General features: G+C 44.1%; 2 protein-coding genes across 2 annotated transcripts in view; one reads left to right on the forward strand and one right to left on the reverse strand.

Annotated features, from left to right (window-relative positions):
- The first annotated feature begins 558 nt into the window (after positions 1 to 558).
- Positions 559 to 38,514, forward strand: RAB33B (RAB33B, member RAS oncogene family). The gene is made up of 3 exons (XM_082243713.1): positions 559 to 599; positions 21,326 to 21,590; positions 37,058 to 38,514. Exons 2-3 carry the CDS (start codon positions 21,345 to 21,347, stop codon positions 37,490 to 37,492), a joined length of 681 nt encoding a protein of 226 aa, XP_082099839.1. The 5' UTR covers positions 559 to 599; positions 21,326 to 21,344; the 3' UTR covers positions 37,493 to 38,514.
- Positions 38,515 to 62,054: 23,540 nt separating this feature from the next.
- The window catches only part of LOC309543197 (uncharacterized protein), a 24,306-nt gene continuing 14,271 nt past the window's right edge, over positions 62,055 to 72,089 (reverse strand). The window contains exon 6 of the mRNA XM_082242624.1: positions 62,055 to 62,277. Within this exon, the coding sequence (XP_082098750.1) occupies positions 62,177 to 62,277 (101 nt within the window). The 3' untranslated portion in view covers positions 62,055 to 62,176. The remainder of the gene's footprint in view (positions 62,278 to 72,089) is intronic.

Raw genomic sequence — 72,089 nt, forward strand, 5'->3', positions numbered from 1 at the left:
TGGCAGCGGAGGGAGGGGGGAAGAGGCAGACAAGCGGAACTTCCTTTTTTGGGTGGAGCTCCACTTCAAGGCCCACTCCTTTGGCGCTGCACGTATACAGTATGCCAGGTGGTCATACTATGCTTTATTGAATTCCTCTTTTCAATGCTGAAGCAGTCAGGCATATTTTAAAAGGGGTGAGCTCTGACAATCCCCATAATTCTCTCCTTATGTCCAGCACACTTTATTGGTACACATGTTTATCAGCTGCTGCAAGGAGCTGCCCCTTGAGGATGCCTGCGGTGTGCAGCGTTTTGATGACGCACGGTTCACGGCGGCCATCTCTCCTGAGGGCGAATGAACGCTGATTCCCATATCCACTTCCCGGATGTAATATGGCGTCGCTCCGGTAGCCAGGGAGGGGGCAGTAGGTGGTGCCAGGCGGGAGACGGATGAAAGTGCCAGATCAGCCAGGAGCTCACCAGCAGGGGCAGTAACAGCTGTGGGCCGAGAAAGGAGGAAGCCTGAGTAGTGTTTACACGGCGGCTTCTCCCATCACGACCCGCATTCACAGCCGGCCTACTAGTTCGTGGCTCCTGGACGCGGCCGGTCGCGGCTTGGTGAGTAGAACTTGCTGTGTGCCCGCACTCCCTCCAGCTGTGTGCCCGTCCCGGTGTTCCCGGGCCGCCCCACTTGTTGTGTACACACGTCCTATGACTGTGGCTTCCATATGTACATTCCAGTCCATCCCACATCTATCCCACCCTGCTGATGGACAGGAGAAGGAAATCTCAATGTGCAGCCATTCTGTGTGGATTGGAAGGTGAAAATAAATATCCTGTCTGACCTGATGGGAACACCACACAAAAATACTGGGGGGACACTTTAGGGAATATATTACTGCAGGTCAGGGATGGAAAAGCGAACCCCTTCATACACCTTTTTAAAGTGGAACTAAAATCACAGAAATACCTTCATTCCAGCAATGCAAAGGTTAAACCCCTCACTGTCTAGTTAGCGGTGTCAGGTTCTGAGCCTGTTGATTGGTTGTTTAGAGAATGCCATCACCCTGCTCATGTAACACAGCAGTCCGTTATTCCAGCACAGCCAGAGTGTGCTGAGAGTGCAAGGTGAGCTGTGTATTCCATGGAACGCTGGGCCGGAAGGCTGCGCGTCCGAAGGAACGCTGGGCCGGAAGGCTGCGCGTCCGAAGGAACGCTGGGCCGGAAGGCTGCGCGTCCGAAGGAACGCTGGGCCCGAAGAAAGGCTGCGCGTCCGAAGGAACGCTGGGCCCGAAGAAAGGCTGCGCGTCCGAAGGAACGCTGGGCCCGAAGAAAGGCTGCGCGTCCGAAGGAACGCTGGGCCCGAAGGCTGCGCGTCCGAAGGAACGCTGGGCCCGAAGGCTGCGCGTCCAATGGGAGGCCGTGGCCCGAAGGCGGCACGTCCAATGGGAGGCCGTGGCCCGAAGGCGGCGCGTCCAATGGGAGGCCGTGGCCCGAAGGCGGCGCGTCCAATGGGAGGCCGTGGCCCAAGGCGGCGCGTCCAATGGGAGGCCGTGGCCCAAGGCGGCGCGTCCAATGGGAGGCCGTGGCCCAAGGCGGCGCGTCCAACGGGAGGCAGTGGCAGCGGTCACATAATTGGGAGCCCATCCTCCTGGATACCAACCATAAGCTATGATGAATAGTCAAACACAGCTCGGTCAAAGTGCTGGGGGCAGGCTGTCAGCACAGAATCTCTGGCCATCAAAGAATTATATGTGCGGCAGCTGGGGCTCACAGCCCACTTTTTTTTTTTTTAATCTTTTGCTGCTTTAGATTAATATGGAGATCAGGAGCCAGTCTGTCTATTGCTGGAGTAAGGAGTGTTTTTTTTTTTTTTTTTTTTGGAGCTAGCTTCATTGACCACTAGAAAGATTCTCAAAAATTGGATGCCAGCTCTAATTTTTAGCAACCATTCACTACCTGGCAAAGCTGCCAAACTCTTTATTGGGGAGCTATGCCTTAAAGCAGCGGTCGCCAACCAGGGGTCCGTGGACAACTGATGGTCCACACAAAAATTTTGGTAATCCCCAGGGTTTCTGCCTCTAATCAATATTGTGGCAGATGTATACCGCCCAATGTTTCCAGTTTTGTTCTCAATGCGCACTGACAGTCCATACTATCAGCGCGCATTGATACCCGATGCCGTCTCTGTAGTTCCATCTCCTGTGAACTCTGAGGGAGGTGCTGGGAGTAGTGCAGAGAGCAGGAGAATAGGGAGGGAACTCCCAGTGTAGTGCTGATCACAGTGTGGGAGGTAGCACAGAGCTCGAGCACATGACTGGATAAGGAGGTGAGATCCAATGATGAGTCTGTGTAAGGCGGGGGGGGGGCAGGGAGCTGGAGCATTGTGTGTGTGTGTATAAGGCAGCAGGGTGGGGCGAGGCAGAGAGCCTGGGCATTGTGTGTGTGTGTGTGTATAAAGGCAGTGGGGTGGGGGCAGAGAGCCGCACTATTGTGTGTATAAAGACATTGGGGTGGTGCAGAGAGCCAGAGCATTGTGTGTATAAAGGCAACAGAGTGGGTGGGGTGGGGCACAGAGCCAGCGCATTGTGTGTGTATATAAAGGCAGGAGGGTGGGGTGGGTAGAGAGCTGCATCATTGTGTGTGTATAAAGGCAGGAATGTGGGGTGGGGTAGAGAGCCGCATCATTGTGTGTGTAAAAGGCAGTAGAGTGGGGGGTGGGAGCAGAGAGCCGGAGCATTGAGTGTATGAAGGCAGCAGAGTGGGATGGGGCAGAGAGCCGGAGCATTGAGTGTATGAAGGCAGCAGAGTGGGATGGGGCAGAGAGCCGGAGCATTGAGTGTATGAAGGCAGCAGAGTGGGATGGGGCAGAGAGCCGGAGCATTGTGTGTGTGTGTAAAGGCAGCAGAGTGGGTGGGGCACAGAGCCAGCGCATTGTGAGTGTATATAAAGGCAGCAGAGTGGGTGGGGCACAGAGCCAGTGCATTGTGAGTGTATATAAAGGCAGCAGGGTGGGGCAGAGAGCCAAGGATTGTGTGTATAAAGGCAGCAGGCTGGGGTGGGGCAGAGAGCCAAGGATTGTGCGTATAAAGGCAGCAGAGTGGGTGGGGCACAGAGCCAGCGCATTGTGAGTGTATATAAAGGCAGCAGAGTGGGTGGGGCACAGAGCCAGCGCATTGTTAGTGTATATAAAGGCAGCAGAGTGGGTGGGGCACAGAGCCAGCGCATTGTTAGTGTATATAAAGGCAGCAGAGTGGGTGGGGCACAGAGCCAGCGCATTGTGAGTGTATATAAAGGCAGCAGAGTGGGATGGGGCAGAGAGCCGGAGCATTGTGTGTGTATAAAGGAAGCAGAGTGGGTGGGGCACAGAGCCATCGCATTGTGAGTGTATATAAAGGCAGCAGAGTGGGTGGGGCACAGAGCCATCGCATTGTGAGTGTATATAAAGGCAGCAGAGTGGGTGGGGCACAGAACCAGCGCATTGTGAGTGTATATAAAGGCAGCAGAGTGGGTGGAGCACAGAGCCAGCGCATTGTGAGTGTATATAAAGGCAGCAGGGTGGGGCAGAGAGCCAAGGATTGTGTGTATAAAGGCAGCAGGCTGGGGTGGGGCAGAGAGCCAAGGATTGTGCGTATAAAGGCAGCAGATTGGGTGGGGCACAGAGCCAGCGCATTGTGAGTGTATATAAAGGCAGCAGAGTGGGTGGGGCACAGAGCCAGCGCATTGTGAGTGTGTATATAAAGGCAGCAGAGTGGGTGGGGCACAGAGCCAGCGCATTGTGAGTGTATATAAAGGCAACAGAGTGGGATGGGGCAGAGAGCCGGAGCATTGTGTGTGTGTGTGTATAAAGGCAGCAGAGTGGGTGGGGCACAGAGCCATCGCATTGTGAGCGTATATAAAATCAGCAGAGTGGGTGGGGCACAGAGCCAGCGCATTGTGAGTGTATATAAAGGCAGCAGAGTGGGTGGGGCACAGAGCCAGCGCATTGTGAGTGTATATAAAGGCAGCAGAGTAGGTGGGGCACAGAGCCAGCGCATTATGAGTGTATATAAAGGCAGCAGGGTGGGGCTGAGAGCCGAGGATTGTGCGTATAAAGGCAGCAGAGTGGGTGGGGCACAGAGCCAGCGCATTATGAGTGTATATAAATGCAGCAGGGTGGGGCAGAGAGCCGAGGATTGTGCGTAATAAAGGCAGCAGAGTGGGTGGGGCACAGAGCCAGCGCATTATGAGTGTATATAAAGGCAGCAGGGTGGGGCAGAGAGCCGAGGATTGTGCGTATAAAGGCAGCAGATTGGGTGGGGCACAAAGCCAGTGCATTGTGAGTGTATATAAAGGCAGCAGAGTGGGTGGGGCACAGAGGCAGCGCATTGTGAGTGTATATAAAGGCAGCAGGGTGGGGCAGAGAGCCAAGGATTGTGTGTATAAAGGCAGCAGGCTGGGGTGGGGCAGAGAGCCAAGGATTGTGCCTATAAAGGCAGCAGAGTGGGTGGGGCACAGAGCCAGCGCATTGTGAGTGTATATAAAGGCAGCAGAGTAGGTGGGGCACAGAGCCAGCGCATTATGAGTGTATATAAAGGCAGCAGGGTGGGGCTGAGAGCCGAGGATTGTGCGTAATAAAGGCAGCAGAGTGGGTGGGGCACAGAGCCAGCGCATTATGAGTGTATATAAAGGCAGCAGGGTGGGGCAGAGAGCCGAGGATTGTGCGTAATAAAGGCAGCAGAGTGGGTGGGGCACAGAGTCAGCGCATTGTGAGTATATATAAAGGCAGCAGAGTGGGTGGGGCACAGAGCCAGCGCATTGTGAGTGTATATAAAGGCAGCAGGGTGGGGCAGAGAGCCAAGGATTGTGTGTATAAAGGCAGCAGGCTGGGGTGGGGCAGAGAGCCAAGGATTGTGCGTATAAAGGCAGCAGAGTGGGTGGGGCACAGAGCCAGCGCATTGTGAGTGTATATAAAGGCAGCAGAGTGGGTGGGGCACAGAGCCAGCGCATTGTGAGTGTATATAAATGCAGCAGGGTGGGGCAGAGAGCCAAGGATTGTGCGTATAAAGGCGGCAGAGTGGGTGGGGCACAGAGCCAGCGCATTATGAGTGTATATAAAGGCAGCAGGGTGGGGCAGAGAGCCAAGGATTGTGCGTATAAAGGCAGCGGAGTGGGTGGGGCACAGAGCCAGCGCATTGTGAGTGTATATAAATGCAGCAGGGTGGGGCAGAGAGCCAAGGATTGTGCGTATAAAGGCGGCAGAGTGGGTGGGGCACAGAGCCAGCGCATTGTGAGTGTATATAAATGCAGCAGGGTGGGGCAGAGAGCCAAGGATTGTGCGTATAAAGGCGGCAGAGTGGGTGGGGCACAGAGCCAGCGCATTATGAGTGTATATAAAGGCAGCAGGGTGGGGCAGAGAGCCAAGGATTGTGCGTATAAAGGCAGCAGAGTGGGTGGGGCACAGAGCCAGCGCATTATGAGTGTATATAAAGGCAGCAGGGTGGGGCAGAGAGCCAAGGATTGTGCGTATAAAGGCGGCAGAGTGGGTGGGGCACAGAGCCAGCGCATTGTGAGTGTATATAAATGCAGCAGGGTGGGGCAGAGAGCCAAGGATTGTGCGTATAAAGGCGGCAGAGTGGGTGGGGCACAGAGCCAGCGCATTGTGAGTGTATATAAATGCAGCAGGGTGGGGCAGAGAGCCAAGGATTGTGCGTATAAAGGCGGCAGAGTGGGTGGGGCACAGAGCCAGCGCATTATGAGTGTATATAAAGGCAGCAGGGTGGGGCAGAGAGCCAAGGATTGTGCGTATAAAGGCAGCAGAGTGGGTGGGGCACAGAGCCAGCGCATTATGAGTGTATATAAAGGCAGCAGGGTGGGGCAGAGAGCCAAGGATTGTGCGTATAAAGGCAGCAGAGTGGGTGGGGCACAGAGCCAGCGCATTGTGAGTGTATATAAATGCAGCAGGGTGGGGCAGAGAGCCAAGGATTGTGCGTATAAAGGCGGCAGAGTGGGTGGGGCACAGAGCCAGCGCATTATGAGTGTATATAAAGGCAGCAGGGTGGGGCAGAGAGCCAAGGATTGTGCGTATAAAGGCAGCAGAGTGGGTGGGGCACAGAGCCAGCGCATTGTGAGTGTATATAAAGGCAGCAGAGTAGGTGGGGCACAGAGCCAGCGCATTGTGAGTGTATATAAATGCAGCAGGGTGGGGCACAGAGCCAAGGATTGTGCGTATAAAGGCAGCAGAGTAGGTGGGGCACAGAGCCAGCGCATTGTGAGTGTATATAAATGCAGCAGGGTGGGGCAGAGAGCCAAGGATTGTGCGTATAAAGGCAGCAGAGTGGGTGGGGCACAGAGCCAGCGCATTATGAGTGTATATAAAGGCAGCAGGGTGGGACAGAGAGCCGAGGATTGTGCGTATAAAGGCAGCAGAGTGGGTGGGGAACGGAGCCAGCGCATTGTGAGTGTATATAAAGGCAGCAGAGTGGGTGGGGCACAGAGCCAGCGCATTGTGAGTGTATATAAATGCAGCAGAGTAGGTGGGGCACAGAGCCATCGCATTATGAGTGTATATAAAGGCAGCAGGGTGGGGCAGAGAGCAGAGGATTGTGCGTATAAAGGCAGCAGAGTGGGTGGGGCACAGAGCCAGCGCATTGTGAGTGTATATAAAGGCAGCAGAGTGGGTGGGGCACAGAGCCAGCGCATTGTGAGTGTATATAAATGCAGCAGGGTGGGGCAGAGAGCCGAGGATTGTGCGTATAAAGGCAGCAGAGTGGGGTGGGGCAGAGAGCCAGAGCATTGTGTGTATAAAAGCTGCAGAGGGCCGAAGCATAGTGTGTATAAAAAGAGGGGTGGAGGGGGCAAAGAGCCGACGCATTGTGTGTGTGTGTGTGTATTAGGCCTGGAAAATTTATGTCAGTAGTCCACGGGATTCAAAATTGTGAGTTTAGTGGTCTGTGAGGTCCAAAAGGTTGGCAACCACTGCCTTAAAGGATAAGTTCACCTTTCTGAACATGTTACGCGGTGTCAGCAGAGATGTCGCCACTGACATCCGCTGCTCCATAGGGGTGCATAGAGCATCCGGGCAGGTCCGCCTGAAAAACTGACAGGCGAACCTGATCGGAAAGCCTGTGTGAAAGGGCCCTTACTCTGATTTTACTGCACAATGTGAGCTGCTTGCAGTGTGCATTAGAAGCTGCAAAAGTCAGATGGGGCCTCCCCATTTCCTGGCTGGAGGACTTCTCGCAGCTTGCCTTAATAATTTAAAGGATTTAATTTCTTTTAAAGGGTAGTAAACTTTACTAGGAAAAAAAACAAATATATATATATATACAAATCTTCTCCCTGCAAGATAATGTCAGATTGTGCTAATATGTACTGCATACTAGCACATTATGAAGGACTTACTTTGAAACAAAGCCCTCCAGCAGTGCGCTGTCACCTCTGACAGGGCTTCGGCTGCTTGAATGGCCGAGCCGCAATTATTATAGCACCAACAGTTTGCGCAGCACTTTACAACATAAGAGCAGACAGTACAGTTACAATACAATTCAATACAGGAGGAATCAGAAGGCCCTGCTCATTAGAGCTTAAAATATAGGAGGGAGGGTCAAGTGGCCCAAAGGGTGATAACTGTGGGGGAGGAGCTGATGGAGAAAATTAAAGTACAGTTGTTGGGTGGAGACAGGATAAGCTTCTCTGAAGAAGAGGCTTTTCAGGGATCGTCTAAAAGCAAACAGCGTAGGAGATAATCAGACAGATTGGGTAGGGAGTTCTGTAGGATGGGAGAGGCTCGGAAAAAGTAGTGGAGGCAAGAATGGGAGGAGGTAATAAGGGAGCTAGAGAGCAGGAGGTCTTGGGAGGAATGAAGAGAATGATTAGGTTGGTATTTTTAGACTAGGCTAGTGATGTAAGTGGGGGCTAGATTGTGGATGGCTTTTTAGGTTGATGTTAGTATTTTTAATTTAGTTTGTTGGGTGAGTGGAAGCCAGTGGAGGGATTGAGAGAGAGGAGTAGCAAACACTGAGCGTTTTGTAAGGTTGATGAGTCTGGAAACAGCATTCATACTGAACTGAAGGGGGGGATAGCCTATGTAAAGGTAAGCCAATGAGAAGGGAGATGACCAGGGAGTGAATTAGGAGCTTCGTAGGGTCATTGCTTAGGAAAGGGCCTATTTTGGAGATGTGGAGCTTGGGGCTGCAAGATTTGGACATGGGGCCTAAAGGATAGTTCAGAGTCCAGGATTACACCAAGCACCTTGGCATGTGGGGATGGACTGATAATTGTGCCATCGATCTTGACAGAGAGATCAGGGGGAGGGCACATGGGGAAGGAAAAATGATAAGCTCAGTTTTGGATAGTGTTACTTTCGTTTAGGGAGTCTTCAAACAAGACCTTCAAGATGAGATAGTGAGTCCAAATAGGTGAACAAAAAGGTGCATTTACTGCAGTGTAGAGATACAATACACAGAGGCTCAATTCATGTGAGCTGAGAAAAATGGAGAAGTATCTCTGGCTAACAAAACATTAGGCTAACTCATTTATAGTAATGAATATGCATAAGATATAGGCGCGATCGTATAATCAGTCCAATCAGTGTCCATATCTTCTGAATGGCAAGTTAATAGTTAAATGGGCGTTTCATGTGACTTACACAAAAAGGGAATTGGCAGCATTCCACCATGACAGCTGTTGGTTCAAACTGACCACAAATGTCTATTTTTTGATCAAAGTAAGGTAAGTGGTTTTCATCAGGTAGTGAATGTCATCACAGGTTCAGACTTTTTTTTTTTTTTCCCCTATAGTTAATAGAAATGTGTACATGACAGAATAAGCAGAAGTGTGTGTGTATATGTATGTGTGTGTATATGTATATAGAGAACACATTTATCAGACCCCCATATATACAGTCAGGTCCATAAATATTGGGACATCTACACAATTCTAATCGTTTTGGCTCTATACACCACCACAATGGATTTGAAATGAAACAAACAAGATGTGCTTTAACTGCAGACTTTCAGCTTTAATTTGAGGGTAATTACATCCAAATCAGGTGAAAGGTGTAGGAATTACAACAGTTTGTATATGTGCCTCCCACTTTTTAAGGGACCAAAAGTAATGGGACAATTGGCTCAGCTGTTCCATGGCCAGGTGTGTGTTATTCCCTCATTATCCCATTTACAAGGAGCAGATAAAGGGTCCAGAGTTAATTTCAAGTGTGCTATTTGCATTTGGAATCTGTTGCTGTCAACTCTCAATATGAGATTCAAAGAGCTGTCACTATCAGTGAAGCAAGCCATCATTAGGCTGAAAAAACAAAACAAACCCTTTAGAGAGATAGCAAAAACATTAGGTGTGGCCAAATCAACTGTTTGGAACATCCTTAAAAAAGAGAGAACGCACCGGTGAGCTCAGCAACACCAAAAGACCTGGAAGACCACGGAAAACAATGCAATGGCCAAGTTAATCACCTGACCTGAATCCGATTGAGCATGCATTTCACTTGCTGAAGACAAAAATAAAGGGAAAATGCTCAAAGAACAAGCAGGAACTGAAGACAGTTGCAGTAGAGGCCTGGCAGAGCATCCCCGGGGATGAAACCCAGCGATGTGATGTCTATGCGTTCCAGACTTCAGGCTGTAATTGACTGCAAAGGATTTGCAACCAAGTATTAAAAAGTGAAAGTTTGATTTATGATTGGTAATCTGTCCCATTACTTTTGGTCCCTTAAAAAGTGGGATGCACATATACAAACTGTTGTAAATACCCTCAAATTAAAGGTGAAAGTTTGCAATTAAAGCACATTTTGTTAGTTTCATTTCAAATCCATTGTGGTGGTGTATAGAGCCAAAAAGATTAGAATTGTGTCGATGTCCCAATATTTATGGACCTGACTATTTACTCAATTCCCTCAATTTTCTCCTCTTGACCCCTATTGGGGGGTCACTACTTTATTTTCCCTACCTAATACAACACCAAGGGTCCACAGTACTACTTCACTGCTAAGTGGAATAAAATTCTTCTTAAGGCTCGTACACACTTGACGGAAATCGGACAAAATATCCTCTGATTCTTCTCTCTCTTGCTCAGCGTTCATTACCGTTTTTAGTTGATCGTGCATAATGTTCACTAAATTTCTCGTCCGTTTTATTTTTTTTTGGGACATTTGTTCCCAGACTTCTGGGTTGTCAGCAACTTCAGATCATGCGCGGTCTTTCGTATCCGATTTTTTACGGACATACTGCATACACATTAAACGAAAATTGGTCGTCTGGGGACAGACAATAAAAATGTTGGTGTTTGTCCCTCCGTTTTTTTTCATTGAAAATGTCGGCATCGGCTGCTGAAAGTTGTGTACACACTAGCCGAAAATCGTACAATTTTACTTCGGACAGGAATTTTCGGCAGATTTTCTACTAGTGTGTACCTCACTTAAGGGTGTATGTGGATACTAGGCTTTACTCATTCTTATCACTCATCTTGGTATCCTATGTATCTGCTAGACTGACTGACTATCTGGTAACACTCTATCTCTTTCTTGGGGTCATCTTCCTTAAGCAGGCCATAGACGATTCGAATTTCGTTCGAAAATCGTAAATGGCAGTGTTATCGAACGATTTTCGTATCGTTAGTGTGGTATGTAAAACGTTCGATTTTCGTACGACAGCAAAAATTCACATATCCAACATGTTGGGTTTTTTTGCGAAAATCGGCCGAATTTCGTATCATTAGTGGGGGAGTTGTATGATTTCGCCTAACAAAACACAGAACAGTAGGGAGTGTGTCCGGTAGAGACGTGGTTAAAAGGCACAAAAAATAGTGTTTTGTCGTACGATTTTCAGCTCACATTGATGGTACACTCGATGATGTGCACGAGTGCCGCTTTCGTTTATCGAACGATAAATCGTACGAAATTCGAATCGTCTATGGCCTGCTTAAGTCCTAACTGTCATTGTAGTAATCTTTTTTTTTTTTTTTTTTTTTTTTTATTCCACATTTAGCACACCTGTAAAACAAATAAGCAAGCAATCCTATGACAATTCCTACAAAAACAAAAATAATTTGTTGATTCCATGCGACCATCCACCCGCCGATGTTCCAACCAGCAAATGGATTCCATTTACTATCCTTTTCAGGGGTGGTGAGATTAATGGCCTGTTTCCTCAGTTTACCATCTTCTGGAGATGGGCTTCTATCATGTCTTGTGTCTCAGGGCTTTCAAACCAGTTACAGTAGGCAGTATCATTTGCAAGCACCCACAGGCCTCAGCCTCTCTCTGTGGCTAATGGGTAGTCTAAGGCCAATTTAATTTGCATGGTACGCTTGTGTAGTAATCTTAGGTCTGCAGCTATTTCCTTGATTGCACTATCAGTTTCATTAAACATCTGGTTAACCAATGCACTATAATTATAAAGAGCTTTTTCTATTTTGTCCATTGTATTTATGCCTCTCCCTAGTAGTGCTGGAAACCATGCCCATACCTTATCTCCAGTATTAAATACAGCTCTCCCTTTTCGTACAGGCATGGGTTGATGGTGGTCCTCTAGTCTAGATCAGTGGTCCTCAACTCCGGTCCTCAGGGCCCACTAACAGGCCAGATTTTAGGTATTACCTTGGGGAGATGCAGACTAGAGTACTGCAATCATTGAGCAGCAAATTATATCACCTGGGATGTATTTCAGTTAGCTTGCAAACCTGGCCTGTTAGTGGGCCCTGAGGACCAGGGTTGAGGACCAGGGCTCTAGATGACTTATTGGTACCTTTTTATATGCCCTGATGTCATTTTCCTCCACTTCAAAGAGGGTTGGCACTAATGTCCTAATATAGCAGGAACCATAACTATGGGGAGGTATACACTTTTTATCCCAGATAAGGTAGTAAGGGTCTGTTACTGCATATGGTTCATTCCAGCACGGATTAGAGAATACAGATTCTGATCAAACAGTGGGAAATTATCCACTTCAGCTTGAGTATAAGAAATGGGTTTGCTCATGGCAGGTGATCCTAAAAACTGTGCCACATCCCTGGATTGAAGTACAAAGGAAAATTCCCCTGAGTTTGGGATTTTTAGGGCACACAGATGTAAACGATTCAAAGATCTATGCAAAAATTAGATCATTTATTAAAGTGACAAACGTATAAGTATGAACGATAAAAACATTACAGGCAGTATACAACCAGCAAGAGTACAACCATGACCATATAGATGACAGGAACCTGTGCCCAATATATTTCGGAAAGTCACTTTCCTTCTTCAGGGGCGGTTCAAATTAGGAGGTGTTATGGTTAATCTTGCAATAGGTGTAAAGCCTGTAGGATAGCTAAAAACAAGCTGGTTCACCGCAAATGTGGATCCACTGCTGTGATTGTATATATCCCATAGGTCCCCTTATACCCTTTGGAATACGCTGGTCAATCCCCATATGTGGTGTCCTTTATGTCTACTGCCGCACAGTTGGTCCACATTGTCAGTCTGTTGGCGTTTCAGCCTTTTCTGGGACTTCAGGCGGCCACATTGACTTGAAGACAGGGGGCCTATACTAAATTCATTCCACGGTAGAATTCAATATATTGGTCATATCTGACCTATGGGATATATACAATCACAGCAGTGGATCCACATTTGCGGTGAACCAGCTTGTTTTTAGCTATCCTACAGGCTTTACACCTATTGCAAGATTAACCATAACACCTCCTAATTTGAACCGCCCTCATTAAAGTTTATTAATTGCGTTTGAAAGACTGCTGCGCAAATACAGTGTGACATAAAATATTACAACAATCGCCATTTTATTCTGTAGGGTCTCTGCTAAAAAAATATATAAAATGTTTGGGGGTTCTAAGTACTTTTCTAGCAAAAAAAAACTGATTTTAACTTGCAAGCAACAAATGTCAGAAAAAGGTCTAGTCTTTAAGAGGTTAAACTTCCTTTCTCCCTGGCAGAGGGAAGGAAAAGATAGAATGTAATCATTTTGTTTATAGTTACTGGGAGACTTATGCTGATAGGCGTTCCTGGGAGGAAAGATACAATGTAATCATTTTGTTTATAGTTACTGGGAGTTTTCCACAGCTGTTTTCTCTGCTCCCTCAGCTATGCAAAGAATGGAGCATGTCAGGTTTAGATCGTCAGGGGGGGGTGAATCGAGATCGCGATTTTCATACGATTAATCATGCAGCTCTAGTACCAGTGACATTACTGCAGTAATCAGTGCTATATATATATATATGCACTGTTACTGCAAAAATGACACTGGCAGGGAAGGGGTTAACTGTATTGGACAGGGAGGGGTTAAGTGTGTCCTAGGGGCCTGTTTCTAACTGTAGGGGGACAGGTTTCCTAGTGTGAAAACAAAGATCAACGGTTCTACATAGTAGAACCGTCTGATCTTCATTTTTACACAGGGGAGAATGACAGGCGGCTTGTTTACATCAGCCGCTCTGTCTTTCTCCCGCTGTACCGGCGATCGTAGTGTGACCGGCGGACATCGGGTCCGCCAGTCACACTCCCGCACTCCTCTGTGAACGAGCCTAGGCGGGCGCGCGCTCGCCCGCTATTGGCTCTAAAAGGAGTGACAGGCGAGCGACGTAGACCTACGTCACTCTGCCTGGCCGGGGCTGACTGCCGCAGTAAATATACTGTGAGCAGTCGGCAAGTGGTTAAGAGTGGCTGTGTTTTCTTGCAATGGCTAGCAATGTATCCACGTCTGTTTTCCTTCCAACTTTACAGCTGTGGCAGTTGTCAGAAGCACTTGGTAGGGTCCTCAAACTTTGGTCCCTAGGGTACTTTCACATATTCTTTCACTAGGATCCAATCGCTTGGCTGTAAGTCATGTGTTTCAGTTACTTGATCTGGAATAGAATAAAAAACAAGCTTGTGCGTCGTCGTTAGTTGCTTGTGCAAGGCAATTGCATAAGCAGTAGAGCTGTACGATTCTGGATAAAATGAGAATTGCATTTTTTTTTTTTTTTACTTCGACTAAAGATCACTTTAATTTTCACGATTCTCGGGGTAAGATCTTTTACATTATCCCAAAAAATTGGGCTAACCTTACTGTTTAGTTTTTTAAAATTCATTAGGCCCCTTTCACACGGTCCACATTCCGTTGCGGACCGTGCTCTGCACACACAGTGCGGAGACGGAGGTGTGAGAGCCCCGCTGCTCTCTATGGGGAATCGGATGAGAGCGGACTGCCTGTCCGCTCTCATCCAATCCCATCCCATCCGATCCCCAGGACGGATGGAAAATAGGGTTTTCATTCGTCTGGATTTCACGGACAGGATCGTATGCGGATGGCAGCAGGTGTCAGCGGACATGTCTCCGCTGACATCCGCTGCTCCATAGGGCTGAATAGGGCATCCGATCAGATCCGCCTAAAAAACTGACAGGCGGATCTGATCGGAACGCCCGTGTGAAAGAACCCATAAAGTGTATTTTTTCCCAAAAAACTGCGTTTGAAAGACTTGTGCTCATACAGTGTGACATAAAAGACTGCAATGATCAACATTTTATTCTCTAGGGTCTCTGCTAAAAAATAAATATAGATAGATAGATATAGATCTATCTATATCACTGCTTTGCAAAAGTATTCACCCCCATTGGCTTTTTACCTATTGTGTTACATTACAGCCTTAAGTTCAATGTTGTTAATCTGAATTTTATGTGATGGATCCGAATACAATAGTCTTAAGTTGGTGAAGTGGAATGAGAAAAATATATACATAAAACTATATTTTAGAAATAGAAAACAGAAAATTGGCATGTGCATATGTATTCACCCCCTTTGTTATGAAGCCCATAAAAAGCTCTGGTGCAACCAATTACCTTCAGAAGTCACATAATTAGTGAAATGATGTCCACCTGTGTGCAATCTAAGTGTCACATGATCTGTCATTACATATACACACTTTTTTTTAAAGGCCCCAGAGGCTGTAACACCTAACCAAGAGGCACCATTAACCAAACACTGCCATGAAGACCAAAGAACTCTCCAAACAAATGATGGACAATGTTGTTAAGTACAAGTCAGGGTTAGGTTCTTAAAAAAAAAAAATCCAAATCTTTGATGATCCCCAGGCGCACCATCAAATCTATCATAACCAAATGGAAAGAATATGGCACAACAACAAACCTGCAAAGAGACGGCTGCCCAACAAAACTCATGGACCGGGCAAAGAGGGCATTATTCAGAGAGGCAGCACAGAGACCTAAGGTAACCCTGGAGGAGCTGCAGAGTTCTACAACAGAGTCTGAAGTATCTGTACATAGGACGACAATAAGCCGTATGCTCTATAGCAGTGTTTCTCAACCTTTTATCAGTCAAGGCACCCTTCAAAATTATGGACAATATCGAGGCGCCCTCCACAATTTTATAGACAGTCTTGAGGCGCCCCATTCTAAAATGAATGCAGCAACATAAATACACGTAGGACACCCAACGTTAAAGATGATTTATTCTTCCAGAGCGAATACACTTTTTCAAACTGGTACTGACTAGTATTCTAATGTTTCTCTTCTCCCTCACTTTTTCTCTATCACTTCACTAATAATACCCCAAAGCTGATGGGGAGAGGCAAGGGAGGGTCAAACAAGGATGATATGAAGGCAACTGACATTCTCCTTATCAACTGATGATGCCATTGGTCGTTAGGAGGTTGGCGGCTAGAAGGTTGTAATGGTGTACAAAGAAAACCTGTGGCGTTGTGTAACTAAAAGGCAGGTCTCATCATCCACCCACTGCCTTGTATACAATTTTGGGGCAATTTTTAGGCATTTTCCCAAGGCACCCCTAAAGAAACCTCAAGGCACCCTGGTTGAAAAAGGCTGCTCTATAGAGTTGGGCTTTATGGCAGAGTGACCAGAAGAAGGCGATTACTTTCAGCAAAAAACAAAATGGCACGTTTTGAGTTAGCGAAAAGGCAGGTGGGAGATTCCCAAAATGTGTGGAGGAAGGTGCTCTGGTCTGATGAGACTAAAATTTAACTTTTCGGCCATCAAAAAAAACGCTATGTCTGGCGCAAACCTAACACATCATATCACCCAAAGAACACCATCCCCACAGTAAAACATGGTGGCAGCATCATGCTGTGGGGATGTTTTTCAGCAGCCGGGACTAGGAAACTGGTCAGAGTTGAGGGAAAGATGGATGGTGCTAAATACAGGGATATTTTTGAGCAAAACCTGTACCACTCTGTGCGTTATTTGAGGCTAGGACGTAGGTTCACCTCCCAGCAGGGCAATGACCGCAAACACACTGCTAAAGCAACACCAGTGGTTTAAGGGGAAACGTGTAAATGTGTTGGAATGGCCTAGTCAAAGCCCAGACCTCAATCCAATAGAAAATCTGTGGTCAGACTTAAAGATTGCTGTTCACAAGCGCAAACCATCCAACTTGAAGGAACTGGAGCAGTTTTGCAAGGAGGAATGGGCAAAAATCCCAGTGGTAAGATGGAGCAAGCTCATAGAGACTTATCAAAAGCGACTTGGCGCTGTGATTGCTGCAAAAAGTTGCTCTACAGGGTATTGACTCTAGGGGGGTGAATAGTTATGCACATTGACTTTTCCTGTTATTTTGTCCTATTTGTTGTTTGCTTCACAATAAAAAAAAATAAAAAAAATCTTCAAAGTTGTGGGTATGTTCTGAAAATTAAATGATGCAAATCTCAAACAATCCATGTTAATTCCAGGTTGTGAGGCAACAAAACACGAAAAATGCCAAGGGGGTGAATATGTTTGCAAGGCACTATGTGTGTGTGTGTGTATATGTGTATATATATATATATATATATATATATATATATATATATATATGTATATGTGTGTGTGTGTGTGTGTGTGTGTGTTTGGGGGTTCCAAGTCATCTTCTAGCAAAAAATACTGATTTTAGCTTGTAAACATATAAGTGTCAGAAAAAGGGTCAGTCTTTAAGAGGTTAAACTGCCCTCACAGTTCATTCCTTTTGATCTAAAAGAACAAAATGATACATTGTAAAACATTGTGTTTATAGTTATAGTTTTTTTTTGACAGCTATGAGTGAGCCTAGAAAAACTGTAAGAATCGAGGACATGCCGTTTTAAGATCGGGCGGGGGGGGGGGGGGGGGTGAATAGAGATCTAATTTTTTTTTTTTTTTTTAACAATCATTCGTTCAGCTCTAGTAAGCAGCAAGATCATTTACATTACAGCAGTCTGATGTGGAAAATACAATCTTGGCTTAGGTGGGCTCCCAAACAAAATCTCATAAGGGCTCAAATTCTCTGTCTTATAGGTAGAGCTAGTCCTGATGCTGTAAAGAACCAGAGGCAATAGTTCTCACCACTGTTTCTTCACTGACTCTTTCTTTCTTTCCTGCATTAGTTTAGTTAACCTGTTCCTAATAATCCCATTGTTTTTCTACCGTTCCTGAACTCTGGGGATGATGAGGGGTATGAAAGGTCTGCTCAGTTACCAAGTCTTTGCATTTAATTTGCATGATCTTTCCGGTGAAATGTGTTCCACAGTCACTCTCTATGGTTTCACGTACTCCAAAAGCGGCATATTACTTCAGAAAGCAGCTTCTTTGCTTTCGTCTTGGCAATTGCTTTAGCTACTGGCCAGGCTTCCACCCATCTTGAAAACATGTCCACACACACCGAAACATATTGGTATTGGTCTGATTTAGGTAGTTGGATGTAGTCAATCTGAAGCCTTTGAAAAGGGAATAGTGGATTGATCAGATGTCTTTGTTTCACTCTAGTTGGCTTTCCTGGATTATTTTTAGCACAATATATGCATCCTTCAACAGTCTTGACATGCTTTCCTGGAGTATTGTATAAACCATCCAGCCTTCCTAATGTTTCTCTCCATTGCTTTAGGGCCTACGTTACCTGGTTCATGGGCTAATTGCATGATCATTTTCTCTGTTTGGGGTTGGACTCCTATTCCATTTTCCTTGCACAAGAGTCCATCTTGGTCTTTCCTTGCTCCATCCCTTTCCATGATTTCAAACCAGTTATTGGGTGCAGATTCTTGCAGTTTCCTTATTAGTTCTTTTGCCTTCTGTACTCGTTCTCTACTTTCTTCCAATCTTTTACGAGCTTCTTTTAAAAAATCAGTGACTGAAGTCCTAATTTTCTCTATTTGTGTTTCAGCTGTCTTCCTGGCAATATAATTAGCCAACTGGATTCCCTTTTCTTCCATGGTTTGTCCACCAGTTTGTGCCTTGACCTTCAGAATAGCGACTTCCTTTGGGAGGGTGGCTGCTTCAAAAAGCTCTTAAACATATTTCCAGTTTTAAATTGGTTCTCCTATAGCAGTTGTGAATCCTCTGTTCTTCCATATGGGTCCATAGTCGTGAACTACACCTATACCTGCTATCGGTATAGATGTTAGCTGATTGATCCTTTTGCGGTCTCTAAAGCCCTAATGAGTGCTACCAATTTGGCAACCTGCGCCGAGAGTGCTGAAAGGAGTAAATGGGTCTCAACCACTTCCTCCAGTGTTGTCACCGTATATGCCAGTCTTGGAACTCCCAAGACTTGTATAGGCGTCAACCGTCTACAAACAAGATCAGATCAGGATTTTCAAGAGCAGTGCCCTTTACTGGGGAGATTTGCTGCATTTCATTGTCTGTGAGTTCCAAGCAATTGTGATCACTCTGCTGTTCAAGGTTGTCTTCCATCTCTGGGAGAAAGCTGGCAGGGTTGATTGTAGTACATCTCCTCACTTCTATCTCTCCTGATTCAAGCAGGATTGGTTCATAATTGCTCAGCCTTGCTAATGACAGATGTTTGGTCTTTGCTGTTTTCAAGATTTAATTTGCTACATGTGTTGTGTAGCCTGTCAGAGGCCGATTCATCCTTACAATGGCAACCTTCTCAATTAGTAATGCAGCAGCTGCAATTGCTCTTACACAGGTTGGTGTTCCTTGAAGGATTGGGTCCAGTTGTACACTTTCATAGACCTCTATGTGTGTTCCTGATGTTGACCTCTGAGTAAGGTCTCTATTGCCTGTAGCTCCCTTGATAGAACAATATAATTGAAGGGCTTGTTTTGGTCAGGCAATTTGAGAGCGGGCGCAATCTAAATATCCGATTTCAACTGGTTGAAGGCATCCTCCATTTCCTTTGTCCACTCAAAGGGTACAGTTAGAGCAGCATGCAAGGGTTTCAACTTGGTGTTAGCATCTGGTATCCATTGTCTCACATATGAGACCATCCTGATGATTTCCCTAAGTTGCTTGTGGTTTTTTGGCTGAGGCATTTTAATTATTGTCCATTTTTCTTATTTTTATTTATTTATATATATATATTAGTAGCACCTATAGGTAAGCCTTAATATAGGCTTACCTATAGGTGAAAGACTTTAAAGTGGGTTTACAACCACTTTAACTTTCTCATTCTGCTTTTTTTTTTTTTCTGCTCCTTTTACCCTACCATGCCTGTAACTTACATTGTCTCAGGATAATTGTAACCTATCAACCATCTCTGACAGGTTTTGTTCATATATTTCCATTTCTTAAGCCTTTAGATAACACTTGCATTGCCTTGTCTAAATCTTTCTTACTAGGCCCATCAGGAAAATGTGTTAGAAAACTCCTAACAGGTTCATAACTGCTCAAAATTCCATAACGTCATATACTTTCAAAAATCCAAAATTGTACACATTTAAATCCCTTGACCAACTCGGTCAGTCTGCCATGATAACGTACCCAGCGATCCAAGTTGCTATATCATAAACTCCTTCTTTTTGGGATTGGATCTAGTCTGTTTTTAGTCCAACTACTTATAATAGTCTTGGTGTCCTTCCTTAACCACTGTCCGTATCTATCCGTCATTTCTGCCAAGGACTCAATTTACTTGTGCCATTTTTACCTCTCTTGGCATTAAGAGGTCCATGGGTTTGCCGCTCTCCCATTTCTAGAGTCCTGCTTGAGTCTCTACTACAATTTGGGTTGTCCCCTAAATTGTTTCTCCGGGCCACACACAGTAGCCGTCAAATGGCACTTTATCACACTTGCCACACAGGCTTACACTTGCCATACAGGCTCTTAATACCATTACAGTCCTCTGGTCAAACCTTTTAACAAGTCCCACAAATCTATTGACACCCCAAGCTTAAAAACAGAACATTAACAGGCTCTATTCATTTCTGCAAAAAGTAAAATAAAGGAGTTATTTGTGTCAGTCTGCGTGCATTAATAAGCAGAAGTGTATGTATGTATGTATATAATTACATAGAGAACACATTTAATAGACCCCCATATATATTTACTCAATAGCTTGAGTTTGAGGAAGTGGTGTGACATCCAGGCTGATCTGTCTGTTGGTAAATTAGTGATGACGTCACTTCCATGCACGAGTATGTTGTTCCTTCAGAGCGCATGCGCTGGTGATGTCACTGGTTGCATAGACACAGGATATCTCAAACAGTGCACGTTTAGGAGATAATCCTTGTATCTACAGGTAAGCTTTATTAAAAGCTTACCTGTAAGTACAAGTATCCAAGGGGAGTTTACTACCACTTTAACCGTGGGGGCTCAGAATCACGCGCCAGCATGGCTTTGCATGGTGGTCTATATGCAGATACAGTCTACCAAAAAAAATACATGTTTTTATTTTATTTTTTAAAAGCTATATCCGGCACCCTGCTGGCTTCTCACACCAGGCATGATCTGCCTACGTTGTATAGAGAAACACAGAGACTCAGTGATGACGACATTGGGTCAAAAATAAGTTATCAACAGCATGTTGATGGGGGGAGATGAAGCTGGGAAGCAAAAAAAAATAAATTTAGCTTTAAGCAGGCACTTTGGCCTGAAGATTGACTGACTGATCATACACTAAACTAAAGTATGCCAGATGGTGGGATGGGTCACAGTTTTCCCCCATACCTGAAAGTAGTGGGTTCAGAGGCAATAAATGATGGAATGGAGCTGCATGGGCTCACATGCAACCTGCATTGTGTCCCCCCCCCCCCCCAATCCTTTCAATACAGTTTTACTTGAAAGTTAAATTAATAGATCATAGACCCTATAAAATGCCAGATTGTGCCTTTTTCATTACAGCATCCTCTAGGACTTGCTAGATCCCCATGAAATTTCTATGCACTCTAAAAGTCAAAATTTACATGAATATTAGTACATCTGCGTATGGCAATGCTTTGTCATGGACGATTGCATTGTGGGATCATGGATAGCAAAGGTGTGTCTGCTATCTTCATAACTACAGAAATCAGGATTGGTAAGTAGGTTGGTGAGGTGGATGGTTAATAGAAGAAGAAATGTCTTGCACTTGACAGTGTTATACTAGCCTGTTGTTGTTGTTCCTCCATTATTATTTTTCATTCGATTTCTTCTTTTTTTTTTTTTTTTTTCTTTTTTTTTTTTTTAGGGTTGGTGTGTTGGCTACCATGTCTTCGGCCACTGGCGGAGATAGAGGATTGGAGTCCTCTTTGGAAGCTAGTATGAGCAGTACCTGCTCTTATGGATTTACGCGGGCCAGGATCTTTAAGATCATTGTGATTGGTGATTCCAATGTGGGAAAGACCTGCCTGACTTATCGTTTCTGTACCAGCTACTTCCCTGAACGGACTGAGGCTACAATAGGTGTAGACTTTCGAGAGAGGAGCGTAGAAATTGATGGAGAGAAGATTAAGGTAAAGAAGCTATGTGAATATTGATTATATGAATTGTTTGCAGGCATTGAGCAGTATTGTATGGCATTAATTTTTGTGACACAATATTGTTGCTTTTCAAACAGCAGTTAAAATAAGTATTAACCACTTCCATACAGAGCAGTTCGACCCCCCCTTCCTTCCCAGACCAATTTTCAGCTTTCAGCACTCTCACACTTTGAATGACAATTGCTCAGTCATGCTACACTGTAACCAAACACAATTTCTATCATTTTTTTCACACAGAAAATAGAGCACACAAATAGAGCTTTCTTTTGGTGGTATTTGATCACAACTGGGTTTTTTTTTTTCTTCGTGATATAAGCAAAAAAAGAGCAAAAATTTTGAAAAAAAAACACTTTTTTTTTAGTTTCTATTATACAATTTTGCAAAAAATTAATTTTTCTTCATACATTTGGGCCAAAATTTATACTGCTACATATCTCTGGTAAAATTAACCCAAATTAGTGTATATTTTTTAGTCTGTGTGAAAGTTATTGAGTCTAGAAGCTATGGTACCAATTGCTGAAAATTGATCACACCAGATGTACTGACGGCCTATCTCCTTGAGGCCCTGAAATGTCAGGACAGTACAAATACCCCCCAAATTACCCCTTTTTGTAAAGTAGACAGTCCAAGGTATTTAGTAAGAGGCATGGTGAGTTTTTTGAAGTTATAATTTTTTCCCACAATTCTTGGGAATCTGAAGAAAAACATTTTTTTTTATTTTTTTCCCCACAAAGTTGTCAATTTTTAAGCCATTTCTAACACATAGCATGTACACAGCAAAAATGACACCCCAAAATACATTCTGCTACTCCTTCTGAGTATGGTGATACCACATGTGTGAGACTTTTACACAGCCTGGCCACAAAAAGACTCCACGTCCAAGTAGCACCTTCAGGCGTTCTAGGAGCATAAATAAACATAAAACTTTCTTACTACCTATCACACTTTTGAAGGCCCTAGAGCACCAATACAATGGAAAAGTCCACAAAATGACCCCATTTTGGAAAGCAAACACTCCAACGTATATTCTATGAGGCATTATGGGTCGTTTGAACATATCATTTTTTTCCATAAGTTTTTGGAAAATGTGGGAAAAAAATGAAAACTTTTTTTTTTTTTACACAAAGTTGTCAATTTATAGGATATTCCTAATACATAGCATGTACACAGCAAAAATGACACCCCAAAATACATTCTGCCACTCCTCCTGAGTATGGCAATACCACATGTGTGAGACTTTTTCACAGCCTAGCCATATAGAGGGGCCTAACATCCAAGGAGCAACATCATGCATCCTAGCCACTTGCCTAGGCCTATTTTTGACATTTGGTGTTTACAAGCTAAAATCAGTTGTTTTGCTAGAAAACTGCTTAGAACCCCCAAACATTATATATATATTTTTTTTAGCAGAGACCCTAGAGAATAAAATGGAGATTATTGCAATATTTTTTATCACACCGTATTTGCGCAGCGGTCTTCCAAACGCAATTTTTTTTGGAAAAAATTCACTTTTTTTAATTAAAAAATAAGAAACCAGTAAAGTTAGCCCAATTTTTTTCCATAATGTGAAAGATAATGTTACGCCGAGTAAATAGATACCCAACATGTCATGTTTCAAAATTGCGCACGCTCACGGAATGGCGACAAACTTTGGTACTTACAAATCCCCATAGGCGACAATTTAAAAATTTCTACAGGTTGCCATCTTTGAGTTACAGAGGAGGTCTAGGGCTCAAATTATTCCCCTTGCTCTAACGATCGCGGCGATACCTCACATGTATGGTTTGAATACCGTTTACATATGTGGGCGGGGTTTCTGTATGCGTTCGCTTCTGCGCGCGAGCTCACGGGGACAGGGCGCTTTAATTTTTTTTTTTTTTACTATTTATTTTATTTATTATTTTTTTATTTTTACACCGTTTAAAAAAAAAAAAAATTGATCATTTTTATTTCTATTAAAAGGAATGTAAACATTCCTTGTAATAGAAATAGGCACGACAGGACCTCTTTTTTGTGAGATCTGGGATCAAAAAGTCCACTAAAAGATAGAAAAAAAAAATAATAATTATATAAAATGAAAAAAAAAAAAGGACCTTTTAAACCGGTTGCTAGACCATAGAGTCAAGTGAGGGCAAGCTTGCCCTCACTCGACATCCTGTCTGTGAGGATCCGGGACCGGATCGTTTTCCCCGCTGCTGGCGGGTCCGGTAAGCGGGGAAGAGGACCGGAACGCGGCGGAAGGGGGGGGGCGCCTCTTCCGCCATCCCGGAAGGGTGATCCCACGGCGAATCCGCCGCTGGGACCACCCTTATCGGAAAGCCAACCGTCCACCGTTTAAAAAAATACCAGTGTTATGGCAGCTATCTGCTGCCATAACACCGGTATTTAGGTTTAAACGGAGGACGTATATAAACCTTTTTGAACTTGGACATGGTGGCTGTATGAAGGGTGACAGGTACTCGGGTACTTTGCTGGGCAGGTGACAGGCAGGTGACAGGTACTCTGGTACTGATGAGCAGGTGGCAGGTACTCGGGTACTCCCATAGGCAGGTGACAGGTACTCGGGTACTCTGATGGGCAGGTGACAGGCAGGTGATGGGTACTGATGAGTAGTACTGATACTGATAGGTGATACTGTACTGATGGGTACTGATAATCAGTACTGATACGTGATAGGTACAGATGAGTACTGATGAGTAGTGATGGGTACTGATGAGCAGGCGGCAAGTACTCGGGTACTTCAGGCGTCAGGTACTCTGATGAGCAGGTGGAAGGTACTCGGGTACTCTGATGGGTAGGTGACAGGTACTCGGGTACTCTGATGGGTAGGTGACAGGTACTCGGGTACTCTGATGATGGGTACTCTGTTGACAGGTACTCAAAGTACCCGCGTACCCGTCATTGGCTCTTTACCTAGATCGGGGATCGGCTCTTTCCGAGGGATGAGCCTCGTCCCCGATCGCTGCTCTGCGCGCCCCCGGGGGCGCGCATTGCAGAGAGAACGAGCGGCTCGTGCTGGAGCCGCTCATGTGATCGGCTGTGATTGACACAGCCGATCACATGGTAAACAGCCAATTTCTATTGGCTGTTTACCTTGATCAGGGATGGGCTATGTCCGAGGGACGAGCCTCATCCCTGATCGCTGCGCTGCGCGCCCCCGGGGGCGCGCAGTAGCAGCTAGAACGGGCGGAATATTACTATACGCCGCTATGGATGTGGTTAAACATGTCACCATTTTTATAGGTAAATCTTTTTCTAAAGGTGCTATTGACATCAAATTTTCACCACGCATCGGTAACAACCCATGTAATCCATACATACAAAGAAACCAAAACAAATGGGCTCAGAATATAAGTTGTGTATTAAACTGGAATGACACAGGGAAAAGGTATTGAACATGCTAACTAAAATGTATTTAACACTTCCTACAAAATCCTTTATTGGTAATGACTGCTTCAAGACACCTCCTGTATGGTTAAATTAGTCGCATGCATTGCTCAGGTGTGATTTTGGCCCATTCTTCCACACAAAGTCTTTAAATCTTGAAGGTTCAGTGGGCCTCTTCTATAAGCTCTAATCTTTAGTTCTTTCCATAGATTTTCTATTGGACTCAAGTCAGGAGGTTGGCTGGGCCATTGAAGCAGCTTTATTTCCCCAGTCATCCTCCAGGACAGTCACATGAGAGAGATGGGCTCCACCTCCTGCAGGAAACACAAGCACACAAGTTTAAAACAGGCCGCCCTAGGCTGTGCCCCTTCAGTTCTTGTGTTTCCTGCGTCCTGCAAGCACAGCACCAGGGGATAACTCCCCAGTTTGTTTGTTTTTTTAGGCCTGGAAATGGGTTTTATTACCCAGGGCAGGCGTCCTTGGGTACCCCCTGTGCCCTCCTGAATTATGGCTGGCGAGGCTGTCAGTCTCAGGTACGTGGGCAAAGGGGGACAGAAGGGGGGATGCCAGCAGCAGCCCCCACCAGCCTGGAAACCCACAGCACCCTCCCCTGCAGGGCAGGTAAGTTACTGGTAGGGGAACAGAGGGAGGTTTCCAAAAAGGGGTTTCCTTGACACTTCCCATCCCCGCTTTAAGCTAAATGGGGGATGGGAGTACAGCCCTGAAGGTACTCACTGGGACTCCATGTGGTCTCCCCCAGTGCGGTCACCACTTCTCCAGCCCCCGGGCGGGCTCACACGGGAGATGGCAGCTTACCCCCATATTTCTGTATTTCTCCCCCCCCCCCCCCTTACCTCCACTCCCACCTGTTCTTCTTTCTTGCCCTACTTTCCGCCTGCACCTCTGCAATCCTTGCAATTTTTTTTCACAGGCCAAAAGTCAGGAACAAACGGAGGTATTATACAAAGCTTCCGGCCTAAAGCGACAAGCTTTTATGCAGCAAATGCATTAAAAATATTGTTGATGAAGAAACAAAGCCATTAGCAAAGGAATTCATGGAGTTTAAAAAATAAATTACATCCACACTGCAGTCCCTGCTATCAACGATTCACGCCATGAAAGAAGAGGACCTGCCCTCCATTTCATCACAAGGCTAAAACCCCTAAACCTAAGGGGAAACCCAAACCGGTACCCTAATCCCAACCAAGCTCCTCCAGACTCTGATTTGGAATCAGGAGAGGGGGAATTGCTATATAAAAGCAGCTCAGATTCCGACGACCCAGGAACGATGGAACCCCAAAAAACTTCAAAACACCTCTTCCCGGCGGAGGAAACGGAAGAATTGCTACAAGCAATCTATATAACTGAAGACCTCTCAGAAGCACTACCCACAGACTCCATCAGGGACAGGCTTTACAGGGGTCTTCAGGAAGAAAAGCGCAAAACATTTCCTATACATCAAGCAATCAAAAGCCTGATAGACCAAGAATGGAAGAACCCTGAAAATAAACTCTTCTTCCCTTCCCTAAAAACAAGCTGTGTAACATCCCTTTTGATGGCAACCTACTTTTCAGGTCAGAGCTAGAAAAAGTGCTAGAGAGGTCAGCAGACAGAACAAAAGGGTTCCCGTTCAAGAAGCCAAAATAAAAAGAGAAAATGTTTTTTCGCCAACCAAGACGTGAAACCCAGGCGAAAGGGGAAAGACCCCAGACTCAACGACGATGGACCTTTAACAGGAACAAGGGCAGGCCCAATCTCCTGTTTCCAAATTCTGCGTCTACCAGCAAGAGTCAATGACGCCAGCCGGATGGTGTTGGGGGGCAGACTACGTCACTTTTTCCCACAATGGGAAACTTTCTGATCAAATCAGTTCATTTTACAGACCATTGCGCTGGGCTACAAGATAGAATTTGAATCAAAACCCCAGTACAGATTCAAAACTACAAAGGTCCAAGTTGGATCAAAACACAAGACTCATGGACTTGGCAATCAAAGACTTACTAAACGAAGAGGTGCTAGCAGAGATACAACCAGCCCTTTGCACCAGAGGGCACTATTCTCACATATTTCTCAGAGAGAAATCCCGTTTAATTCAGAATCTAAAAAACGTAAACAAATCAATGCGATACAGAAAATTCAAGATGGAAACAATCTTTTCAATAAGAACAATCCTACCACCAGCAGTCTTCCTAGTAACACTAGATCTGAAGGACGCTTACCTCCACGTACCAATCCACCCCGACCACCAAAAGTTCCTGCGCTTCGCCACACAGGAGGGTTCAAGAACGCGCCGTTTTTAATACCAAGCGCTTTCCTTCGGCATCTCCTCAGCCCCGCGCATATTCACCAAATAATAGCAGAGGTAATACAGAACTTGGGTTAAGAGGAGTCCAGTTAGTCCCCTACCTGGACGACTTCCTAATTTATGGAGTTTCCAGAGAAGAAACCCCTAGCAAACCTGCAGAAGACAGAAACATTTCTTACGTATCTCGAGTGGCAAATCAACTTAAAAAAATCAAGCAGAATCCCTGCCTAAGTGACCACGTTCTTGGGCTACATCATCAACACCATAGAACAGAAAATTCTCCTCCCGGAGGAATAAATAATGAAGCTGTGCTACAAAGTGAACCAACTTGTAACCGAAAAGCAGGGGACAAGGAGTTAAGTCATGTCACTTCTAGGGCTCATGGCCGCAGCAATTCCGGCAGTCCAGTGAAGCCAACAACACCATCTGCTGCAAGGTTGGGACAAAAATCAAGACTCCCTGGAAGAAGTCATCCCAATTCAAAGAATGGTTAGGGAAACTCTGACCTGGTGTACAGGGAAGAATACCCTAGGAAGGGGCAGGCTGTGGCTACCTCAGACTCAAAGTTTGGGTCCCCACGGACGCAAGTGCATCCGGATGGGGTGCACATATAGGGCAGCAAGCCAGGCAAGGGTCCTGGGACCCCCTACTGATGAAAGCATCCTCCAACCTGAGAGTTGTCAGCAGTATGGAAGGCCCTTCAGTAGTTTCAGGAGACGGTAATGGGGAAAACACATCCAGATCCTGTTGGGCAACGCAACGACAGTGGCATACATCAACCACCAAGGGGGCACAAGGTCAAAAACCCTAACGAAGACAGCACGTACGTTCCTATCTTGGGCAGAAATGCACCTCCAGTCGATATCAGCAATACATATAAAGGGTTCGCTCAACATACTAGCGGACATACTGAGCCGGAAACAACTAGACCCAACAGAGTGGGAGTTGAACGGAAGGTTTTTTTCCCGAATCGCCAAAAGGTGGGGAGTCCCAGAGGTAGATCTCCTCGCCTTAGCAAGCAACAGGAAGGCAAAGCAAGATTTCTCTCTAAAAAGGGAGAAAGACTCCCTAGGAGTGGACTCACTGGGCTTCCCACGGTCTTTCAGGCTGGGGTACGCGTTTCCGGCCATACAGCTAATCCCCAAAACACTCTGGAAGATCCGGACAGAAAGGGCGAGAGTAATGCTGGTGGCGCCCTACTGGCCAAAGAGATCCTGGTTCTCGGCCCTGGGGAATATGACAGAGAAAAAACCCTGGACCCTGGCTGTTGAACAGGGCATTTTATGGAGAAGAGACTCAGCCCAAGGGTGCTAGAAACTCTACTGAAAAGCAGAAAACCGGTTACACAAAAAATCTATGGCAAGAATACTTCGATAACATGCGCCAGAAAAACAAAAACCTACAAGAGGTTGGCACAGTACTAGAATTCCTACTAGACGGAGCCGAAGCAAGACTGGCAGTACGCACCCTCAAAGTACATACGGCAGCTCTCTCGGTTTTTCTGGACACCCAACTCAGCGTAAACCCTCTAAACGCTTCTTCAAATCAATTTCCAGAACACATCCATTGGAAACCATAAACGTGGCTCCCTGGGATCTCTCCCCGGTACTCAGGGCGCTAACCCAAGCACCTTTCGAGCCAATCTCGGAAGCTATTCTAAAAAATCTAACGCTGAACACAGCTTTTCTGGTGGCAATCACGTCAGCTAGAAGGGTCAGTGAACTTCAAGACTTTTCCATAAAAGAGCCTTTTCTCACTGTCTTTCCAGATAAACTAATACTCAAGAAGGACCCACTATTCCTCCCCAAAGTCTCTTCAGACTTCCATGCAAGAAGTCATCTTGCCATCCTTCTGCCAAAACCCAACGAACCAGGGGGAGGAAAAATTCGCAACCCTGGAAGTCAGAAGGTGCACCTTGATCTACTTGGAAGCCACCAGACAATTTAGAAAAGTCTCAAATCTGTTTGTACTATTTGGAGGTACCCATAAAGAAAAAACAGCCTCTGAAAGCTCCATCGCAAGATGGATTAGAAATACAATCAAAGCAGCCTAAGACAGCCACGAAGACAGACCAACAAACATGAAGGCTCATTCCACACGCTCCATAGCCACATCCTGGGCAGAGAGAGCTGGGGCTTCTATCGAGCAGATCTGTCGGGCAGCTATCTGGTTCAGTGACTCCACCTTTGTGAATCACTATAGGATCGACTTGGTCTCCGCCCAAGATCTAACCTTTGGTCAAAAGGTCCTGCAGGCGGTAGTCCCACCCTAGGTATGAATCTTTGGGGTCTCGTGACCGTCCTGGAGGATGACTCGGGAAAGCTAGCGTTATTACCTGACAACTCCTTTTCCAGGAATCCTCCAGGACAGTAGACCCCTAACCTTATTGATGTAAGATACTAAGTCCATATATCGGCACATTCGTGTTTGACGACAAGGCAATCTTTGTACTACTGAAGGGGCAGCCTAGGGCCGCCTGTTTTAAACTTGTGTGCTTGTGTTTCCTGCATGAGGTGGAGCCTATCTCTCTCATGTGACCGTCCTGGAGGATTCCTGGAAAAGGAGTTATCAGGTAATAACTTTAGCTTTTCTTTCTTTAAAAAGCAATTGAGAGTTTCCTTTGGCTTTGTGTTTGGGATCATTGTCTTGCTGAAATGTCCACTCTCGTTTATCTTCATCATCCTGGTAGATGGCCACAGATTTTCATGAAGAATGTCTTTGTACATTTTTCCATTCACACTTCCTTCAATGACATGAAGTTTGCCAGTACCGTATGCTGAAAAATAGCCCCACACCATGATGTTCCCACCTTCAAACTTCACTGTTGATATGGTGTTTTTGTGGTGATGTGCAGTGCCATCTGACCTCAAAACATGGCGTGTATTATGGCAATCCAAAGATGTCAATTTTGGTCTCATCTGACTAGACTATATTCTCCCAGTATTTCACAGGCTTGTCTAAATGTTGGGTAACAAACTTTAAACAATCTTTAAAATACTTTTTTCTTCAGCAAGGGAGTCTTGCGTGGTGAGTGTGCACACAGGCCATGGCGGTTGAGTGCATTACTTATTGTTTTCTTTGAAAAAATTGTACCTGCTGATTCCAGGTCTTTCGGAAGCTCTCCACAAGTGGTCCTTGGCTCTTGGACAACTCTTCTGATTCTTTTCACTCATCTGTCAGGAATCTTGCGAAGAGCACCTGGTTGTGGCTGATTTATGGTAAAATGATGTTCTTTCTACTTCCAGATTATGGCCCCAACAGTGCTCACTGGAATATCCAGACGTTTAGAAATCCTTCTGTAACAAAGGCCATCAGTATGTCTTATGAGAGCCCTTTGCTTTTACCCATCATGAGAGGTTTTTTGTGTGACACCTCGGTAATGAGATGCCTTTTTTATAGTCAGTGAGTTGAGCCTCAACCAGCTGGTATTAATTTGTAAAGACAAGGGGCAGAATTGCTTTCTCATTACTGATAGATTTCAGATGGTGGCTTTCCATGACTTTTGCACCTCCCTTTCCTCATGTATTCAATACTCCCCCCCCCCCCCCCCCTCCCCCCCGTGTCATTCAATTTTATTACACATAGCGTAATTTCTGAACTTAACTTCTTTCTTTTGGTTTCTTTGTATGGACTGCATGGGTTGTTACCGAAATGTGAGGAAAATTAATGTCAATAGCACCTTTAGAAATGTATATATATTTTACATAGAAACGTGACGTGTACAATACTTATTTTACCCGCTGTATCTGGTTCAACCATTTTTAGCACCATGCGTTCTTGAAATAACTATTGCGAAGTCCAGATCTTCACAAGAAAGAGCAGTGTCCATCAGCTATGAGGCTGCATTAAAATCTTGATGTTTGCAGAAAACCAGGTCAGTTTACATTATTGTGACCTCTGTTTTAGCACACTATAATGCACAAATGTGAACCATCTGTGTGTTGTGACGTGCTATGTAGGAGAAAGAAGTATTTCTTCGTCAAAAACCTGCACTGCCTTGCTTAGCCCCGGTTCACACTTATGCGATGCGGGAAGGCTGCAAATTCGCAGCCTGTTCCCGCATCGCAAACGCACCCCTGGCAGTTCACACTGCCATATGCGATACGCTGGGGGTGTCAATGTAATCTTAACGACACCCCCAGTTTGATCGCATATCGCAGTGCGATCTTGCAGTTCGCACAGGATCGGATCGCACAAGTGTGAACCGCTGTGCGATCCGATCCTGATGCGGCTGCAAAAAAGGGTCCTGTGCATCTTTGCTGTGGGTGCGGTGCGAATTTAGACATACAAAGTGTATGGCTAAACTCGCACCGCACAGCCGATCGCATGTAATGAAGGAGCAGTGCGCTCCGACATTACATGCGATCGCCGCAGCCGCATCAGTGTGAACCGGCACTTATACAGCCTGTCCAAAATGAATGGGTTGCTTTACACAACATGGGTTAATGCACGATGTTTGTATAGTAACACCTTGCAGAAGTGTGAATCTGGTTTGAATATGAAAGATTTCTAAGGGAAAAAGATGAAGACCTCTTAGTTTCCATAGACAGTCTGTCCTTTTTCAGAAGCGATTTCGCTGATTTAACCACTTAAGGACCGCCTACCGTGTATTTACGTCTGTACTTTTACGTTAAATACTGGGGTTATGACAGCAGATAGCTGCCATAACCTCTTTTTTTTTTTTTAAACAGCGGGCGGTCTGCTTTAACATAAGGGTGGTCCCAGCAGCGGATTCGCCACGGATCACCTTTAAAGGTGGGAGAGGTGCCCCCCCTCCCGCTGCTTCCCGGTCCTTTTCCCAGCTTACCGGACCAGTCGGTAGCGGGGAAAACGATCAGGTCCGCTGTCCCCTCAGGCAGGAAGTCGAATGTGGGCAAGATGGCCCTCACTCGACTCTATGGCCTTCAGCTGGTTTATTTTCATCATGGAAAAAAAAACTTTTTTTTTTGTGTAGATGTGAGCTTTTTGGTCTTTTTGACCCCAAATCTCCCATTAAAAGAGGTCCTGTCATGCTTGTTTCTATTACAAGGGATGTTTACATTCCTTGTAATAGGAATAAAAGTGTTAAACATTTTTTTTAAAAGGACAGTGTAAAAATAAAACCTAAAATAAATAGGAAAAATAATTAAAGCTCCCCATTGGCTCGCGCAGAAGCGAACGCATACGCAAGTCATGCCCACATGTAAACGGTGTTCAAATGAAACGTGAGGTATTTTGGCGATCGTTGGAGCGAGAACAAAAATTTGAGCCCTAGATTGCCTCTGTAACTCTAAACTGGTAACCTGTAAAAAATTTAAAAATTTCGCCTATGGGGATTTTTAAGTACCAATGTATGTCGCCATTCCAATAGCTTGCGCAATTTTGAAGCATGAATGTTGGGTATCCATTTACTCAGCGTAACATTATCTTTCACATTTATAGAAAAAATTGTGCCAACTTTTTACTGTTTATTTTTTTTAATTCAAAAAAGTGTAGATAGATAGATAGATAGATAGATAGATAGATAGATAGATAGATAGATAGATAGATAGATATAATGTATGAGGGTTCTAAGTAATTTTCTAGCAAAAAAAAATGATTTTAACTTGTAAACAACAAGTGTCAGAAAAAGGCCTGGTCCAGGATTGGTTAATGTACATAGTAGATGGACATGCAGGAGAAGTGTCCAGGGAGATTTTTAACCAATATCCATGCTACCAGTGGGATCTGCAAATCCCATGCAATATCACCTTTAGCTAGTCATGTCTTCTATGAGATCTGCATTCCTCAGCTTCGTATCCAAATCACAAGTAGGCTCTCTATAGCATACACATGACCCATTTTTCCTCTTCACCTAGTATAAGTCCTAGTATGAACTGTATATTACTTATTCCTATTCCATAGAGAATAACATGGTAAACAACCCTGATGTTGGCAAAGACAGATAAAACTACTGTCAGCCTGTAATATCAGTAAGGCTGCATTCACACCTTCAAGTTCTGGGAACGTGCAAAATATGTGCATCACACTTGCAGTGCCATTATTTCTTAATGGCTCCCCAAATGCAGCTAGGCGTTGTGCATTTTGACACATGAAACCTGCAAGGTTCACTGCCAAAATGGTGCAGGAGCTACTTTGGCACAGGTAAGGCAGCCTGTTCAAGTGAAAGGGTTGCCTTATGCTTTTGTGCAACAAATGCACAAACACGTCGCGTCACGCAGATGTGACTGAGACCCAATGCCTTTCCACTCTGGCAGGCAACATTTCCAATCCAGAATTGGTTAATGAATGAGGCGGCTGTGTGTTTTTAAATTCTGACAGGGGGTGTGGGGAAAAGATCCCCCACCTGATGTTACAGGGAAGCAGGAACTGAAACATGTAATGTGTTCCAAAGGTGAACTTGGCCTTTAAAGTTTTAAAACTGCTAGTTGTCTGACTGTGCCTGACTTACAGTATGTACTCTTGAGATACAGACCCAGAACAAGCATGTTGCTACTGCAGCATGCAAATGTTAGAAAAGTGTCAGCATGCCTTATCTCTATACCTATTCCCGGTAAGTGACTTGGCATTGAAGGTGAAGCATCAGCATGGTAGGCGGGTTACCAGTCTTCACAAAGGGAAGTTCTGCTATGTCAGCCATTATTCTATTATGATAAGAGTCCCGTAAAGTGTTACTAAACCCAGGACCCTGCATTCACTCTATCTGGTCTCCCACAGTACACAGAACATGGAACTGCTAATATTTTAGATATATTAACTGCTAAATACCTGTTCTCATCAGCAGTATATAGCAGCAGATTACTTCTATCAGTGTCCAGCCGAACACGGATTATAGGTTGTGGGAGGAGTTTTCATTATCCTCTGACTGTCCTATGAGACTGTACAAGCCCTGACCCCTCTGTCTGTACAGTGCTAAATGGCCCTGTGCCAATCACATGTACCCTCTCAAAAAAAAAAAAAAAATTCTAGCAATTACACATCAAGCTGAGCATGTCCAGAGTGCCCCCATGACTCTAAACTATCAGCAAGATAGATTGAGGACTGGAAGAAGGGGAGGATCAGAGAAGACAGGATCAAACAGCCTTTTTACACCATTTGCAGGATTAACCCCTTAGGCTCCACAGTGTATAACAAGCATGCTTTACTGCATATACAGACTTCCTTTACTGTTGGGGTTATTGACACTTTAAGAAAAAAATAAAATTGATCAATTAGAATAAAAAAATGGTGGTTGATGGTCATACAAATGGTGCCCCATTGTGGGTGTCAGTTTGAGGTGGAATTGTGCCTCATCAATGGTCTTGGTAGGAGGAGTAGTACCTCACCATAGTGTAATTTGCAAGAAAAAAAAAACTCCCCAGCTTACTCACCTTTGAATATACTCCATTTTCTGTGTTTCTACTTTTGGATGCATTACCCTCGCTGGATTATGCTGGCACTCAGCTAGGAGATCCCTCTGCCCAACATGGGTGATGTGCAGTTTAAAGTCTCTGCATTCAGGCTTTCTCGTTGCTGGGGTCCATAAATGGCAAGCAACTGCTTTTAACCAGCTCACAAGTCATAGTTTGAAGGCCCCTATCCTATACTTTCAGTAATTTTATCTTTATGAACCACTATTAGGTCAGTAATTGGTTAGTTCGCTTGTGTGGGTTGTGGCTCTGTCTCTTCCTCTTTGACACCATGTTTCTTCCTCCACCCTTCCTCTCCTACCCTCACATGTGCCACTGAAGATTTAGCAGCTCAGAAGTTATTACCCTTCCCAGGGTCTCTCTCATGCAGTGCCTAATGTATCCTCTACTCTTTCTGTTTTTACACACTATACCTTTTAACTAGCATATTTTGCTGTCATACAAAGGCACTGCAAGATTTCTCTCTCTTTTCTAACACCTCTGCTTTAAAAAAAAAATGTTGTATAATTATTCATTTTTGTCCTGTTTGAATAGTGTATATAGACTTTTTGGTAGAATAGAAAATAGGTTAATTAATCTCTTGCTAGTTCCAGGAGTTTAGTGATTCTTTATATTTTGGCTTGCAGTCCAGCAGAACATCCTGAGGGGGCTTACAGAGCATTGTGAATGGTAAAATCAGACCTTGAAAATCATTAATAATTTGCCACCACCCTTCCTAATTACACAATCATGCTATATTTGCTAGTATGTGTGAAGTAGCCCACCCTTGGACCTTTTAGATGTAATGCTTATCCCTGCAGTAGACTGGAGGCGCATGCATATCAAGTGTAATGTGGGGGGTTTCTTTGTATAAATATTCTTGTGTTTGAAGATATTTAGTAATTTAGATATATATAAAAAAAAAAAAAGTGACAATAGCTTTGCAAAGGGACTCTTGAGACATTGATACTGGAATTTCAAGTGCTGCCCTGCCACTCCTTCCTCTGTTGCAGCCAGCAGCAATACCCTGTGCTTCTAGATATGGGAACATGCGACTTGTTCCAGCAGCCAGTTGTTGCCCAAGCACGGTCATATAACAGAGGGAATAACTATTGTGGGTATTGTCAAAAATGCTACAACGCCACACCCTTAGAATCAGCCACATTCATGCCCATTGGCAGCTACAATTCCCATTGAGAATTTAAAGAAGTGGATCAGTTTGTTCTGCACTCCTGTGACCTGTTTTCAGCAGACAGTGGGCTGAAGCCTACTGTCGGCTGACGTCACAGAACTGGTCCAGGCTCAGGCAAAATTGCAACAATGAAGTTGGGATCTGCCCACATGCCTGGACCAGCACCTGGCTCAGCAAGTCGCTGAGAGCCTGAGCCAGGCGCACCCGCTCCCTCCAGTGGGAGGAGGGGGCAGAGCGGAGAGCTGCAGTCTGACAGTCAGCAGCTCTCTGCTCGAGGAGCTGTGAGAACCGAGCTATTGGAGGTGTTCAATCGCTCAGCTCTCAGTATTAAAGGTGCCGGGGGACAGATGGGTAAGAATGATTTTGTAAAAAAAAAAAAAAAAAAACATTCCGAAACTTCTCTTTTAGGTTTATTGAAGCAGTGAGAGAAAGTAATATCAGTGCTTTACTGGTGCCTGCGCATTGCTGTATTTTCTCTTTCATACTTTAAAAAGGCAATTTTACTCAGAAACTGGCTTGGGTTGAGGGTAAAAGACTTCACTAGTAATGCCTGTGGTCTTCATGTAGCTGTTTTTTCTCCCATTACTGATCTACCATGCATTCTTCTGTACTGTGTGTCTGTGTAAAAGCGGCCATCTTGGTAGAGGCAGGGTTTTGCTTTCTCGTGTCTAAACCTCAAAGAGAAAGCAAAGAGAACCATGAGCAGCACAGTAGTGACATCAATAAAAATCAATATCACACCACTGGAGAACCAGGCCGCTGCATTTGGTGCGAGAGCAGAAATCTGATTTTCCGATCTTCTGTCAGCATAGGCTATATTAACCTGATGGCCTGCTGCAGGACTTAGCAGATTTAAAAAAAAAAAAAAAATAGAAGCTCATTTATTAATGTTCATGCAGTTTACTATCACAATAGAAAAATGGGTTGAATTGAGTGGTGATTCATCCCCCTCCCTGCCTACTTTGTTTATATAGGTCCTATGATTTTTCAATTAGTGGGAGTCTGAAAGCAAGTGGCTTCTGCTCTGTTTTTCAGATAACCCATAAGGTCATGGGTGCACCCTGTATTAGAGGTTTGTAATATGAAGATTCTATATAAGTAATAGACTGTTTAAAAACGGTCCATAAAATACACTTTCTACATTAATCTAACCATCATGTGTGTGTATATATGTCTGTCTCTTCTCTAGATTCAGCTATGGGACACAGCAGGACAGGAGCGTTTCCGTAAGAGTATGGTGCAACACTATTACCGAAATGTGCATGCTGTGGTTTTTGTGTATGATATCACAAACATGGCCAGTTTTCAGAGCCTTCCAGCCTGGATAGAGGAGTGTAAGCAACATCTGCTCACAAACGAAGTGCCACGCATTCTGGTTGGAAATAAATGTGACCTAAAGGACTCCATTCAAGTGCCCACTGATCTGGCTCAGAAGTTTGCCGATGCTCACAGCATGCCAATGTTTGAGACCTCTGCCAAGAATACCAATGACCATGTGGAAGCCATTTTTATGACTCTGGCACACAAGCTCAAAAGTCACAAGCCATTAGTGTTGAGTCAGCCTCCAGAGAGCACAGTGGAGCTGAATTCTGTGCCAAAGACCTCTTTTCCCTGTGGATGCTAGATGTCTGTTTTGTTGGACTAGAATGCAGCGGGCATTTCACAAGTTGAATTCATACAAAGTTCGGTTACATTGGGCACCAGGAAAGATGCATGGTTTCATGGAGGCCTAAGGCATGTGCTGTTCAGGGTGTTTTTTTTTTTTTTTTTCCATTGAGCCTCAAGTTGTAACTGTTGATCAAGTGTCTGTTTACCTGCACTGTGACTGAGAACTGTCAATCTTTTATTTTTTACATTTACATTCACTCCGTCTAAAAAGACACAAACCTTTGGCAAGTGCAATTTTAAGATATAAGGAACAATTACAGTAATGTGCTTTATCAATATGCATTACCTTAACTTTGTCTAGCATCTCTCCTCTATATTTTTTTCAAAATTAAGTTTTCCAGATGTGTATTTGTGCTGATCATCTTTCCTACCTAGCTGCTCTCTTTGATTATTTAACTAGTGCTTTGTGCACAATTGACTGGCAGTGCCTTGCTAGAACGAGCCCTGGCACTGATGCAGGTATCTATATAAATGTTTATCTGTATGTCTGTGACCATATTGCTGCTGCCAGAGAATGTCAAAAAAGGGTTGTAGTTAAAGGCTGTTGTTGGTTTTAAAATAATACTTTAGGAAGTCATTGTGAAGTCCATTAAATTTCATTCTGTAGTTAAACTAGGTTTATTAATACCTTCTCCCTTGCTGATGCACACACAAAGCAAATGTGCGACTTTCAGCCATTCAACTTCAGCCGTCAAAGCATAGTAGAATCAAGGTACTTGTACTGGCTTACATTTTTATGTCCATCTATTCACTCTATTAAGTTTCTGCTTATTAATTTGCCTTCATCTTGTTAGAAGCAAGCACAATTTTAAATGTGATTTTAGCAGTTAGATGTTATATACGTAAAATGTTGCACATGGATTTATTTTGGTGACTACTTACAGATTTGTTAAAATGAAATATTTTATTATTTTGTTATTAGGGAAATAAAGGGAATGATGGCTTATTTGCAACTATCTTCTATTCAAGTACCAAACTTTTTTTTTTGTAGTCCAACCTAGAAACCTAATGAGCAGTGCTATCCTGATTTTATGATTTTACTGCTGTCTTAAACATTCCATAAAGCCCAGTTGTATCTTTCTAAAACATTAAATAGATCAAACTACAAGGAAAAGATCTTGCTATTCAGCCAAGAATGACATTTCTGGCTGCAAGAGTGCTGGCCTCTGTTTCCTTTCCAGTGAACTGACCCACCCTTTGCACAGTCACAACTACTTCTCTCCAATCAGGAATATTCACGCTCCCTGCTGGTGGCAGTGTTCCTTATCGTAATCCTGTGGCAAGGAGTGTTGCTCCTAGGGCCAGCACTAGAGAGCAGGTTTACAGAAAAAAAAAACTTACATAAGACACTATGTTGCACCCGGTTTTGACTTTATTTTTCTAGACCAGCATAATTGGGCTTTACATTGTAACTTAACCTCCTGATATATTTTATTTTTTATTGTAATGCAGGGAAGTGATATAAACTCTGCTTATGCAGAGCGGTCACAGACACCTCCCACTCTCCTCTATGGTGGTGGGATGTAAATGGACCACCTGTCTGTTTTAGACCCGACTGCCATTTGATCCATTAGACCAGTGGTCTCCAAACTGTGGCCTGGGGGCCAGATGATGCCCTTTTCTTGCCCTTGGGGCACTGGTCCTCCCACTGACACCAACAACAATGCACTATTCTTCCCACTGACCTCAATGGCAGGGCACTATTCTTCCCACTGTTACCAATTATGGGATGCTATCCCTTTCACTGACACCAATGTTGGGGCATTGTTTACTCTCATTGATGCTAGAGCATTTTCTACTCTGTGGCCACAGTCTGACCCCCCCCCCCCCTTAAAGTCTGAAGGACAGCAAACTGACCCATTTGTATAGGAAGTTTGGAGACCCCTGCACTAGATTGATGGAGAATGGATTCTCGTGTGTCTGTTTTGATTGGATTGGATGTCAGCTGGTGTAAATGGACACATGTCCATTTACACCTGCCACTCCATATAGGAGAATGGAGAGTCAGATTGGGTCTGCCTGAAAAACTGACAGGCGTACCGAAGGGGCCTCACAGGCTTTTCAAGTGTCCAAGGGAAATATTCAACATTGATCCAAATGACCTGCCTACAGCTGTTTAGAACTGACATTTGAAATATCATTATCTAGAGCAGCCTTTCCCAACATTTTTTTTTCCTGTAGAGGAATCCTTGAAAAAATGTTCAGGTCTTAGGGAACCCCTACTAAAATTAAATCTTCAGGGGTCAGTGGGAAGAATGGCCCCCTTACATTGGTGGTTAGAATGCCAGCCTCATAAATGTCTAGAAATATGTTTTGTGTCATGCTACTGCCTCTGTGGGCACCATTAGATGAGAGGTCAACCAGCCATAGTGCAAGGAACCCCCAGCAACTTCTGGAGGAACCATAACATTCCACAAAACCCTGGTTGAGAATGGCTGATCTAATGGAATTACCATGTCGACGGTATCCTCGTATAGATGTAAGCAAAAACTAAGTATTCTCTGCTGGGCACAGAGACTGCTTTTACGAGCCTGTTTAAAATTCTAAAAGACTGTGTTGCCGCCCTTATAGTATCTGGTTTGTCAGAAAGGTAACCTTATCCTTGAACGAATATTCTTGCCATGTCAAAGTATGTGTAGCCAGATTGAGGATGGACCAAATGATGCAGCTTCTGTTCCAAGAGGAACGATATCACCAAGGCTGTGGTAATTGGTACATACCAAACACTGTTTCTATTATAAAAGATAAACTTATGTGCTTATCTATTGCTGTTTTGTATTCACTAGCGATGAATGGGTATTTATATGTGAATAGAACATCAGTGTCTACAGAATTGTAGTCCTATATTCATGACATCACTGCCAGGAAAAGCATATTGACTCATCTACTAGTAGATAATTTAGGCATACATTATTCTGCGCATACATTATTCTGCTCTTTCTGGTTATTTGGACACTCACTTTGTACACATTTATTAAGCAAAGCTTCTAACTGAGCCATGCTAAAGCTGGATTTGCCTGTGTAGTTGTTAGCTCTAATACCTCAATCCTTAAGCTCCATTCACACCTTAGCCGTATTGTTTTTAGGCGTTTCTTGCAGGTGTTTGGTGGCAGGCATTGACATGTAACAAAAAACACTCGTAATCTGCCAAAAAAGAAGCTCTTGTACTTTTTTTGAGCTTCAGGTGTTTTGCTTCAAGCGACAAAACACTCAGGGGCCAATGAAATTAATGGGATTTGCTTGTTGGGTGTTTTGAGACTTCAGAGATAAACGTTTTAGGAGCTGAGAAAGGCTCAGGTGTGAACAGGGCATTCGAGGCAGAGGCTTTTTAGAAACCTTTGGCAGGGCTCCCTGGTAAAGGGTAGACATAGAACCACAAGATGATGTAGTTACTTTTAGCCAGCTACAAACATTATTCAATCGATCATGTGCTTCTATAATGATATTTTTAGTAGACTGTAACCGTAAAAGGGATATATTACTGGTGGTTATGATGCTTTGTGATAGTTTGAAATGGTTTGTCACTAATATCATTGGAAAGAACAAGTTCACTGAAATAACCCTCCGTTACACTACACAAAATAAAATAACAAATGCCTTTAGTTAAGCGTATGAAACCCCTGTCTCTCCAGAGCAGTGGTAAGTTCTTACATACTGCTGCATGGATTTGTGTGGGTGGTGTCATGGTAAAGAGTGACACCAGGCCATGGTGAAGGCTCTCTGTTGGGTGGGCTGAGAGCCAAGTAGGCTCCACAGCCCCTGACATTACAACCCAGTGATGGATCACAGATCATGAAGGGAACAGAAAACTGACTAAAATATGTGTACACCTTCCACTTTAGCTGAGGCTGGTGTTTCTACATTGTAAATGGTCTTGTATCAGAACAAGAGTTCTTTAAAAGGGAGTAATTAGTATCCAAATAAAGGGAAAATGCTAGCTACAGGAGATCTTTCAAGGCTTCTTCATTGGCATGTGTGTCAAAGAAAATATTTGGCTTGTCTCAGCGAACAGTCCTTCTCCAAATTCTTTGCTAAATTGTATGTACATTTGTTGCAGGAACATTTTGCGCTTTACAGAAGCCATTAAATAAAATTGTGGTTTATCAATAGTGGTGCTTAAAGACTAAGTTCATCTTTTCATAAACTACCCCCTCCAGACAAGGGGCCATAGTAGTTTTAAAAAATCTTGTTTTAATGCAAATGCCATACCTGTAAGTCTTTTCTGTCACCCATGAAGCTTGGCTGAAGTACTTCCATTATTTACATTCCTACATCCTGGCTTACTTCCAGGACATCGCATACGTTTGGTGTTTTCCTCTAGCATTGATGGGTGGGCATATTTTCTGATTTAAAAGCCGTGCTTTTGCAGTGTCTGGTCTCCTATCACAGCAAGGACTCTGTTACTGCTGTAACCACTTTCAATCGCATATTCTGGGCTACAACAAAATGGCCTGAGATTATCACTTTAGTTGTCCTCAAAGAAGGCTCAGTGACCATGTTGTTGTAGTCTATGTGTTGGAAATAAGCCGTGGTTTCACGGGTAAAAGAAATGACCTGTTGGTATGCCATTTGCAATAAATACAGTTTTTTTGTTTTTTTTTACGAACAGCACATTGTATTTTATACTACTACTTTAGTCCCCTTGTTTTCAAAGACCGGTTTATGTAAAAGGTTAGCTCATCCTTTTAAAATGAGCTAATCACAGGTTTAAAAGCCTGGGTGTCCCCATTTTACAGAAATGTTTATACTTGCCTTTAGTATGCCCCTGGTCAGTATTGTGTACATGTTAAGGAGCAGTTTGAACATAAAATATCAGGTCATAAAAGGCAGCATAGATGTTGTAAATCCCATTTTATGCTCCTGCCCCTTTTAAAAGTGATACTAAATACACGCTGATGAAATTAAATTGTCCCTTCTATTTCTGTATGTGGGTGATGGCACTGTAATTTTATTAAAAAAAAAAACATCTAAGTACCTTTTTTCCTAATCAGTATACAGCTTTCACATGACCCAGCCTGTCTAGAGGGAAACCTAAGCAGGAGGAGCTTCAAGAGTAAAAATAAATAAGTGTTTTAAATCCTCATACAAATATATATTTGAAATCAAATATTTAATTTTTTTGTTTTGCAAAAACCTGGTTTAGGTAGATTTCTGCCAGTCACAGGCTGTGTCACGCCCCTCCAGTCTGTGTCTTAGAATAAGAGGGAGGTGAAGCCTCCATCAATCTACATGTAATATCCCACCCCATTGTGTTTAGATTGTTAGTAGACCTGGAGGAGGGAGTGGGCTGTCATTTACCAGTCTGTATATGCCCACACATGTGTGACCCTATAGTCACATAGGCTGCTCAGATGTGATTAGGAGGAAATGCTCAGCATAGAAGCTCACTGAAACTGAGCATGTGCAGAACTGCCAACAATGCTCTGCAAAATCCCCAACTGCATTTGGGACTTGGATAGAAGGGGGAGATGGAGAACAGCAGGACCAACCAGGTTTTTTTTTGCAGAATACAGAAGAAAAAAAATCTCAGCCACTGAGTATGAACACCATGTAATTAAACACCACTAATCAATAGTTTTTTTTTATGATTTGGGTTTAGTGACACTTACGGATCAGCTTGAACATAAAAATAACTTTGGTAATTACCAGGATCCTAAAAACAGCATAGATGTAAATCCCATTTATGCTCCTGTCCCTTCTTAGTTATGCTTCTAGAATTTGCTGTTTGAATGTTAGTGTGAGACAACCTTGTAGAATCCATTCAGTATTGTGTGTCAGTATATGGAATTTCAAATCTAGCTAAATGACGCTTCATTGTAACAATTGTGGTACTATTCCATTGGAAGTATTAAGGGGCCATTGCAACAACATGAGTATTATGCTACTTTTGTCTTGGAGTCATCAATTTATAAAAATGTAATTTACAGTGTAGCTGAAACGTTGGTTGACCTCAGCTCAGATGAACAAATCCAGTAAACTTTACAAATGCACTACAGACATTTGGAACTAAACGTGTGAGTCGCTTGGAATATTGGTACGTACGAAGCCAAAGCAGCACATCGGAAAACTTTCATTAGTCTAATACACTAGCCTGCTAGATATGACTGCTGTGGTTTAATGTATGCTGTTACTCTTTGCACTATATTATTAAAGGGACATTCCATTGTAAAATAACTGCTCTATTGTTTTTAATACAATTTTTGAAGAAACTGTATAATGAACTATTAGTTTTGGAAACCAGGAGAGCTTCTAATAGGCATATTAGCCAATATAGTTTACCAGATACTCTTTAAACTGTGTTTGTACACTCTATTCTGTAAGTGGAAAATGTCAGCTGTTCCTTCTCTTAGCATACTATTGTCATGGCTGTGATCCAGGACCTGGGGCATTAGGAAGGTAAACCCGTTCTACTTCATAGGAGGTTTTAGGCTTAATTCACTTAGCTCTTTATCCTAGCCGGGCGACTGGTATATTCAGATCTCTTTAGCCTTGGCTTCAAATGATTGCTCTGTGAATTTAGCCTAAAGTTATAATTTTTCCAAAACTGCATTGGGGCAGTTGACCATTTTAGATGTATATATTGCTTAGAGTTCTACTCTTGTAAGCTCCTCAATGTTGCTTGACTGCAGCAATTTCTTGAGATTTTACAGTCTTTTGACTTTGATATGGGAAGAAGTGTACACTGTGCTAGGAGTAGTTGTAAAGTTGTCTTGGAGTTGCAGGAACCTCCCAGGCAGTTTGTGGTGATCCTCCTCTAAAAGTTGGCTATATACTTTATTTTGTTCAGCAAAAAAAAAAAAGAAATCGAACAGATCTTTCCTCCACTCTATACTACATGGGTGGCCCAATGAGCAGTGCGAGCTATTGTATGTACTTAAACAGCAGCTATGATTAATTGGATGCAGCCACTGTTAGACAAATCAAAAGGAGCCAGGTGGGAAATTGTTGGCCAATCAAAGGATGTCGGCGAGAGGGGGCCTACAAAGCAAATTTTGCACAGTTCATCAAGAATTGGAAAAAAATGTGCTCAGTGTGTGGCCAGCTTGAGCCATAGAAGGAAGTCCTGAAACCTGTGCTTTGTATCGCTGCACTGTGCCAAGAACGGTCTGCATTTACTAGCTTAAAATAAAGAACTAGGCTGTTATTGCTTGGCAATCACGAGCTTTACTTCTGCCTGTTTCAGATCAATGACTAAAACCAGAGGTTTTGCTTGGTGGGCAAGCAGCTAGTACTTTCAGAAGGAAGTCTGCAATGGGTGCTTGTTTTCCTTAGGACAGGAGTCCTTTGATGAGCGAGCAGTTTCATCATTACTAAACACAATTCGTTTTGTTCTATTTGTTGCTTTTTATATTTCAAATCAGTAATTTTTTTATTATTGCAATCAATGCATTAACTATGCAATGTCTCATACATTCCTTGCTTGCAGACTTGTATATGTATTTATTTTTATTTCCTGTTAATGTCAGAATGGCTGCAGGTTGGTTTTAGTGTGAAATATGAAGTAAATGAAGTCTTCTCTGGTTTCCTGATAACGGCTTACACTTTTAAACCATGGCAATGCTGCTTTATAAAATAACTTCCTTATAAACTGATTTCTTATGTAAACTTCCTACCTATTCATGTGATATTAGCTTTGATCCTAGTTTCCAATAAATATTGCTAATATTCACAAGACTTGTGTTTTTTTTTTTTTTTTTTCCAAGCAAATATTCTACAGGTCACTGCTTTTTATTTACTTTAGTCACCTTCCTCTTTAAAAGGAATATCATGCTTACCTGGTACTTTAGAACTTTTCATTGGATTGAATGGCAGGTGTGTCAAGCACACACAAGCCTGGCACTGAAGAAAGAGGCTGATCTATCAGCCAGTATCCCGCTGGGACAGGTGAGTATATAACTGGAGGAGGGGAGTGTGGTTAAGAAGATAAAGTAAATTTCCAGTAGTAAAGTGATTTCATTTTCTGTATAGCCTTGAGAAGTATGGGCATTTATAACAAAAAAAAAAATCATACTAACCTAGGGGGATGCAAGATTGATCTGATGCTGTATCTGTTCCCTGCTGTCTCTAAAGGTGAGAACTGAGCAAACGCCACTGATCGCTCAGTTCTCCCCGTCACTCTTGACAGAGAATGGTGACCAGCTCGCTGCTCAAACGATTGCACAGAGCAGGCAAGTATACAAGGTTTGTTATTTAAAAAAAAAAAAATATATATAGTTGCAAACCCTTAAATATTAAGCAAGTGGCCTACTGTATATGCATCCTAAAGCAGAACTAAACCTTTCCTTGGATGTAAAGGGTTGTAGGGTTATCTTATGGCTCGTTTCCACTGAGCTTTCTGGTACGGTACGCTATTTATGCCGTTTCCATTGTGAATGGTACCCTAATTCCGAACCGTACTGTACCACTTTTTTGGGTCCCTTTCGTTAGGGTACCAAGCACATTAGTACCGTACCAACAGGGTGGAGCTACACTCTGCAGAACTTTGATTGGTTGACAGAGAATCGTCTATCACAGCTTTCCTGCTACACCACACCTATCATGAAAGGGTACTATTGGCAGTGGAAACGCAAAGGTGTACCGTTCTGAACCGTACCGAACTGAACTGAACTGAACCGTACCATACCACTCAGTGGAAACGAGGCATTAGCCTCTGATCTGTAGTTGCCATAGTGCTGCACATGTGATCAGTTAATAAACCAGCCATGCATTGAAAAACAGTTATATTGATAGGTGTTCTCTAGAAAGCAGAACTAAACCCAACAGCTGGCGAAGCATTTCTTGTTGCCTTGGGTTATTTTACTTTAAAGAAAGGTAGTACACATCATAGACGATGTGCAAACAGCTTGTAGAGAGAGGTATGTGGAGGGATTGCATCACCACGCACTATTACAATTCACTTGTTTAAAAGATAAGTTCATGTTTGGGAACATGTTACCGCTCTTGCAGCTGATCCCCAATTCTCCCGCTCCAGCTGTCACTATTTAGAAAGCACTCTGCCCACGTGTCCGTGTGATATATTCATAGATTGCTGTGAATGAATGAACTAAAAGTACTGACATTCTTTGTGGCAGATGGCTTTTAGTTCTCAATGAACTACCAGGGCATTGTTGAGCGCTCTAGGTAGTTCATGGATTCTTCCTGTTTTTGTGTAACTGCCTGTCCCTACAAGCAGACAACGAATGCCTCGTACACACGCAACGATTGTTGGCCGTGAATTTTCGGCCAACGTCCGATTGGCCGATTCTCGGCTTGTTAGTATGATGCTTCCAACAACCGACTGCGACTTTTCGGCCGAACAAAATCTGGTGTGCATGCTATAAATTTTTTGTTGGCCGTCAACAGAACGGCCGATTGTTCGTCAGTCAGTACAGATTTCGGCAGACAAAAATCAGATGATCAAGACTGGGCATGCTCAGAGAAGAAAAAACACACTGAAAGTAAACCAGCACATGACATCACTTCTGAAGTTGGTTGTTGTTGGCCGAAAAAATTCGTGTGCAGTCTAGAGCACATTTCAACCAACACAACAACACTGGACAAAAGACGGCTGATCGGTCGGCCGATAATCGTTGCGTGTGTACGAGGCATTACACTGACAGTCTACAGGAGACCTGCATTACAGCTGTGATCTGCTGATCGTGGGTGAAATGCTTTCCAGGCTCCTAGTTAAAAAAAAAAGGAAAAGTAAAATGCTAATTTTTATTTTTTACCTGCAAAAATAAATAAATAAAAACAGTGCGTACATTTATTTATTTCTCTTACGTCCTCTGACAGTCCCCGCCCACTCATACAATCTGCACGTCTGGGTATTGGCCTTCTCCATAGTAGTAAGCTAGGCAGAAGATTTTGTTAGAATATTCACAAAAACTTTGTATAGACACACATAGGGGGCTGTCCCTCTGGTCCAATACCCCCAGCTAGCCTCATTCCCAATTCAGTTTGCTGCTGCCTAGCTTAGGAGTAGGCTGGATTTTACCTGGCTGGGGCTGCGGTCTCATTCTTTTTTCTTCTTTCTATTTTTTCTCTCTTGAAAAAGTGTTTTTTCTTTTTAAAAAGATAGCTTTTTATTTGTTCCTGCGCTTATTTAGTCAGGATTCGGATGACTACAGCGTTTGCGGAGCTGGAAATCGCACTGGTTATTCTAGAGCCTTATGGAATCCCAGCCTACCATCGAGCGTTAGCAGGTTATGTGTACGCCCAGGCCTCGCAAACGACTATGTCCCTGACCTCAGGGTCGAGCCTGCAAAGTTGCCATCTTCTCTGGGATGTCTCAATCGCGGTAGGCCGCGTGTTGCTAGCGTCCCCTTCGGCTGATGGCACCACCACCCAAAGTGGGAGGCTTCCTGTCACAGAGCGGTACCCACGTTTTCGCTGGACCGGTGAGTACCATGCTACCCCTCTGTCTCTGACGTTGTCTGTCGGGGTGTGTATGTGGGCCCTCTGTTTTATGGGGATGGCAGTTCAGTATGAGTTCTGTAATGTCCCCCTCATGTCTGTAGGTGTGGTCCCCGTGTGTCCCTTCCCGGTCCCTGCGGGGGCGCTGTAGGGGGGTTGCGGGGGGTCTGCTATGTCCCTGAGGTGCTTGTGCACCTATTTGGGGTACAGTACATTGTGTGTGGGGGGCCGCAATCAGCACAAAACCGCGCGGCTGCCATTTTAGGTGTGGGCAGGCTGTCTGGCTTCATTGTGTGGGCAACAGCCATTTTCTGCAATGCTGTTGGTGGCGATCGGACGCCATCTTTAGTGTGGGCACAATGTCCTTATATGGACAGCGGCCATTTTCCCAGAGCTTTCCCCATAGACTTGCATTGGCAACCATTTTTTTGTGGCTCAGGGCTGTGTCTGCCTCTAGAGGCGTAAGGGTCCCTTCCACTTTATTTTCACATGCAGATCGATTCAGCAACTTGGGGCAAGTATAGCTCACTGTGGGGGGCTTGTATTGTGTTTCCTAGCCTGCATTCCTGCTAGCATTCATTTTTTTGCAATTCACTGTAGCACAGGGCTTGCTCTTCATTGCGGTGCATTTGCGGTGGGGACCGCGGAAATCGCCGATTTAAAGGGCCAGCGTCATTTAAATTTGAGATTGCTATTATGGAGTCCCGGGATAGCAAATTCCCCCCAGATCTGGTGGAAGGTTCAGGTACTCCTGAATCCTCTGCTATAGTCTCACTTACTGCTGCACTTGCGACTTTAGTGTCTAAAGTGGATTTGTTGATGTCTGACCGGGCGTCTAAGAAAAGTCATATGCCCTCTCAGTCTTCTGATTCAGAGCCAGATTTGGTTGCCACGGACAGCATACCCCCTGAAGGGTCTCAGTCGGATGGGGAGGAGGAGGATTCCCCCTCCAGATCATCACGGGAACGCGCTGACGGTGTCTGCGCTTAATAGCTCTGTTAAGGACACTTAAAAAAAATTGGGTCAGGTTTTTCCTTGTCCCGCAGAGTTTCATGATACCGTGAATGAACAATGGCGTCATTCAAAACTTAATTTTGTGGTGCCCAAGAGGTTTCAGTACCATTATCCCTTTGCGGATCCGGTGGATTCTTGCTGCACTGCGGCTCCTAAGGTGGACCACACTGTGTCCAGGTTAAATAAAGCCATTTTAATGCCCGCAGAGGATTCTCCAGTGTTTAAAGACCCGGGGGAAAGGCGGGTGGAAACTCTTACCCGCCACATCTACCTAGTAGCGGGTTCCTTGCTAAAACCAGTGTTCGCTTCAGTGATGGTTTCTCAGGCTGTTGTGGAGTGGGCCAAGGCGCTTAAGCGCACTCTGATTGCTGATTCCGCCTCCCCTGCTGCGCTGGAGATGGTGGATCAAATAGGTCAGGCTGTTTTATACCTGTGTGACACGGCCTTGGATAAGGCCCCTTTAGTCGCATGACTTTCTGCAGTCGCAGTTATGATTCGTCGCATCGTTTGGTTGAAAAGCTGATTGGCTGGCCAGTCTTCCAAGAAGACAGTGTCTGACATCCCTTATGCGGGGAGTCGTCTTTTTGGGGACTCTCTTAATGAACTGGTTAAGGGGATCACTGGGGGCAAAAGCACTCTGTTGCCCCAGGTGTCCAGGGGAAAATCTTTCCGCGGCAAGCAGGGTCCATCCTTTAAACCTAACCAGGAGTCCTTTCGTGCCTTCAAGGCACAAGACAAAGGTAAGTCCTTCAAGGCCTCTGGTGGCCAGAAGAAGCCTTGGGCGGGCAAGTCAAAAGCCATCCACACTGGCACGGCGGCTCAGTCCGCCTTGACCTGAAGGGGCGCCCTCACCCGTTTCAGGGGTGGGGGGGGGGGTGCGTCAGCGCTGTTTTCCCGAGCCTTGGCTGGCCAAGATTTAGGACAGGTGGGTTCAAGAACTCATTCGGTCAGGGTACAAGATCGAGTTTCAATCACGGCCAGCAGACAAATTCTTTCCCTCAAATCTTCATTTGACCCCAGATCGTTTCTGAGATGGTTTCTGAGATCTCCATCGGGCGGTTCAGGATCTCCTCGCCCAAGGGGTGGTTGTCCCGATTCCACAGCGGGACAGGTTTCGGGGGTTTTTAACTCAAATCTGTTCACAGTGCCCAGAAAGAAGGGCAAGGTGCATCCGATTCTGGACTTAAAATTTCTAAACCACTTTGTGCGGGTCCAGAAGTTCCGAATGGAGTCCCTGCGGGTGGTGGTGGTGGCATCTCTTGAGTCCAGGAGATTTCCTGGCTTCCATCGACCTCAAGGATGCGTATTTACACATCCCTATTTACAAGGGTCATCAAAAGGTACCTCCGATTCGCAATAGCGGAGGAGCATTATCAGTTCGTGGCGCTGCCTTTGGGCCTCGCTTCGGCTCCATGGGTTTTTACCAAAGTTTTGGCTCCTGTTCTAGCCTTGTTGCGGGTACAGGGGATTGCCATCCTCAGTTACCTGGACGATTTCCTATTAAGATCGAGCTCCAGGGCCTCTCTGTTGCGCGATCTGTCGATCACGGGTCAGACGCTTCAGGAGTTCGGATGGACTATCAATTTTCAGAAGTCGACCTTGTCCCCTTCTGTTCGCCTACCTTACCTGGGGATGATTCTGGACTCCGCCCAGGCGAAAGTCTTTCTTCCGGGAGGACAAACTCCGGATCCTGCAGGAAGAGGTCAGGTCCCTCAGAGACAACGAGTTCTCCTCGCTTCGGACCTGCATGCGGTCCCTGGGCTTGATGGTGTCGGCTTTCGAGGCGATCCCATTTGCACAGTTTCACACGAGATCTCTTCAAGGGGAGATTCTGGTCCGGTGGGACAGACATCCTCACTCTTTATAAAGGAGAATCTCCTTGAGCCCCCGAGTCAGATCGGATCTCCTGTGGTGGCTCCAGTCTCCAGCTCTGATGGAAGGCAAGTCCTTTTGTCCATTGATATGGACGGTGGTCACCACGGACGCCAGCCTGTCGGGCTGGGGAGGAGTTCTGGGCAACTTGGTCGGAGGGGAAATCCTCCCTACCGATTAAATGTCTTGGAACTGCGTGCAATCAGGCTCTGTTTGCTCAGTTGGTCGAATAGACTTCAGGGCTGCCCAGTGCGTGTGCAGATGGACAACGCAACTGCGGTGGCTTACTTCAATCACCAAGGGGGCACCAGGAGTGCCCAGGTAGCCAAGGAAGTGGCCGAGATTCTGTCATGGGCCGAGACGCAGGTCCCTGCAATTTCAGCAGTTCACATTCCAGGTGTGGAGAACTGGCAGGCTGACTATATGAGTCGCCAGACCCTGGACCAAGGGGAATGGTCCCTCCACCCAGAGGTGTTTTTAGGTGCTGTGTACGCGGTGGGGATCCCCGGACGTGGATCTGTTCGTGTCTCGTCTCAACAAGGTGGGAAGGTTCGTGGCAAGAACGCGCGACCCTCTGGCAGACGCCTCGGACGTGTTGGTAGTGCCGTGGACTCCATATTGGCTGATTTATGCCTTTCCCCCGATTCAGTTGTTGTCCAGATTCCTTCGCAGGTTGATTTCGGAACAGAGGTTGGTGATTCTGGTGGCTCCAAACTGGCCGCGCCGGTCTTGGTACGCGGACATCATGCACTTGGTCATCGAACCTCCCAGGCGACTCCCGCTAAGAGACGATCTCTTGTCTCAGGGACCAATCTTCCATCCTGCTTTACAGTCGCTGGCTTTGACTCGTCAGCAGTTCTCTCGTCAGCAGTCATTCCTACCTTGCTCAAGGCCAGGAAGGCCTCTTCTGGTAAGATTTATTATCGTACCTGGTAGGCTTATTTCGCCTGGTATGAGTCGCAGGGGTTCCATTCCATTCTCGGGGGTGAGAGTGTTGGCTTTCCTGCAAACTGGTGTGGAGCAGCGTCTTGCGCTGACCACTATTAGGGGCCAGTTGTCTGCGCTGGCCATTCTTTCTCAGCGCCCCTTGGCGTCAAATTTTGATTCGCATCTTCATTCAAGGAGTGAGTCATTTGGCTTCCCCTAGGAGGGGGGGACCTTGGGACCTGAACTTGGTTCTGTCCCGTTTTGCAACGTCCTCCCTTGAGAACATCCGGGAGATTCCTCTGCCGGTGCTGTCACGTCAAGTTGCCTTTCTGCTCGCAGAGTGTCACAGTTGGCGGCCCTGTCTTGCCGCTCCCCCTAGCTGGTTGTTCATAGAGATAAAATGGTCTTGCAACCTCATCACTCCTTTCTTCCCAAAGTGGTTTCTGACTTCCATCTCAGCAAGGACATTTTCTTGCCTTCGCTGTGTGCGAAGCCTAAGCATCCTAAGGAGTTTGCCTTGCATTCCTTGGATGTGGTCCGGGCGATAAGGGTTTACCTGTCATCTATTGAATCTTTTCAGAAAGTCTGATTGTCTTTTTGTCCTTCCTGAGGGACCGCGGAAGGGTACGGCTGCATCTGCGGCAACCATTTCTAAATGATCGTAATTTTTGAAAATATTGCTAGAGATAGGATAAAAAGCACCACATCCCTCTGATAAATGGTAACTACAATGAGGGGGCAAATTGGGACTTTAAAGGTGCAAATGATGGAGAAAAATCTCAAAAATTGAACATTTTATTACACAGAGGAAAATGAACAAGACAGGACATTAGATAAAATGTTAAAAGCAAAGGAATGCACTCAAAAATATCAACTCTACATGTTTCGCCATCTTCATAATAGCTTCTTCAGGAGTTTTGCCAGATATTTCTTGAGAGTGAACATTTCTAAATTACAGAAAAAAAAAAAGAATATAAACAATAGAACAAAGGAATAACTATTGGGGCATAAACCAAAAGGTCCTAAATTTGATGCCCTCATACACTTCACAGTTTTAGCACTAATATCAAAAAGGTACCTTTTATAAAGAGACCTGACCCCTTTCTTTTGCCGGAGGTGAACACAACGTAGGCGCCGGAGACCAGGTGAATGAGGAGGGAAGAACTGAGACATCTAGCCCCTTAAAGTTGACCCATAGAGAGGGTGATAGCCAAGCCAAAGATAATACGTATTGAGAATGAGAGACTGCAATATAGGAATACATTAAAAACAATATAGGTTTTGTGACTTGTAAATATCACATTCTTGAATGGGAATATATTTACCTATTCTAAATTAGCAATGAAATATACTTCAAGGGTATTCCAATATCAAAAGCGGGGAGGGAGAGCAAAGACTATCCCATATAAATCCCCAGGAAGAAGTATCCCTTTAAGAGAAACAAAAGAAATATATATATATATATGGTGTATAGGGTACACCTCAAATTGTAAGAAATATGCTGGTGGAAAAATGACCAAGAATATTTACCCTTATGAGGCAATAATATATTTTCATTGCTAATTTATATTCCCATTCAAGAATGCGATATTTACAAGTCACAAAACCTATATTGTTTTTAATGTATTCCTATATTGCAGTCTCTCATTCTCAATACGTATTATCCTTGGCTTGGCTATCACCCTCTCTATGGGTCAACTTTAAGGGGCTAGATGTCTCAGTTCTTCCCTCCTCATTCACCTGGTCTCCGGCGCCTACGTTGTGTTCACCTCCGGCAAAAGAAAGGGGTCAGGTCTTTATAAAAGGTACCTTTTTGATATTAGTGCTAAAACTGTGAAGTGTATGAGGGCATCAAATTTAGGACCTTTTGGTTTATGCCCCAATATTTATTCCTTCGTTCTATTTCTATTGTTTATGTTCTTTTTTTTTTCTGTAATTTAGAAATGTTCACTCAAGAAATATCTGGCAAAACTCCTGAAGAAGCCATTAGGAAGATGGCGAAACACGTAGAGTTGATATTTTTGAGTGCATTCCTTTGCTTTTAACATTTTATCTAATGTCCTGTCTTGTTCATTTTCCTCTGTGTAATAAAATGTTCAATTTTTGAGAATTCAGATTTTTCTCCATCATTTGCACCTTTAAAGTCCCAATTTGCCCCCCTCATTGTAGTTACCATTTCTAAATGATCAGGCAGACTATTGTGCAAGCCTATTCACTTAGGGATCAGGTTCCACCTTTCGCTGTCACAGCGCACTCTACTAGAGCGGTTGGTGTGTCTTGGGCCTTCCGCCATCAGGCGTCGGTGACCCAGGTGTGCAAAGCGGCGACCTGGTCGTCCTTGCATACCTTTACCAAATTTTACAAACTTGATGTCTTGGCATCAGCGGATGCCTCTTTTGGCCGCAAAGTTTTGAGTGCGGCAGTGCCTTAGCGGAGACAGGGTCGTTTTTGGCCTGTCTCCTTCCGTTGGGTTTTTTTTTTCCCTTTTTGTTTGTTTTCCTGGGCTTTCGCGCCTGTTCAGCTTTCTTGTTGCCCAGTGTTTACCTTTCTGGTTCAGATAAGGTTTTTTTCTCTGACCTGGGTGCTACGTTGCCTTTTTGATGGTTGCGTTTTCCCACCCCTCACATCTACACTGCTTTAGGACGTCCCAGATGTGCAGATTGTATGAGTGGGCGGTGACTTGTCAGAGTGTTAGATATAACCTTTTGGGGCTAAAACAATGCACAGGCAGACAGTCTGTTGTTTCACTGAACACTGCTTCCTGTTCTGAGCAGGAACTCTTCTTTATTACTCTTTGAGGCATAGACAAAACATGAACTCACAAATGTAACACTGCCATCCAGTGGTCATACAATGTAATAGGCACACAGCAATGACATATAGTATTTGTTGCTGATTAAATACAAACCTTGTATGCTAACACAGAGGATGTAAGAGAAAATAGAATTTTTGTAAGAGGACTCGGAGAAAAGAATTTTACGTTAAGTTCTGACAGTCCCCACCCCCCACTCCTCTTTTGGGGTTCATGGATCTCTATACTGCTTGCTACCAAACTGAATTGGGAATGAGGCTAGCTGGGGGTATTGGACCAGAGGGACAGCCCCCCTGTAGGTGTATCTATACAAAGTTTTTGTGAATATTCTAACAAAATCTTCTGCCTAGCTTACTGCTAGAAGGCCAATACCCAGACGTGCAAATTGTATGAGTGGGCAGCGACTGTCAGAGAAAATAATTTTACGGTAAGTTCTATTTTTTCTAAAGTGTGAACTAATCCTTTAAGCAGGAGAGACACGCTTTGTTTGTAAGTGTTTATATTTTTTTTATCGTTCAATCTGTGGATTGGGACTTCTTTAGGGTGGACTAAAAAAAAAAAAAAAAAAATTCGACACCATATATTGAAAAATAGTTTTATTTAAAAATACATATATTAGAATTAACATGTAAAAACAGTACCGGAAAAAAACTAGCAGTTAAGAGTGTTTTATATACCAGGTCTTCACATCACTTAGCACAAATTGTCTCAACAGAGTTTTTAGGATTACCACAGAGGCTATTTTTGTTGTTGCACAGTTATGGCTAAGGCATGTTTGCTTCCATGCCGCATATTAGCCACCAGTGGCGGCCCGTGCATAGGGGGCACCAGGGCACCGCCCCCCTACCCCTAAAGGAAGAAAAAAAAAAACGAACAAAAAGTTTTGAAAAAAAAAAAATTGTGTTCCCCGCTACCCCGGCCTATGTGGTGGCTATGGGGGGGTGGGGTTTACGACCCAGAAGGGCACCGATTGGCTGCCTTCTGGGGGCGTAACCTGAGCGCAAGTCATTGCGCTTGGGCACCCCCACTTACCTGATATCCTGGCTGTGATTGGTCCAGTCTACAGCCTGGACCAATCATCATCCAGGACATCCCATGGCCCCATGCTGACGTCGCGTGGACCGGCATTGCAGAGAGCGGAGCGGAGAGGAGACCGGAGAAGAGGAGAGGGAGAAGCCGAGCCTCCAGGTAAGTGCACTGCTCTGTCGGGCACGCACGCATAGCTCTGCATTGTGGGATGTATACTTGTGGTCACTGCATTGGAGGCACGCACGCATAGCTCTGCATTGGGGGACATATACTTGTGGTCACTGCATTTAGAGGCACGCACGCATAGCTCTGCATTGGGGGACATGTATACTGGTGGTCACTGGCTGCACTGGATGCACGCACGCATAGCTCTGCATTGGGGGACATATACTGGTGGTCACTGGCTGCACGCACGCATAGCTCTGCATTGGGGGACGTATACTGGTGTTCACTGGAGGCACGCACGCATAGCTCTGCATTGGGGACATGTATACTGGTGGTCACTGGCTGCATGCACGCATAGCTCTGCATTGGGGGACATTTATACTGGTGGTCACTGGCTGCATGCACGCATAGCTCTGCATTGGGGGACGTATACTGGTGGTCACTGGCTGCACTGGAGGCACGCACGCATAGCTCTGCATTGGGGGACATGTATACTTGTGGTCACTGCACTGGAGGCACGCACGCATAGCTCTGCATTGAGGGACGTATACTGGTTGTCACTGGCTGCACGCACGCATAGCTCTGCATTGGGGGACGTATACTGGTGGTCACTGGCTGCACTGGAGGCATGCACGCATAGCTCTGCATTGGGGGACGTATACTGGTGGTCACTGGAGGCACGCACGCATTGCTCTGCATTGGGGGACGTATACTGGTGGTCACTGGCTGCACTGGAGGCACGCACGCATAGCTCTGCATTGCGGGACGTATACTGGTGGTCACTGGCTGCACTGGAGCCACGCACGCATAGCTCTGCATTGGGGACATGTATGCTGGTCACTACATTGAAAGGGGGCATTTATACTGGTCACTATATTGAAGGGTGCATGTACTGTGGGGTTTGTGCTTGAGTTGTTTGTGCGGGATTTGTGCCTGAGGGGTTTGTGCTGGGGGGGGTCTGTACTGTGAGATTTGTGCTGGGGGGGTCTGTACTGTGGGGTTTGTGCCACTCTCAGTCCATGTATCCCATAATAGGATGTCTCTCACAGTATATCCCATAATAGGGCCCATGTTCCCTATTATGGGATATACTAGTACTGATGGACCCCTTAATATGTGATATATTGGGAGAATTGGTTCACGCAAGCAAAATACAGGGGACAAAATGGGTGGAGTCTATAAGGGGTGGGGCTTCTGAGAAATGGGAGGGGTCAAAATGGAAGGGCGGGGTCTTGCTCCCCCCATCTTAAAACTTCACCAGCCGCCACTGTTAGCTCAAAGAGGACGTTGACCACACCTCTGCATAATGCGTGTTGAAAAATGTTGTCACTTAGAGCAGGAAGTTCTAACCAATGACAACAGTAACAGGCTAAATCATAGGATTTGATTTTTTTTTGTTTTGGGATTGAGTGTACATAGTATACTGGTGTAGGCTTGTTCCAGAAAGTTTAAGTCCGTGGAATAGCATAAGAGCATTACAGAATTAACTAACTTCTGATAACAAATACTTCATTTGTAGCACATTAAAATTGGAAAAAGTTTTGAACTGGGGGAAAAAATAAAATTTGCCCCCCCCCCACCCATATACTACAAGGTACAAATGCCACTAAAGAGCATAGAACTGCTGCCTCATTGGTGCTCTAAAGTCAGGGTGACCTTGGAAATCTGGGGGTTCCGCTCAGTGAGCAATGAAGGATTAATCTCCCACCTACACTAACCACTAATGCAAGGGAGCAATTTTCTACCAGTATAATGGAGTCACTTCTACTGTTACAGGAAGACCACACAATTCGTAAGGTCTGCCTTTCTTTTCTGCAGGTATTTCAAGAATATTGCTGAAAATTTTGTAAGGGTTGGTAACATTGTATGCTCTGGTGTCAAAGGTACATCACATTACTTTCAAACTTGCTTCAACTTATTGACCATGCCATGTACCATATACGTTTTTATAGCAAGAGTTCACCAAAAACCTAAAAATTATTTGAAGGGTTCCTCAGGGGTAAGAAGGGCTGCTCTAGGGACTCCATAGGGCTATTATCAAGAATGCACCTTAACTGAGCAGGCATGTCAGGGGTGTGGAAAGATCCTCCTTCCAGGGTCTGCAGCAGCTATTTAGACCTGGCAGGGACGAAATCCAGACCACAAATAACTGAGCAATTGAACTGCAGGTAGATTCTAAAAATGGTTAACACCCAGAAAGATGACAAAATTATCTTATTACTGGCTACACCCGTCAAGGATCAGTAAATTAACAAAATGCAGTAACCTCACAGCAAGCAATCCATTTCCAGATGAGCTGAAGGGACAGAACCGCTCCACATCAGGAATCCAACTGAGAACACACTGAACTGTCCAATATTCCCCGTTCTTACTCCAGGTGATGGCCACAACTCCGACATCTTTGTTACTGTGAATTAGTCCACTGTGCACGTCTTTGCATTAATAATAATAATAAAAAAAAAAAAATTGGAAACCTCTTTAATAGGGACAAATATAAAAAAAATAAAAAAAAGCATTTTCTGGTGCCATCCACTCATAGGCTACCATCGAGTGGCAAATTGTGATCAGGATTTCATACAAATTTCCTGTTGTCCATAGCAACATACATGTGCCAGGAAAATCACAGTAAGTGACACCGTTTCATTTGTCCTGGTAACCATTGGCCTGAAATAAGGGGAAATCTGAAATTATAGGTGATCATGAAAAAGGTAAATGTTACAATGGTGACACTTGTTCTAGTGATAATGGTCTAAAAGTTCCCTTGCTACAGCGATTTCCTCTCTCTTCCATTTGTCTTCCCATTGGCACACAAATCACCAAACAAACATACAGGTTTTAACCACTTAAAGCGGTTGTAAACTCTATAAAAAAAAAAATAAAATAAAAAAAAACCTGCAAGACAAAGGCATAATGAGCTAGTATGCATCGCATACTAGCCCATTATGTGTAACTTAGCTTAGAACGAAGCCCCGACACGGACCCCCGGACATCGCTGCGGGCGCTGCCATGATCCCTCGCCGGAATTGGCCGGAAGACACGGCTCCGGCGCGATGATTGGCCGGAGACGCGATGACGCATGCGCGCGGGAGTGATTTTTCCGGCAATCTCCGGCAAACATAATTGAAGGTCCCCCCGGACCTTTAGAGCGCATGCGCCGCTCGCGCGAGCGGCTGCATGCACTGTAAATATCTCCTAAACCGTGCAGGTTTAGGAGATATTATTTGTACCTACAGGTAAGCCTTATTATAGGCTTACCTGTAGGTAAAAGTTTAAAAAAGCGGGATACTACCGCTTTATGCCCCGGAAGATTTTACCCCCTTCCTGACCAGGGCCTATTTTGTGATTCGGCACTGCGTGACTTTAACGGACAATTGCGCGGTCGTGCGACGCTGTACCTAAACGAATGTGACATCCTTTTTTTCACCCCAAACAGGGCTTTCTTTTGGTGGTATTTGATCACCTGTGCGATTTTTACTTTTTGCGCTATAAACAAAATAGCGTCATTTTTGCAAAAATAACAATATTTTTCACATTTCTTTTATATGAAATTCCCCCCCAAAAAAAAAGTAAAAATCTAAATTTAACATTTTGGGCCAATTTTTTTTTTTTTTTTACCATATGTTTAGTAAAAAAAAAAAAAAAGCGTATTTTGATTGGTTTGCGCAAAAGTTATTGCGTTTACTAACAAAGGGAAATATTTTTGTCATTTTTGTTGTTTTTTTTTTTTTTTAAACGCGTAATGGCGGCGATCTGCAATTTTTTTTGTGGAACTGCGACATTGCGGCGGACAGATCGGACCCTTGACTGACATTTTTGACACTTTTGGGGTTACCAGTGACATTTCTACAGTAATCGGTGCTATACATATGCACTGTTACTGTAAAATTACACTGGCAGTGAAGGGGTTAACTTTTTTTGAGAGGGAGGGGTTATGTGTATCCCTAGGGGCGTGATTCTAACTGTGATTGGCTGTGGTTTGAGGTGTAGGAACAGTGATCAACGGTCCTACATAGTAGAACTGTATGATCACTATTCCTACACAGGGGAGAATGACAGGCGGCTTGTTTACATCAGCCGCCTGCCTTTCTCCCTCTCCACCCGACGATCGCGAGTGAGCGGTGGACACGCGCGGGGGGGGGGGTCCGTGACCACGCGGGAGCACGCCTCCAGCGACGCGCGCTCGCTCCCTAGACCCTCACAGGCTAGCGACTTATCCCTACGTCGCTCTGCCTATGAGGGGCTGACCGCCGACGTAAATAGTCGTGCGGCGGTCGGCAAGTGGTTAAACATTCCTTACTCCATCCAAAACAAAAAATGCTGGCTTTGGATACACTTTAACACCAATCCCTCCAACTTTTGCCCTCAGTGTCTCAGCTAAAGAAAATTAGAAAAACATTTTAACAATGTCACACATAGGAATAATAAATAACTTTAATAAATCTTATTAAACATTTGAAGTGTGACATCACATTAGTATTATACTTGTGTTTAAAAGTAGCTAATGCCTAAACTCATTTACAGGCACCTTTTAATTATTCAGAGACATGATTATTGATGGCAACTGCTTAAAAAAAAAGGCCATTAGTGGGTCCTATATGTGAATACCAGAATACACAAGGAGCCAAGAGAAGCCTATAAAATGTTAACTGGAATATAAAACAGGGTTAGGGCTTTAAACATACAGCAAGGGACAGAGAGGGGAAAAAAAAACATAAGTAGTAAAACACTAATCTTATACTGCAACACCTCTGGGATATAGTCTTCAAAGTGGTACAATTCCTAATGGAGCGCATATTGCAACAAAAGATCAAGGTAAAGTGGTACCCACACAAACCTCCGCAGCTATAAACTGCTAAGAGCTTTGAAGACCATCCATTTGCCAGACTGCTGGAACTAGCATATCAAGGATGTAATATAAATCCATCTAGTATGACATTAACTTACTCAAAACTAAGAGTGCAAACCTGGTGAGAGTTGTATGGTAGCCAATCCGCTTCTAACTTCAGCTTGTACAATTAAGCTTTGACCCAAAAAAAAAAAAAAAAAACCCTGGAAGCAGATTGGTTTCTTACCAGAGCTGCACCAGCTTTTGCACTCTCCACTCTTAGTAAATCAACTCCATAGTGTCACTTGCTGGAAATTAGGTGGTTGTGTTCAGTTCCGATTAACAGAACACACTTTTCTAATGGTGTCTACTGTTGGTTATGTACCTTTCCCTTAGTCTTAAGCCTAGTACACAGCAGGGCTTTAAAAAAAAATAAAAATAAAAAAAGCTAACAGCTCAGGAGGAGCCGCTGTACTAACTAGCTGACATTACTACAGCAATTTTCCCTTGCTGTTCTATTGTGTTCGGACCAGCTACACTCCAGTCAGCGCTCTCAGCCATTGGCTGAGAGCGCTAATCGGGAGACCTTTTTCGGTCATGCCCCTTCGATAGCCAGCTCCTGTTGGACCAACTCCAGTACACAAAGGCCGAATGTCCGCCAGTTTCTATATGCTCGACGTTGGCCCCGTGTGTATTCGTCTTTAGGCCTCATTCACACCTGAGCATGGTGTTGCTTCAAAGGTTCAAAACTCTCAACAAACAAAATCCCGTGTAATGAAATGGTGGCTGTTCACATATGTATGCTCAGGCACCTGTAGCTCCACACTTAATGCTTCAAAAGCTACATGAGCTACTTTTGAGGCAGATTTGGGGCTTTTGGGCCCATACAATGCACAATTTCAGTTTTTTTAATTCTCATTGCAGTCTAAGGCATTTTTTTTAGCCTGTAAGAACTGGCCCCCTGCCAAGTGATTTTCATTGACTAAGACAAAAATGCCTAAAGCTTGAATACACATGTAAACGCCTGAAATATACTTCCAAAAAGATAGATGCACAAAATCACTCAAATAAAACTGCTCCGTTTAAGTATAGATACAGTCTTCTAGTGTAATTTATGATTTACAAGTCCCTGTAACCAGTTAGTGCCGGATCAATTGTTCCCAAAACTTTGAAGTTTTCTCTGACTAAGCCATGGACCCATGTCTCAGTATGTTCAGAATGTCAAAGAAATGTCCTGACTGACACACTATTAAAGCAGTCTTAACAAAGTCATTGATCCTGGCTTCAGCCATGGATGATGCAGGCCATGCAATGAAAATAAGGGATGGACAGGTAACATCATAAAATCTGCATCTATGATGGGGATGCGGCTTTATGGGATGCATCATTCAGATTTAGTAAAGGCGCTGCAAACAAATATACTTTTTTTTTTGTTGCACTAAGATATATACAAATCTGCTGTATAAAAATAGAAAACAAAAAAAAAAAAACGTAATAACTCTTCAAGTTCCATTAAAATTTTAGGACGGTAAACATTATGGAGACTAAAACAGGAAGGCCATGTTAGCAAAGTCCTCGAATTCCTGACAGACCTCATTTGTTCAGGAAAATCTGACGTATGGGGGTGGCTGTGAAAATGTCCCTTCTGTTTCTACACTGGCTTCTGTGAAGGGTGCTGGAGAGTTAAATATCCGCTCATCATCTCCTGAAAAGAAAAAAGGAGATGGATTAAAAAAATTGCATACATATATACAGAATTTTGGATTGATTACAGTCTTCTGATTTAACCACTTGAGTACTAGCCTAGAACCTCCCATTACCAGGCCATTCAATTTTTAGTGTTGTGATAGTTTTCATGACTAATGCAAACTGTACCCAAAAAAATAAAACATTTTGAAAACAGCAAACATTTCCCATACTCTGTTATAAAGCACACACCAAAAAAATGGCAGGACAGCATGAACACCCCCTAAAATGACCCATTTTTGGAAAGTAGGAGGGGATCTCTTCACGAAAATCATTTCTTCGCAAATGGACCACTTACCTCACAGGTCTCGGACACGTCCATGGATGATTTCACATTTACTTTTCGAGATCCATTCAAGAACGCTCCCTTAACGACCCACACCCTTTCCTAGGTCATAGAGTTCTGACCATGCATCCCCCCCCCCACCTCCCCTGCTTTGCCCACCCCCAGTTCAGTTTGCCCCCCACAAGATTGAAAAAGGTCTGTACACTGGTTGTATGTACTTGCTCTGACATTGTAATTTGTCTGTTATGCTTAAAAAATTTTTTTTTTTTTTTAAAAAAGAAGGGGGGATCAAATTTTTCATGCAATTTTTGTAAAATTAAGAAAAAATGCTGGTGTTACTGGCAACCGCAGAAGGAGGAGATCAGCTTAAAAAAGAAAGGGGAAAGCGATGAGGAATAAATAGAATTTTTTTTTTTTTTAACCTCCTCTTGCCCCTTCTGTTGTAAGAGGATGGAGAGGGCTTGCAGATTGTCACCACAGTGATCACAGGGTACAGAGCAGCACAGATCAGTACTGTACACAGTGTCTGAATTGAGCTGTCCTCCAATAGTTCAGTTCAGACATTAAATGGATGCCACCCAAAGGGCCATTTCTGTGAAGTCTATAAATGGCACTCTAGTAATAGACATCCACCTCCAACATTTTTTTTGTAACCATACAGCTGTAGGGGGCTGAAACAACTAAATCAACAATTGATTATGAAAATAGCTGTCAACTATTTTCATAATCAATTAGTTGGTCAGCCGATTAGTTGGCCTGCATACAGAATGCATTATTTGTTTACGTATCAGGAAATACAGTTTAGCACACATACAGCTCGGTACACCGCCCATACATGTCAGTATACACAGTGCAGCACACATACAGCTCAGTACACCGTCCATACATGTCAGTATACACAGTGCAGCACACATACAGCGCAGTACACCGCCCATACATGTCAGTATACACAGTGCAGCACACATACAGCTCAGTACACCGCCCATACATGTCAGTATACACAGTGCAGCACACATACAGCTCAGTACACCGCCCATACATGTCAGTATACACAGTGCAGCACACATACAGCTCAGTACACCGTTCATACAAGTCAGTAAGTGCCTGAGAACTTCTGAATGTAAATGTGTGAGGAGCAATGCCTTGTGGGACATGTATGGGGTAGTATCCAGGATCACCCTTAACTTATACTAATAAATAATTGACACCACACCTTTCATTTGTTGGAATAAAAATTTTTTTAGGCCACGCCCATTTATTATTTGTAATAAAAACATAAATAATTAAATATTTAAAATATAACAAATATGAAACACTGTAAGCCACCCGATCACCAAGATCCGGGTGCCATTAAATAACACATCATCAAAACTTTATCCAAACCATAAAAACATATTGTCCCCCTTTGCAAAAACAAAGGTGACCCTCAAATAATAAATTTAGCCGCGACATCCAAGGGAGAGGGGGGGGGGGGGAGTTGAGGTTCAATCTTCTTGGTCTTCTTAGCGATGACTGAATGAAAAGGCGGCAATGAGCCCCCTTAAATAGCCCAGTTCTGAACCAGAACCGGCCGGTTTGTGGCTCTAAGACCCCAAAATTGAGCGGGAAGCTGACTAACCCACCAAATCTCCCCAGATACAGCGCTAGGGATTGGGCGGGAAAAACCCCTCAGTTCAAAATCTGCCTAGCTACAGACCTACAATGAGCGGGAAAATAGACTCAGGAGGGCCAGGTCAAAAGTTCAAAAGCCCTCTATGACCCAAGCCTACCTCAGCCCACACCCAGCATCTACTTAAAATACTCCATAGACCTAAAACTACTCAATAACTAAACTGCCCTGTTAACTACCCCATGGGGAAAATAACGGCATAATTTATGCCCATTTTCCTTACATGGGGTAGTATCCAGGATCACCCTTAACTTATACTTATACTAATAAATAATTGACACCACACCTTTCATTTGTTGGAATAAAAAAATTTTTAGGCCGCGGCCATTTATTATTTGTAATAAAAACATAAATAATTAAATATTTAAAATATAACAAATATGAAACACTGTAAGCCACCCGATCACCAAGATCCGGGTGCCATTAAATAACACATCATCAAAACTTTATCCAAAAGACAGGAGGGAATTAAGACCCTCCTGTCAACCCCCACACCGCGGCCTTTTCAATACATGTGCCTAAATTGGAATTAAAAATGTCCAAACCTATTTCTGAAAGGTGGGTGTCATCCGACCTGTATAAACTATCTACCCAACCCTCTAATTCTAAGTGCCTGAAAGAAAAGAAACCCATCTGGGGTAAAAAATTTTCAACAGCTCTATTAATGCGCTTTCGTATTTTCTCCAGCGGTTTAAGGTGTTTAAACTTATGCCACGCTAGTCTTGGGACAATTTCAGAAAAAAACACTAATATCCCAGGGAAGTGCAATTTTATTAATTGAAAATCATCCCTTATCCTAAAAATCAAGTCTAGCGTTCTATCCTTACCTATATCATTGCCACCGAGATGGACAATGAGCACATACGGGGGCAATTAAACTGCAACAACCTAAAGATTGCGAAGCGAAACTCAGCCCATTTCATCCCTCTTTTGCTAAACCAATATACTTTAAATTTGCTGATATCCAAACCCAGGTTTTCCTTGTAAGGTCTGCCTGCAGCTCTCAATCTTGCCCAGTGTATAAAGGAATGCCCCAGGATCCAAATCACCCGCTGTTGACCTAAAAAGATTATGAAAAAGGATTAGGACGAATGTAAGACAAGTAAGCATCCGACTTCCACCTACCTATACCCTTAAGCACTTCACCTGACAAACCTAACCTAGCCGCCTCAGTGGCGGCCCCTATTCTAAACGAATGGGATGACAACTTGTCCTGCTCTAATCCCAGCTTGCGTAAACATTTATCAAATACACTGTTGAACTGGTACCTGGACAATGGCTTACCCGACATATGCACAAAGAATAACTCACTAGATCTTGGCCTGATCATTTGAAACTGCTTCAACAGCATGACAGGGCAAACTTTGGAACCTAGAAAACTGTTTAAAGTAACCCATTTTCCTACCCCTAATTGGTCCGTTTTAGAATAGTGGATAAAGATATGTACTCTGCGGTCCGAAATAAGCACGTCAGAAGAAAAAAGGCCCGCATCCTTTGACCTACCATCTGGTATTAGCTCAGAAATGCGCAGAGCCGCAAAAAACATTAGACTAAATGCAGCCTGAAATAAAGCTGCCTCGAAAACTGAGTAACAAACAAAATTGCAAGTGTAACAAAGTTGCTCTAGCAACTCCAGAGTAACTGGCTTTCTGAGGTCCTTACATCGGTTACTCTTCTTGTATCCCTTAAGAGCTTGCTTTACTGAAAAATAAGAAGTGCAGGATGGCAAGTTCCTAAGTCTGTTAAAAAATGAGATTCCTGCCAATATTTTATTTACGTGTGACCAAGACATTCTTTTCAGAAAAAGAGAATTAAGAAACAATAAAACTGAATTTTCAGAAAATTGACTGATCTCCAAATCACTATTATGCAAAAAAGATACCCACATGACCCAAGCCGACCGATATCCAGCTAGGGTGGATGGGGCCAAGGATTTGTCAATATTATTGCTGATGAGTTCTAAACCAGGTCCCATAAGTGTTGCGGGTAAGGAGAACCCGATCGATCTGCCTCCGGGTATATGCTGAAAAACTTCTCTACCTGCAGGCGAGACAGAGAATCTGCCATGGAGTTGTCCTTACCAGGGATGTATCTTGCCTTTATCCAAATATTCAATTGCAAACATTTATACACTAAAAAACGTAGCAATTTAATTACCGGCAAGGATTTTGCTGACAGACAGTTGATGGCGAACATGACGCCCTTATTGTCTGTACTAATTAACAACCGCCTATTCCTATAAATGGTGACCCCATACTTCAAGCGCCACCACAATAGGAAAAAGCTCAATCAGCACGCTGTTTTTCGTAAAACCCAGGGAAACCCATCGCTTGCACCAATTGTCTGCGCACCAGTGGGACCGCCAAATTGCAGCGAATCCCACAGAACCCGCCGAATCAGTGTATAAGCAAAAATCGGAATCCAAAATAAAATCTTCTTGCCATATTGATTTCCCGTTGAATCCTATCAAAAATTGCGTCCATACTAGCATGTCCTCGCGCAAATCGTGAGACAACCTGACGTGTGCCGAAGGCGATTTTAGCCCTGAAATAGCAAGATACAACTTTCTAGAAAAAAGTTTACCTAAAGGAATTATTCTAGACGCGAACGCCAATAAACCTAGCAACGACTGCATTTCCTTTAGGCAAACCTTGCGTTTGCGGATCACTGTAATGAGTAGTCTAGTCAATTTTGAGACTTTTTCTTCTGGGAGACTGAATTCCATTAAAAGTGAATCTATCGTTATCCCTAAAAATTCTATTCGCGTTGATGGAAAAGACGTCTTCTCGTGAGCCAAGGGGACCCCAAAGCTTCTGCAAATATCCTGAAAAGTATTTAACAGAAAAAGACAGTCCGTTGTCCCACTTGAGCCCAGGAAAAGAAAGTCGTCTAAATAATGAACGATATTATCCATACTCGACTGCTGAACTACCACCCACTCCAAAAAAAGAGGAAAAACTCTTGAAATAAAAACACGATAGGGAGCACCCCATCGGTAAACATCTATCAAAATAAAATAAATTCTCAAATAAAAAACCTAATGAGTTGAAACATTTTGGGTGTACAGGTAAGAGCCGGAAAGCCGATTTGATATCGGCTTTAGACATCACTCCCTTACCTAAACGCCTAAGTTTAACCAATGCATCTTCGAATGAAGAGTACTGGACCGTAGCCCATTCGTCCTCAATTTGATCGTTCAACGATCCTCCCTGCGGATAGGACAGGTGGTGGATGAGCCTATAAGAGTTAGGCTCCTTTTTCTGCACTATCCCCAGGGGGGAGAGCCGAAAATTCTCAAAAGGAGGAGAAGTAAATGGACCCATAAACCTGCCCAGACTAATTTCTTTATTGATCTTGTCTAGGACAACTTCTTTTAAACCATTTACTGACTTTAGATTCTTTACCAAAGTACAGCCATGACCTTCAAAAGAGTGAAGCGAAAAACCTTCACTAAAACCCTCAAATAACAAGTCAGCCTTCAACCTGTCGGGGTACAGTTGAAGCCAGGTTACCATGTTTTTGAGGTTCACTGGGGACGGAGCTTTTGGGAACTCCACCAGCTGACTGATTTGCCGACTGCATCCTCTTGAAGCATTTGGCAATTGGATGCGCCCCTGAACAAAAGGCGCATTCGTGTTTGTAACGACATGAGCCAGGCCATCGGCATTGCGACTCATTAAAGTTAAAACAAACCCCTTTTCTAAAGCTAGTGGTCGTTTGCTGGGGTTGCTGAGTATTGAGATTTGATCTAGCAAGAAATGGCTTTTGAGGAAGGAAAAGGTCAAGCCATAGACTAACGTCTTTAATGCCCCACTTAAGGTGGGGTTGTACAGCCAGCTTTTGTCTAAATGCTACGTCATAGCTGTACCATGCTGTACCGCCAAAATGTTTATAGGCTTCTAAGATGATGTCCATGTACTGCAACAACCCCAAACATTTGTTGGGGAATTTTTCACAAACAACGGCAGAATAAATAAAAAATGCTTGGAGCCAGTTGTTAAATGATTTTGTAACTGGACGTTTCCTATCTTCATCATCCTTCCTGTCGGCTTTGGAGAAGAACTCCTTAGAAGATGGCAACAAGGAGAGGATATCAACAAAGGCACCTTGCCAGATTTTATCCTTCATGGCCTCCGATAAGTGGAAGCCAAGTGAAGAGACCTCACATGTCAAAGGTTCCTTTAAAGCCACCTCAGGCAAATTCTGCTCCCGAGCCAGCCTAAAAGAGCCGACACTCTTATCAGCATTTGACTCCTGACTCTGTACCTCTCTAGAATCACCAGTAGGTGGCATCCATACTTCACTAGCACTGTGACTCTGACTAACAACCTCTTTCTCCATTAAAGATTTAAAATCAGAGAAAAATTTACCAAAGAGGTTAACCGGTTGCCGACCGCCGCACGACTATATACTGCGGCGGTCAGCCCCGGCCAGGCAGAGTGACGTATCGGTACGTCACTCGCCTGTCACTGACTTGCGAGCCTATAGCGGGCGGGGGCGCGCGCCCGCCGAGGCGCGCGCCCGCCGCGGCTCGTTCACAGGCAAGTCAGTGCGTGTGACCGGCGGACTCGATGTCCGCCAGTCACACTGCGATCGCTCCTGTGAAGGGAGAAAGACAGAGCAGCTTGTGTAAACAAGCTGCCTGTCAGTTCTCCCTGTGTAAAAGTAAAGATCTGACCGTTCTACTATGTAGAACGGTTGATCTTTGCTTTTACACCAATAGCAACGTCCCTACACAGTAGAAAGCACGCCCCTAGGACACACTTAACCCCTCCCTGTCCAATAAAGTTAACCCCTTCCCTGCCAGTGTCATTTTTGCAGTAACAGTGCATATGTATAGCACTGATTACTGCAGTAATGTCACTGGTAACCCCAAAAGTGTCAAAAATGTCAGTCAAGGGTCCGATCTGTCCGCCGCAATGTCGCAGTACCGAAAAAAAAAATCGCAGATCGCCGCCATTACGCGTTAAAAAAAAAAAACACCAAAAATGACAAAAATCTTTCTCTTTGTTAGTAAACGCGATAACTTTTGCGCAAACCAATCAAAATACGCTTTTTGCGATTTTTTTTACCAAACATAGGTAGCATAAAACAAATTGGCCGAAAAATGTTAAAAAATTTTAACTTTTTTTTTGGGGAATTTCATATAAAAAAATGTGAAAAATATTGTTATTTTTGCAAAATTTACGCTCTTTTTTTGTTTATAGCGCGTGATCAAAAAAATCGCACAGGTGATCAAATACCACCAAAAGAAAGCTCTGTTTGTGGGAAAAAAAAGGACGTCAAATTAGTTTAGGTACAGCGTCGCACGACCGCGCAATTGTCCGTTAAAGTCACGCAGTAAAAAAATCGCAAAAAAACCCCTGGTCCTTTAGCAGCCAAATCCTCCGGGGCTTAAGTGGTTAAACATATCCTCTTTAACTGGCCGTCTGCCAGACTCACCGCTTTGACATTCAGAGTCCCTGGCGATGCCAATTCTTTGCTCCCAGTCTGCTCCACCTGTGGGAAAAAGGTTCTGCCTATTTGCAGACAGGTTAGTGTTCCTCTCACCTGTCACCCTGGCGGGCTGACTTGGAAATGGCTGTCCTCTTCCTCCTTCGGCCGCTTGCGTACCCGCCAGCCCTTCCGCTGCAGCCACTGCCTCTGCTACCGGTGCCGCCGATGCTGCCGCCCGTCCTGCTGCCGCCGCCGACACTGACCCGCTGCTCCGCCGCCGATTTGTGGACCGCTGCTCCCTCTGTTGTCCGGGATTCCGAGAAGAAGGGGGAGAAAATCTTTGCCGGGGCATCCTCTTCCGCTTCCCGGCACCCGTGTCCCGGCCGGAGGTGACGGAACTTCCGCGGCTGCGCATTGACGAATGCGACCGCTCCTCCTCATCCGGCTCCAGTGACACCATCATTCTTCCGCCGGACTCCGAAATGGCAGGAACAACATCACCGGCCTCCGCCGCTCCGCTACCGATGGGTCCTCTCGCCCCGACATCCGCAGGCTGGCCGACAGATTCCTCCAGCGGCAGGTCCAGACATCGACGAAGCCAGTCCTCGCCTCCAGCGCCGCCGGCCCTCTCGATAAGACGTCTCAACATGCTCATCTTCCTCCTAACACGGTGAGAGTCTTCAGCCTTCTTGGCACAAACAGCCAATATTCCAAGGGTCTTGAAAGCTGCTCACTCGACTCTTGAAACCCGTAGTCTTATCTTCTGAGAAGCTGGGGGGAAGTTGAGGTTCAATCTTCTTGGTCTTCTTAGCGATGACTGAATGAAAAGGCGGCAATGAGCCCCCTTAAATAGCCCAGTTCTGAACCAGAACCGGCCGGTTTGTGGTTCTAAGACCCCAAAATTGAGCGGGAAGCTGACTAACCCACCAAATCTCCCCAGATACAGCGCTAGGGATTGGGCGGGAAAAACCCCTCAAAATCAGCCTAGCTACAGACCTACAATGAGCGGGAAAATAGACTCCGGAGGGCCAGGTCAAAAGTTCAAAAGCCCTCTATGACCCAAGCCTACCTCAGCCCACACCCAGCTTCTACTTAAAATACTCCATAGACCTAAAACTACTCAATAACTAAACTGCCCTGTTAACTACCCCATGGGGAAAATAAGGGCATAATTTATGCCCATTTTCCTTACATTCCTAGGCAGGAGAAGGAAGGAAGGGATTTAAAGCAGTAGTTAAATTCCAAGCAATTATACAGTGTGCTCTGTCTGTGTGCCCAGCTTCTTACCTGCTTGCTTTCATTTCAGTGTAATCACTCATTTTATTAGCAAAGTCGTCAGCAGAGCTTATTAATAATGTTCATATAAAAGAACATCTGGGTAGCAGTAACCATAACATGATTTAATTTAATGTTAGCTGTAAGCAAAAAAAGCACACAGGAAATGCAAAAACACCTAAACTTTAAGAGAGCACATTTTCCAAGGATGAGGGCTGCTCTCCAGGATTTAGACTGGGAGGGAATATTGGCATTGATGAGCACAGAACAGAATTTTTGCTACAGCAAAAATGACTGGAGGTAATAAGGCATTACAATTACATTTAGTATTGTACATTATAGTTAAAATGATTATGTCCATGCAAAAAGTCTCAGCCTTTAGTACTACTTTATTTAAAAGATGTATGGCCACCCATCACCCTTCATATAGCTTCATTTCGGACTCCCAGCTAAAATACCCTATATATATTTGGACTTCTTGGTATATGTATAGTGGATATAAAAAGTCTACACCAGGGATCTTCAAACTATGGCCCTCCAGTTGTTCAGGAACTACAATTCCCATCATGCTTAGTCATGTCTGTGAATGTCAGGGTTTTACCATGCCTCATGGAATGTGTATTTCTGCAACAGCTGGAGGGCCGTAGTTTGAGGATCCCTGGTCTACACTGTATATATATATATATATATATATATATATATATATATATATATATATATATATATATATATATATATATATATATATATATATATATATATATATATATATATATATATATATATATATATCTATCTATCTATCTATCTATCTATCTATCTATCTATCTATCCACACACACTATCTATCTATCTACACACACATACATACATACATGCATACATACACTTTACTTATTTAATTTATTTATTTATTTATTTATTAGGGATGGCCCAAACACCCCCCTGTTTGCTTCGCAGCAGAACTCCTGAACAGGGTAAATGTTCTAACCCCAATAAAGCCTATAGGAGCTGAACAGGAAAAATCAAAAAGTTCCAATTTTGAAGGCTTATATGCAAGTAATTGGCCATAAAAATTGGTGCCTGGGTACTGCCCTGGCAG

Source organism: Pelophylax lessonae, assembly GCF_965119305.1.
Source record: "Pelophylax lessonae genome assembly, chromosome: 1".
In the NCBI taxonomy this organism is placed as follows: Eukaryota; Metazoa; Chordata; class Amphibia; order Anura; family Ranidae; genus Pelophylax; species Pelophylax lessonae.

What these genes read in the sequence shown, in the direction of transcription:
- RAB33B (XM_082243713.1), top strand. Translation starts at nt 21,345, where the DNA reads ATGTCTTCGGCCACTGGCGGAGATAGAGGATTGGAGTCCTCTTTGGAA. An exon ending in TTGATGGAGAGAAGATTAAG is followed by an intron (nt 21,591 to 37,057) that starts GTAAAGAAGCTA and finishes TCTCTTCTCTAG; the next exon opens with ATTCAGCTATGGGACACAGC.